Genomic DNA, 72,089 nt, shown 5'->3' with positions numbered 1-72,089 from the left:
ATGTTGTATTTAAAAAATGAGAAAAAAAAGTATGGAAAAAAAAAAAGACAATGCCAAATGGGATAGTGGATACTCCCATTAGTAAGAGTAACTAATTTCAAACTTCCAAACGAATTCCATAACAAAATATTAAGGTCATCCACTACGCCATGTTAATCATGTTTGCGAGCACGTCAACTTGAAGATCCTCCCATAGGATTTTTTTCTAACAAGTTTTAACTTTTAACTCACTTAGATATTTGTCCCGCTCGACTTTGGATCCTAAATATACAAATATAAATTTAAATGAATTGAATTTTATTAACGATATCAGACGTCACAAAGAAAAATACTAAAAATATCTCCCCGGGTCGCGTCCATACTTTTCAAATGGAGCCCATCAACCTCAATAAATTATCCTCTATTCCTACAATACTTCCCACATTACAATAATTACAATGTCAAGTCTCTCACTCCTATTGGTTCTCGTCGCCGGCCTTTTCGCTGCTGCACTTGCCGGACCGGTGACTTTCGCCGATGAGAATCCGATTAGGCAAGTAGTAGTTTCCGAAGAGCTGGAGAACGGAATTCTTCAAGTCGTCGGCCAGACTCGCAATGCTCTCTCCTTCGCTCGCTTTGCTATCAGGTTACTAAATTCGAAAATGAGATCGATTTCTCTATCGTTTTGCTTTTACAATTATACTAATATTGTTCTATTTTTGAATGTTTATAAAAGGCATCGGAAAAGGTACGAGTCCGTTGAGGAGATCAAGCAAAGGTTCGAGATATTTTTGGACAATCTGAAGATGATCCGATCGCATAACAGCAAAGGACTATCATACAAACTCGGTGTCAATGGTATACTTTCTTATCTTCAAGTAGGAAAACAAGTTCACACTTGCTAATTAGTTAGACCTGTTATTTAAATTATAAAAACTCACTATGAACTACTTATTCATGATGTATAAAAAAAAAAAACACTTTGTAGAAGTTAAGTTCTTTCTTTATTTTACTTAGTAACTAATCAAGCTAAATGAACAATTCTTAATTGAATTCTTATATTCATCATATATGCTTGGATAAGTGTTTGCAACTTATGATCAATCTAATTGTTCCCTCATTGTTTATCGATTACTTTTATGTTTCATGGCAGAGTTTACCGACCTAACATGGGATGAGTTCCGTAGACACAAGTTGGGGGCATCTCAAAACTGTTCTGCCACTACAAAGGGCAATCTCAAGCTAACTAACGTCGTTCTGCCAGAGACGGTATATCCAATCAGAATGAACTCCGATCCTTTATGGTTATATATTTCTGGAGTTACTCATTAGAGTTAATTAAACTAGTTTGTATGTAATGCTTTATTATTTCCAAGATGGTAGAGTGCACTGAGTTGAATTTTGCTATAATAAAGATAGAAACACTAAACATCCATCCACCGTGTGCTGCGTTAATTAGTGTGTTCAATTGGTTGCAGAAAGATTATTTTTTTGATCCTAACGAACACCAAATTTCCAATTTTGTGATTATAGAAGGACTGGAGGGAAGATGGTATTGTTAGCCCAGTGAAGGCACAGGGCAAGTGCGGATCTTGCTGGACATTCAGGTGAGAATTAGTTAGAATCATGTTGGACTCCTAAAATTGAAATCTAATGGAGCAGGCATATATATGTGGGGTTTTGGCAGCACTACTGGTGCACTAGAGGCAGCATATGCCCAAGCATTTGGGAAGGGAATCTCTCTGTCAGAGCAGCAGCTTGTGGACTGTGCTGGAGCTTTTAATAACTTTGGCTGCAATGGGGGGTTGCCATCACAAGCCTTTGAGTACATTAAATTCAATGGTGGTCTTGACACTGAAGAAGCATATCCATACACCGGCAAGAATGGCATATGTAAATTCTCACAAGCAAATATTGGTGTCAAAGTCATCAGTTCTGTCAATATTACCCTGGTAATTAAGATCTCTTTAGTTTCCTCGGGATGGAACCAACTTTTTGCCAGTGTTATTCAGCCCATTTGTTTAACTTATTGAGCTGCTGCTTTTACCAATTACACATATGGACTCCTGATTAACATGTGTTATTACAGGGTGCTGAAGATGAACTGAAATACGCAGTTGCATTGGTTAGGCCTGTTAGTGTTGCTTTTGAGGTGGTAAAAGGTTTCAAACAGTATAAGAGCGGAGTTTACACCAGCACTGAATGTGGCGACACTCCCATGGTAAGTCATCTGTCCCGAGTAACCTGAGAAGATGCAATTATCTATTATCACCTAAATAGGCCTATATGGACAATATTACAAACACTGACTGTTTCATTGGCAGGACGTAAACCATGCTGTTCTTGCTGTGGGTTACGGTGTTGAAAATGGCGTTCCCTACTGGCTCATAAAGAACTCATGGGGAGCAGATTGGGGTGAGGATGGATACTTCAAAATGGAGATGGGAAAGAACATGTGTGGTGTTGCAACTTGCGCATCCTACCCAATCGTTGCCTAAGCTTTGGAGTTTTGTGAAGAAATTATGCATAAATCCGTGTTGTCCCAGTTAATGATGCAGCAGCAGCATTCAGGCTCCATTCTCAGATTTATATTCAGAACATGTATGGATCGTTATACATACAAAAATGGTTTAGGTTACTTATATGAAAGAAACAATAAGTCACAGAGATTATTATGCAGGAAAAGTCCCCATGTAATTTATACATTATAAGTAATGAAAGGGAAGAAGAAATTCTTATTGTAAACATTATTAATCCACTGTTGTCCTTAGTTTATGTCTTTTTGTCAAAATTGTTAATGGATTTAATGTCCTGTCCTTAGTTATCCTTTTTTGGTTTCGCAGACTAGGCACAGCTAGAATTTATATAGATTCTACCCCTCATTAGTGGGAATAATACCAACAACAAACAACAATGTACCTAGTGTTATCTGGAAAAGATAGAATGTACCTTATCATTACCTCGTGAAGGTAGAGAGGTTGTTTCCAAAAGATCCTCGGCTCAAATGTAGCTATTCCATAGCACATCACAAGAAAACAATGTAAAGTCTACTAGAAGGGAGCAATAACAACAATAAAATAGTGCAATGATCAAAACACAATAAACAATCTACTAGGATAGATTATCGAAAACAACAATAAATACTTATGGTCTATGGATATCCAAAACAAGAACTATAGTAATACAACTAATACATAAACAAACACCAACTATTCTAAGCATTAAGCAAGACAACATTACACTACTTAATAACTTTCTATCCTAGTATGTGTCCTCTACACTTTTCTATCTATGGCCATATCCTCGCTAGTTTGAAGTTGCGTCATATCTTGTCTTATCACCTCTCTCCAATACTTTTCCAGTCTACCCCTGTCTTTCCACGTACCCCCTATAACCAACCTCTCGCACCTCCTCACTGGTGCATCCACACATAATCTCTTCATATGTCCAAACTATCTCAGTCTCACTTCTCTCATTTTATCACCACAGATGTCACTCCGGCCACCTTATTTCGAATAATACCGACCAATCATTCTCACATTATTCATTTGATTCACCTAAAAAATTGTGTTAAATTAGCTCGAATCATCTCCTACATTTGGAAGACAAATTTCCCTTGTGTTCTACAAACGACATAGCACCATTATAATTTATAAGACACCTAGTACAAACCATCGAAATATTATTATCGTAACTTAAAAGTAAATTTGTTGATTATTAGAACCTCTTTTACCTAAATGACATTTTCCGTTAGTTTAACATCTGTTTTATGACTTGCAGAGACGGACGGATACATGGGTCCCTCAAGATCGGAATGCGTTTCGAAGAAAATAAAAAAAATAGAAGTTGGAAATTCAAGTGCTGCGCAAAAATAGAAGTTGTTTCACGAATTTGATGTGAACTTGTTTAACATCGTAAAGTCCTATTTTGAATAAATTAAACTTGTTTAACGCAATAAGTTGCGGTAAAACTTCTGGTAGATTAAATTTTCTTTCAAATCTATATAAGTTAAGATTTTCGAGACTCCGATATTGAAAGATGTTTTTATAAATAATGTTAATTAGAGTTTGGGTTAAGAAGGGTGTCACAATGGTGAGTTCACGAACACCTATGGAGTTATCATGTGATAACTTATATGGATGGGTATTTAGCCGATTTAGTTAAATATGTAATTATTTTATCAGTTGCATGTTACGACTAAGGTTGGATAGTGATTATCCTGATTAAATTGGCCTGTTATTGATATATCGATATCCCGCACACTAGAAATTATTAAAATTGGCTAACTATAATTTTTGTACATTCATGTGTGTTTTCACATAATTAATATTCATACTCAAGCATGCCCGTTGAAAATTATTTATAATGGATTGATGGCATTTTGACATGATGGATCAATTGATATGATTGATTTACATTTATGATTTTATGCGGACATTCAAACTTATGCTTGTGGATGAAAAAATATTTCGGGCACAGAGTTGAATGCTTAATGAAAAATTGTTCTTGATGGGTATGTTTGGCTCTTGAACACCCGTGATGAACTACTTGTGATTTAATTGCATACACAAACATTGTATTGTATTGCTTTCATTTTTATTTAATTTGTCATTCATTATTATCTTACTATCAATCTTTGAATATATAATTCATGAAAAATATATTTGTTAAACTAAGCTATGTTGTATTTATTTTGATAGTAATTCATACTTCGTACCAGTCATTACAGGGCCAAGCAACGAACGGAACAAAGTGCTAGCCCCCTCATCCCTATTCATTTTGGTACTAGTGGCAGTAAAAGTTCGAGTAATCAAAACATGAGCAGTCTGAACCATGGAAGTGACTTCAGTACCTATCAACCCACTCAGAAAAGGGAGTATCTACTGGACAGTCTCTGCATCCACAGAGGGAAGACCTTCTACCCTAGTATGTGTCCTTACCTAAGGCTCAACCTCATCCTCGATCTCAATCTCAACCTTTTCCTCAATAACTGAATCATGGGGTGGGGTAGGATTGCTTCCCTTGGTACTTCCACATTCTGAGCTCCACCCTGGCGGGTGTTGCCCTTCCTCTGTCCCCGTCCCTGCCCATACCTCTCCCTCTGCCATGCCCTCTAGCTGCAGGCTCTACTGATGGAGCTATCACTTTAGTGCTAGTGCGTCTAGTGTTAACCATTTGCGGACAAAAGAACGAAAGATATTAGATACCAATTTGGATCACCATGTACCAATCGAAATCAAGTCATAGCACTAAGGAATGAAGGAAGAGAATTTCCTTAAGTCTTTTAGCCCTTGCAAAAAAGTACAGACGTCTTCGTATCGATTTGTAGGGCTCTACTAGACTCATTTTAGTATGATGAGATCAATGAACCTAGGACTCTGATATCAAGTTTGTCATGACCCAGACCATCGTGAGCGACACCGACACTAAGCAAACCAGCAAGAAAACCAACTAACCCTAAAGCAACCCCAAAACCATTTAAACAACCAAGCCTAATTTATATAAAACAGGGAAAAACAGTCTAGACATACTAAACCAAAAGTTTGTGTCCGACCAAATGGACAAGAAAATATTGAGCTCTAGAAGTTTGAAAGACGAGGCTCACCCTTGGATTCAAATCAGATATCTCTCAATACTTAGGTCTCAGATCAACCGCTAGAAGATTCACTGCACTCTACAAGAAAAGAAACAAGTACAATATCAATACATAAACCACCGTGTACTGGTAGGATCATGCGGTCAGTCCAGCATATGCATATAAATAGTTCATCACTAAATAACAATCACAAGGCAACATATAATATAACAACAAATATCAATCACGTGATATGAAAATCACAAAACATGAACTAATCTATGCATAACATGTCTCACATGATCAAAATGCAAATACCAATCATGCATAATCACATTACATCACATCATGCATCAACACATAACACAATGAGCAAGATATTTAACCCACAAGTTACAATCACAAGTTTATTTCACATGCTTCCTATCACACATCGCACAATATGACACTACAAGTAATAAACATGCAAATATACATATCCCAGAAGCATATAACCATCACCTACCTCAAATCAAGTCCCTTGAAAATTTTAAATAGCCCGAGCTTTCCCCTTGTGAAGTGCCTTGGCTTGTTCTTGATCTTAAATAAACAATAGTAACAATAATCAATCACAAATGACCTAATAATTCACCTAGATAACTAACAAATCCCAACCCCGGCCAAAATGTGATCATCTTCCCCAACTTAGGTCTCCTTATCAACATGAATTCATGGTCAAAACTCTTCCCCAACGTTAACCACCTAGTTTCTAACCCTTAAGAAACAAATTACAAGATTAGGGGGTCAAACTCTTACCTTTACCAGTGAATTTCATGGGAAAACTGATATAGGCTGCCCAAAATCGCTCTTCTCTGTTTCAAAAACTTAATTTGAATAAAATATGAGTTTTGGGTAGTTTTCTACATAAAATCAAGATTCTCTCGCCATATCGACTCCAAGCTTGCTATAGCGGTCTGAATGTTGCTATAGTGAGAATCCGTCCACTATAGCAAGGTCGAAGGATTTTCTACGGCTCAACATTCGAAAATATTCTATTTTTATAACACAAACTCTTTCTTTGACTTCCTGACTCATACCTTTCATATCAAGGGAGTTCTACTTATCCGAATTTAATTCTGAATGGTCTTATGGATTCCTTAATGTCATGGCTACAAGTATACATCTTTTAAATCTCAAAACAATATCTCACCTTTCCCCAGATAACCCTAGACCTCATCTAACCCAGATTCAATCTAAGGCTGGCCTAGCCAAAAAAAATTCAAGTTACTATCTGGAACGTTTTCTGACCCAAATTTTTTCCCTATGGACCTATTTATAACGACCGGGTCAGTTCATTAAATATAGTAAAATACACTTTCAATTATAAAAATTTAGTCACATAAATCTCAAATCAACTCAAAATTGTTGCTTCTGAAAAATCGAGATCAAGTATGCAATTACACCAAGATTTTGGCCATTAAAAATATCAGATAATATGGGAATGAAAGTTTACATATTATCATGTAAAAAAATGACAAAACAATTCACAATATTCTCAATCTTAGGTTTATAATCAACATCCATTTTTATATATAATTTGTGTTGATGCAAATAATATAATAAGAATAAATAATTATTACACTATATTCATATACTGTCATTGCATCATTAAGGGACTATCTATTCTAAGAAGGGGGCACACATGATAATTACTTTAGGTCGACATGAATAAAGTGAGTTAATTAAGGATGAATTATGGGCCTGTAATTAGTTTGATCTTTTTGGCTAATAAGTGTACATTTCCCTTAAAATAGCTACATATAAGGTGTTTGTTATTCTTAATGGTGTGACGCCTTTGGAGAAAAATCTTGTAGGCTTAGCCTAAAGTAAATAATATCACATTGTATTAAGAGTGTTCTGTCAGGCCCCGAGACTATTCCTAGACGTGACACGGTGCTTAGAGCCAGAAGTGACCTCAAGTTAACCTCATGGCATGACATGACACTGAAATCGACATAAATCAATATAAACTAGAATATAAATGCGAAAGATCAATCTGAAATTTCTGAATATAGCCCATAACACAAAGATAGACTAATATCTAAAAGAAATAACATAAGCTCAATCTATATCTAACTGTTTGAGAGCCTCTATTAATATGAGTTGTTAGGACAAAGCCTAACTAACTCCAATTGTCTGAAAACTGAAGTAACCATAATGAAAGAATGATAAAGGTTGTCCTCAAAGAGTGAGGACTTACCAAGGTACTACTGCAACGCCGATTGGACCTGTACAAACCGCGGGTTGGATACTAAGCGTCATAACCTATGTCATCAAATAATATATGTAAAATGTATGCAGTCAGTACTTTGAATATTCTGAGTATGAGGAATATGCTTAGTAAATAAGATATCTTAACATACTGCATCTGTAAAACATGTTGATGCAATGACTAAGTAAAATAACATGAAGTTGAGATATACTAATATGAAATACATAAGTACAAAGTCATGCAATAACTGAAATTCTGATTGTGGGAGATACTAAAACCGACATAAACCATGTGAGTTACTATATCAAGTTCAATGTACTCCCCCACACCAAAAAAAGGGTGTCATATACTTGTCATTGTAAGGAACCTGATAATTAACCTAAGATGGATCCACTAGCTAATGTCTATCTAATATAAATCATATGGTGGAACGTAGTTCTAGGACTTAGAGATTGATATTAAAAGTCCACAGACGCTGACCAGAAACCTTCATCCCTAAAGTTTGTTAAGTGCTAAGTATACTCTCAATGAAAACATGCATAATTTGGAAATAGTAATATTATGATAAAACTGAATCATACTAATAAACTGATACATACTGAGTAACTCATAAATCCTGATAACTGAAATCATAGTGAGAGATGTTTTATCTGAAAGCATCTTATATCATGATAACTGAAAATAATCTTGAGGATACTGTATCTAAAAGCACCTAAATCGTAAAAATCTGATAACATGAGAGAAGCATATGAAATAGCATTTCTCTGAATCATGAAAATATTTGCATGCTATAGGTTCATAAAAATTATCATTGAAAACATAAAATTATACTTGAAATTAGGGACTTTGTGAGTAAAATGTGCAATTAGGGTCTGACCATGAAAAAACTGGTTTATAATGAAAACTCATAAAGATCATAGAAATTTATAACTTGTAGGAGTCATAAACTTGAATTTCTGAAGGAATACCCATTGATGAAATCCCACATATCTGGAATAGAAATCTTGGCTTGATTCTTGAAATGGAAGCTTGAAGTTTGGACACATAAGTCTAGCTTTGAGAGAAAACTTAAGAGAGAAGAAATCTAATTTGGATAGCTTATTGAAGAATGAAGAGTTTTGGGATGATAAAATCCCCTAAATTCCACTTAGAATAGATAAAAATGACATAGTATAGAAATTATAAGAATGGGAAAAGACTAAAATAATTCTGACTTAAAACTGACAGTGGTCATTTACGGATGTCTTCCACGGACCGTGTAACACTTTATAGCTGTGAAGATGCCCGTAAAAGTAGAATAAATCTTGAGTTTTGAAGGTCCTTCTATGGATGCTTCTACAGTCTGTGGATCTGTTCATGGGTCATACAAACGTCCATAGAAGACGACATTTCTGAGTTATGGAGTTTGGGTTTACAGATCGATCCACGGTTTGTGAAAGCCTTCACAATTCGTGAGCGTTTACATGAAACTCTCTTCCAACTTTTCCATTTTTTCTAAGCTCTGATTTATGGATCCCCTTCCCAACCGTAGTTCCTTTCACGGTCCATGGAAAAGTCTGTACAAACCCTTTTTTTGCTATATCTGTTCTTCTGACTTTGTAATGTCTGATTTAGACTTAGGAACTTTTTCAGTATTATAATATTCTTTGACCATTTCTTCTAACAAACTAGTATCAAAGCAATGATTTGACAAACGAGTATGAAGATGGTGCGGTGGAGTCCAACTACGTGACTTTGTCCATATATGAGTTGATTTACAGCTTTTCATCTATAGCTTTGAAATTAGGGTTGGACACAATATGGTATATATAAAAAAAAATTGATGTCGTGATTTTGATATTATGATACTTGATAGGGGTGTCAAAAATGAGCTTAACTATAGGTAATCCACCCAAAATTTTAAGGGTTGGGCTCAATATAATTTTAATTAGGTTCAATTTCAACTCATTCAAGTCTTGACCCATTTTAAGAGAATTTTCAATTGAGCCCAATTCAATCTCCAATTTCAACCCGTTTTAAGACTTTTTATTTGCATTGATGTAATGGATGTTCTTATATTTAAGATATGAATTACTATCGATTTTATATCTTTTAGGATTTATCTATCCATTTGTAACTTCATTTTTTAAATTGTCTCGAGTTGAAATTCAAATTGTGTTATAAAACTTCAATAACAATATATTAAAATTATTGAGATTAAGTGGGTCGAGGTCCAACCGGTTTTAAGCCCATTTGAGCCCAAAGTAAACTTGGGCGGGTCAGGACCCAACCCAATATTTACTCATTCCGTCCCATTTTAGGTGACATTTTTTAAGTAAAAAGATTGAAAAATTAAGAGTGTTATAAGTCAAATATCATTTATTTTAAAAATCAAATCAAACTTTGTCTAGCAAAATTACCAATAAGCAGTCCATCTGATGTTTGTCATTTACATGTAATTGTCGTGCTTTCATTGTTGTGATTCTTTTACTGTAGTTTTGTGAAAAATCAGCTTTCACTTCAATGAATGATTGGTTTGAAGTTTAAATATGGGAATGAGAAATCGTATATAACTGTTGAATTTAATGAAAGTTTGAAGGTTATCTTATCATTCATTGAATTCACCCTTCTTCAAAGTGTACATAATTGTTGACAATGAAAAATTTGGTTCGATAATTTAAAAAATTAAATATAGCAACAATTATGTATAGTTTTTCTTTTGAATTTTCTATTTTAAAACGATTTGTATATTAAAAAAATTATGTGCCTAACGTGACACCTAGCATTTTTTAAAATTACAAATTTAATTTTTTAAAATTGGTAATTTTATTTTTTTGTGGTGCTAACATGTGACACTTTTTGCATCTCATATTATATATAGGTAATTTTTAATTTTTTTTTTTTTAAATTAGTAATTTTTTTTTTTTGTAGTGCTGACACGTGACACTTTTTGCATCTCCTATTATATATAGATAGATATATAGTTGATTGTAGTCACTATTTTTTTTATATAATTATTATATCCTAATATAATTTGTGCGCAACTCAACTACTTTTATAAAATATCTATTACCACCTACTAATATAAATGTAGTACTCTTTGTGTAATTTCTAAGTATATGAATTATATTTTTTAAAATTTTTATAGAAGTTTTATATTTGAATCACATTAAACATTTGATTAGTTTGACTATACTCTAAATTAGAGAAAAGACATAAAGTCATCACTCTAAATTTATTTTTTCTTCACCTCCCACCTCCCATCCTCACCCCCACACCCCATGTCAAGTTGAACGCCTCTTCCCTTTTTTTTCATTTCCTTTTTTTCTACTTCTCCAATCAAATTCTTTATTTCAGTAATTTTATTGTAAAAAAAAAAAAATCAGACTATTTTCTAGACTTTATTGAATTATTGATAACAAAACTAATTATTTTTCCTAAGAAAATTTAAAAATTTGAAGGTATCATCAATTATTCTTTTTCATATAACTTCAAAATTAGAAATGATAATTTTAAAAGAATCAATGAATTCTCCGAAAATTGAAAGAACTTGATTGAAATCGGATAAAAAAAACTATATAATACCTCCTAATCATCTTGAAATCTAATGAGTTTATCATATTGTTCGAAATGTAAGAAAATATTTAGATGAAGTTTTAAAATTAAAGAGAGTAAACCCAATAGAAGTAAAAAAAAGGAAGGTGAAGTTGTGGTAAAAATGGTGACATTGAAAGTGAGAAGCTTCAATGGAGATGACAATGAATTTTTGAAGAAGAAAGAAGAAAGAAAGAGAAAAAATAATAACGAAAAAATAAGAAAATATATTTTATAATAAAATACTTGTAAAAATAAAATTATATTAGTTATTTTAGGTTGCTTACTCTCTTTGAGGGAGTGCACACACTCTCTATGTAAGATGGACAAAAAAATGATGTAATAATATCAGTTCAAGATGTTTTAGTTGGATAATAGAACCCGCATAGTTAAGATATTTTTTTAAAAATTCGAGACAAGTTCAGATGTCACATTATGTTGAGTGAGTAATAATTATGGAGTAACATAAATACATATTATCTGTTTATTGACATAACACAAACAAATAAAAATTGAAAAAGAAATGAAGAGGAGAGTGGCAAGCATAGGAAAAGAAGAATGAACATATGATACAGGTGTTCATATTATACATTTTAGATTCATTTTTTTTTGTGGGATAAGGCACAATTACCCTCCTAGATTATGACTGCAATCCCAGAGAAATATGTTAACTAAACTAAGGTCTTATTACTCTCGAACTTATTTTTTTTTATAATTTTGTACACCTTTTGTCTTACGTGGCACACTCCGTGATTCCACGCAATTGAGGCGCGTGAGAGATATTTGGATGCCACGTAAGCCAAAAAGGTGCACAAAATTACAAAAAAAATGGATTAAGGGGGGGGGGGATAGAATCTCAGTTTAGTTAAGGTGTGTCTCTGATATTTTGGTCATAGTCTAGGGGGTACTGGTACATTTTCCCCTTTTTTGTTGTATATCTACTTAAAGCATCTATTAGATAGTTAAATTAATTTATTGAAATTAATGCATATAATTAAATGAGTTGACATATTTTAAGTAATTAACACACATATATATATATATATATATAGTGGACTCTTAAAAATTTTTCTCTAAAGTTTGAATAAAAAATGCTTGATAAAATTATTTTATCATACGTTCACGTGTTCGATCCAAATAAGTAGTACTCGTGATTCAATATCTCAATGAAATTTTAGGGATAAGGTTCAAGTACTCTAGATTATGACCGAAATCTCAGAGACACACATTAACTAAACTAGGGTCCTATTACCTCTTAAACCAATTTTTTTGGCTTACGTGACACCCAAATATCTTCCACGCGCCTCAACGTGGAGTCATGAAGTGTGCCACATAAGCCAAAATGTGTATAAATTTACAAAAAAATGAGTTCTAGTTTAGTTAAGGTGTGTATCTGAAATTTTGGTCATAGTCTAGGAGTTCTTATGTCTTATCCCGATTTTTTTTGACAAACTTAAGTCATTTATTTAGCCAAAAAAGAAAATTAGAAATAAAATAAGGAAGAGAAAAAAAAAAATAACACCTTTGTATAGAGAAAACACAGTGGTTTGTTTTGAAGTGGGAGTTTCGGGAAGGGAATTTTTCAGAAAGAAAATGTCTATCTATGAAGACGAAAACAATTTGTAAGCGCTAATCCTCCAATCTAATCACATAATTCTCAATTTCTAGCAATCTTCATCCTCAGTATTTCGATTTTCTATTGCGCATCTCTGTTTCCGTAATAATGTTCGTGTTTTACTTGTAAATTCAGTTAATTTTTCTATTATGCTGCCTGAAAATTTTGTAAATTCATGCTTTGACAATTTCTGTCAATACCTAATTGTGTAGGGTGGCTAGCAATTCTGGTAAGCTCTATTTCTATAGAATAAAATGCTGTTTGGGTTGTGACTCTGTCATAATAGGATATTTTACGTGGATTCTAGCTAAGTTTTCAGATATTTTGATTCTTCTTCCTTTTTCTATAAACTCCAGCGCACTATTAATCAGGATTCTTTCGTGTAATCAACTAAATGAATATATTTGAGGGTCATAATCTTCAGTTTGTATGTATCACCCGCCATGTCATCATGCCACTTAGGCTTTCTGGTACAAAGTTGCCCATTTGGAAAGTGTATTTAAGAAGGAGACTAGTCCTTAGTGGATTATTCTAGAGAAATAGGGAGGTTTCCCATGATAGATCCTAGAATTCCATGGATTTGCATAGAAGAGCCTTGCAACTTCTTAGCTAAGTCGAAAATTCTAAAGGAAGCCCTTATTTGTAAATATTAAGGGACTTGTGCTACAATTAATATTTATACACTAGTCCCTAGGTGATTAGTATAAATAGATGGTTATTCATTTGTAAAGACATCAAGAAAAATAATTCAAGTTCTCTACAATACAAAAAGCTTCCTTTAGCAAATTTTTCGTCTTCCTTATCTAGCATTCCCTTAGAGATCTTGAGTGTAGTAATCTAGTCTGATTTGGTATAGCAAGATTGTGAGCAAGTATTCAAGTGTCACATGTGTGCTGAGTTGAAGACTTAAAAAACGACAACGTGGTATCAAAACGAAGGTTGCAACTAGGAAATGACAAACAATAGAGAAACCAATGTAGCTAATCACCTAGGATGTTGTCGACAAGAAGGCCCGTAACAAAAAGGAGGAATGTCGCTAATAAGAGCTAGGAGCTGCCGTCCTAGGTTGTGTCAAGCAAAGGGCTTATGTCCGAGGAACCATCTGCCGCAGAGGAGAGTGAGGATAAAGTGGGGTCCTGTTCGAGGACATCTCGTTCGGTAGAGAGCGGGTTATAAAGGTTAATGAGGGATGAATGTCATTGAGATATTTAGCTAACACATGGGGAAAGTTGAGGGCACCTTAGCGTTCTTGAAGGGCATAACGTTGAAGAGATTGAGTTTATTTGAAATAACTTGGAGGGGTGTATGCAGGCTGAGATAGAGCAAAGGCAACCCATCACTACCTTAGAATGCAGACTCATGGAGGCGTTGAGCACCATCTATACCATGAAGGCAAAAAGGGACGCACCCAAGGAGCATGTCGACGATAGTGTGGCTGAAGCAACCAAGAATGTTATTGTGATGAGCGAGGCTAAGATCGAGGTCCCTAGACACCAATGATCAAAGGTGTTCGTGATGTAGAATAAGTGGAGAACTTCCTTTTTCACTTAGAGAACTACTTCGTACATGTCAAAATTAGGTATGATGACGCCTAGGTCAACACTGTTGTGTTATACCTATCAAAGACTATCATACTATGGTGGAGAGGGAAAATGGCCGATACTGAGAGAGGTTTGTGCACCATTAGCACATGGGATCAATTCAAGATCAAGTTCAAGCGATGATTCTTCCCAAATAATGTCTTGTACGAGGCAAGATGCAAACTTAGAGAGTTGGAGTAAACAAGGAGGATAAGCGAATGTGTTAAGGAGTTCACTACCCTTATGCTTCAAATTCTCAACCTCATTGGCGATGACTTGTTTCACTTCATGTATGAGTTGCTGAATCAGACTAAACAGGAGTTGCAACACCAACAATTCACAAATGTAGACCAAGCCATAGTAGAGGTCGAGTCTTTGATGGATTTCAGGGGTGACAAGTATGATAAAGGCAAAGGCAAGGAGTCAAAGGGTAGCAATGTCAAAGGTGGGGGAGACCGTGCCAAAAACAAAGAGACCAACCAAAAATACACACAGGCTAAAGATTACTATAAGTCCGATTTCAAGAAGTCAAGTAGCCATCAGAGCTAAGCTGAAAAGTAAAGGCCAGTCAGGAAAAATGGATGCAGAGGGCCACATGGATTCAAGAATTGCCCCGACCTAAAGAGCCTCAACGTTATGGTGCATGAAAGGAAGAAACAGGCACAAAGAGAAAGTTCGAGTGCAATACAATTGGGTATGGTAGGACTATGTGACACTATCAAGAAGCAATCTATCAAGTCCGACGAGAATAGAAATCAGTACGTGGACCTCACCATCAATAACAAGCCCGCTCGTGCACTGGTGGACATCGGACACTAGAGAAACTCACAATTTTGTGATTGAGGCCGCAACAAAGAGACTAGGGTTAAAGCTCACTCTAACTAACTCCCATGTCATGACCGTGAATGCAGAAACAACATAGTGCTCATTGTATAGCCAATGGTGTTGATGTCAAATTAGGCAATTGAAAAGTACCTTGCATGGTGCCTATAGTGACTATGCCACATAGACCGAGCCAAGCACTACTATGAGCTATGCAGTTAGTCAAAGGGTTCAAAATGGGGAGCCAATGTTCATGGCAGCCATTGTGAGTATGGAAGAAGACAACTATCCTTAAGAGACTTTACCACCTTGAATAAGGAAGTTACTTGAGGAGACTAAAGATGTTATGCATGAGTAGCTACCTAAGCACTTGCTTCCTAGGTTGAGGTGGATCACAAGTTTAAGTTGGAGCCTGGGGCTAAGCTACTTGCATATGCCCCTTATCTCATGGTACCACCTGCTTTGGAGGAGCTTAGGAAACAATAGAAAGAGCTATTGAATGTTGGTCACATTCGCCCATCAAAGGCACTCTTTGGTGCACTAGTGTTGTTCTTAAAGAAGAAGGATGTATCGTTGTGCTTATGCATAGACTATCGATACTTAATAAAGAAGAACAAGTACTAGATCCCGCTTATTGTTGACTTATTTGATAGACTAGGGCAAGCAAAGTACTTTACCAAGGTGGATCTTTGCAAGGGATAAGATCAAGTTTGTATTGCAGAAAAGGATGAGCCGAAGACAACATGTGTATGAGATGTAGAGCCTTTGAGTGGTTGGTGATGCCCTTCAGCTTAACCAACACATATGCTACATTTTGCACCCTCATGTGCAAGATTTTTCACAAATACCTTGATCAATTTGTGGTAGTCTAATTGGGTGACAACCATCTATAACAATTCCTTGGAGAAACATATAGAGCATTTATGAAAGGTTTTCCAAGTCTTGCGGGAGAACTACTTATACATTAAGAGGGACAAGTGCGAATTTGCACAATCAAAGGTACACTTTTTGGGCCATGTCATTAGCAATGTTGAGCTACACATGTATGAGGACAAAGTACGGGCTATCCAAAAGTGGGAGGCACTTACAAAGGTAACCAAGTTGAGATCATTCCTTGCCTTGTTAACTACTATCATTGGTTCATTAGTGGCTATTCAAGAAAAGCCGCACCATTGGCCGAGCTGCTAAAGAAGAACAAATCATGGGTTTGGGCTTAGTGCGGGTTACATCTCCTATGTGGTTTGAGAGTTATTGCAAAGGAGCGGGGGTTTTACCCTGTGCGCACCCAAAGGGTAGCGGCTGCATGTTTCTCTTGTCATAAAAAAAGAACAAATCATGGGTTTTGACGAAGCATTGTCAAAAGGCACTTGAAGGTCTTAAGGTAACCATGACAGAGGAACCAATATTGGCATCCCGACTGCACCAACACATTCGAGGTGCATACAGTTGCATTTGAAATTTGCCATTGGGGCATCCCATAACATTCTAGAGTCGTAAGTTTAACAAGACAACGACGTTACACAGTACAGGAGAAAGAGATGACTGTCATTATGCGTTGCCTTTGCACATGGCGACACTACATGCTCGAGTCAAGGTTTGTGAGCGACTGACAATGTAGCCACTAGCTACTTTCCTACGGAGAAAAAGCTTACACCTTAGCAAGCCAGGTGGCAGGATTTCTTGGCCGAGTTTGGTTATATGCTAGAATATAAGCCCGGCAAGGGTAATGTTGTGGCTGATGCTTTAGTCGGAAGGCCCAACTTGTTGACATCACTTTAGCAAGTTGTGAATCCGAAAGGCTATAAAGGAGGACAAAAAACTTTTTGGTGAAGGATGATCTATTGCTCACCACTAGATAGAGGGTCTAGGTGCCAAAGTTCAGAGATATTAGGCGGTGTATTATGGAGAGTCATGACACCTTGTGGGCCAGTCATCCAGGCCAACGTCGTCCTAGGCCCTTGGTTGAGTTGGTCTACTAATGGTCGTGCATGCGAGATGACATAAAGTGTTATGTGCAGACTTGTCTTGTATGACTATAAGACAAGGTTGAACAGAGGCATCCCAGAGGACTTTTGAAGCCACTACCAATTGCGGAGCGTCCATGGGAGAGCATGACTATAACTTTATCACTTCTCTACTGATGTTTGAATGTTACAGCACTATCATGGTGGTCATGGATAGATTTTCTAAGTATGCCATTTTCATGCCTACCTCACTGGGTTGCTAAGCCATGGAAGCTGCAATTTATTCTTTAAGAACATGGTGAAGTATTGAGGCTTACCAAGGCATATCATCAGTGATCGAGACCCCCATTTCATCGGAAATTTTTGGAGAGAGTTGTTTGACATACTTAGCACGGAGCTGCACTTCTCTACTAGTTTCCACCCACAAATTCATGGACAGACTGAGCGGGTCAATGCCTTATTAGAGTGCTACTTGAAGCATTTTGCGAGCCCGCATCAAAAGGATTGGGCAAAGCTCTTGGGAAATGCTCTTGGACATAGCCCAATTTTCTTATAACTTGTAGTGGGGTGAATCTACGAGTCGTACACCATTTGAGTTAGCCACAAGCAACAACCGCAAACTTCATATTCACTATTGGTCACGTTTGAGGGGAAAAGTTTGGGAGTCACATTCGAGGGGAAGAGTTTGGGAGCTCATCATATGACCAAAGGATGGGAGAAGTAGCTTGACACTACTAAGTCCTACTTGGACAAGGCAACGAAGCGGATAAAGAAAATTGCGGACAACAGGAGCCATCCCACGGATTACTAAGTTGGGGACATGGTTATGGTGAAGTTTAATTCAAGACAATTCAAGGCACCATGGGGCATGCACCAAAATTTGATTCGCAAGTACGGGTGACCATTTAGGACCCTTGCCAAGGTGGGCAAGATCTCATAAAAGCTTGACATGCCTTTGCATCGTAAGATCCATCTTGTCTTTCACGCTAGCATGCTTAAGTCATACCATGAAGACAATGATGATCCGAGTAGAGGCCAGTCGAGTCGAGTCGAGTCGAGCGCTTATTACTATCATTACCTCACATGATCGGGAGATTGAGGCTATCATTGACTATCGGGCTAGGCGAAGACAAGGGAAAAAGCCACCGCCATGCTCCTCGTCCACTAGAAGGGACAATCACCGGAGGAAGCCACATGGGAGAGATATGAAAGACTTGTGGCAATTCAAAGACAAGATTCGAGAGTTTATGCAACAACAATGCGCCACAATCGTCACAACATCAGGTGAGGGAGAGTGTGATGACCCGCTATCATGCCACTTTGGTGCCACATGGCAAAAAGTTGCCAATTTGGTGGAAGGCTTACATAGGAAGGAGACTAGTCCTAAGTGGAATATTGTAGAGAAATAGGGAGATTTCCCATGGTAGATCTTAGAATTCCGTGGATTTGCAAGGAAGATCTTTGTAACTTTCTAGCTAAGTAGAAAATTTTAGAGGAAGCCTAATTGTAAATATTAAGGGAATTGTGCAACAATTAGTATTTATACACTATCTCCTAGGTGACTTGTACAAATAGAGGACCATTCATTTGTAAAGGCATCAAGAATAATAATTCAAGTCCTCTACAATACAAAAAGCTTCCTTTAGAAAATTTCTCGTCTTCCTTGTCTAGCATTCCTTTAACGATCTTGAGTGTAGTAATCTAGGCTGAGTTGGCATAGCAAGATGGTGAGCAAGTTGTCAAGTGCACTTAGTTGAAGACTTAAGGATGTGACATGTATCTGTATAAAGAAAGGGAAGGAGGAACATAGGTTGATATAAAGATGTTGTCTTAAGCAAAATGAGATGTTTATGGTCAATTGTGTGACTTGCCAAGTGAAATGTTGTGTCAAAATGAAAGTTATGCTTCTTTTTGACTTAATTTTAGAGCTTTCCTGCTTATGAATAAATGACTCTGCTGCCTGTTTAACTGTAGGTTCCTGGACATACCGGATGACGCACCTCTATTCGGTAATAGGAGGCCTACATGCCTTATTGGGAGTGTTTTCTACTGTATCTTATTGGCAAGTAATACTACTTCAGTACCGCATGCAAATTAGTCACTTATATGGGAGCTGATTAATAAGAAATTCTAGGCAGGTTTTGCTGTTTTGGCTGTGGGAGCTACATGGATAATTCACCCTATTCAAGGATTAATTTTCCAGCTTCTTTGCAGTTGTAATGTTGCCCTCTTAGTTATCAGCGGTCTGTTCCTGTGAACTTATCCTCTCCAGTTATATTGTTTCATCTTGGCCAAGTTATAGTTACTATAAATCGCTTTCATCATTTATATTATTCCTGTTATTGACTTCACTCTAATTGTTAAACATAAGTGTTAAATATCTGTAGGCATTTTTCAGCAATATCTGGTATACCAAGTACAGAAAATACGGTTGCAGGTGAGTTTTCCATTATACATTATGATAGAAACCGAAGTTTTATATTGGATAAAAGAGATAGAAAATACAAAGAGAGACAAGTATCTCGTATCTCCAGAATAATCTTTTTTGCATATAAAAGATATATTACAATATGCCTACACATTACTGGATCTATTATTTATATATAGGTATCACTACTTCATAAACCATTTAGGATAAAGACACATAACTTCTAGTAACCATAAGGAATTAACTGTAAGAAACTGCTCAATCCTCCATGTGTGAAACCTCCAGAAATTTGAGAAGATGCAGATCATTATCTTCTCCTGTATTTCTTTGCGTTTTCCTTCTTGAATAAGTATTGAGGATTCGTGGCTTATCACATTACTTGATAATTTGTAGTTTTTGATGTCACAAATGACATTTTTCTGTTGAACTATAAAATCATGACTTAGAGGTCACACAAAGTGGATGAAAATAACACAGGGGGTCAATGATTAATATCAGACACTACCTCATTGGACATAACTTCTTTTCTCTCCCTGATGTCCTTCTTCTGCGTCGTTCCCCAACCGAAATTTACAGAAAAAAAGAACAGGATATTTAAATCAATCTCTCCTTATATCACTTCGGTTAATATCATATCCCCGTGATGCATTGTGCATATATCATAGGCTGGTATGGTGCCAAAGCATGCATAGCATTAAAGTTGCTACAATTTCTGGTGTAAGCAACTGTGCATTCTAGGGATGTTCTTAATATGGTGCCACCAGAGACTTAGATAACCTGACAGATGTAGGAAGAAAACCTATAACCAAATTATATGAGACTAAAGGTTGGCCTATTCACTAGGAGTATGAAGGAGTAAAAGTCAGTTGGCCAAGGTGATATAACTTTTTAGGCTTCTGGGATCTTTCTTGCCGAGAATGGGGGACTTCTAATTCCACTATTTTGCTGAGGATTACACATTACTGAAATATTTTGCTTACTAAGATCGACAATGTCTGTTTCCTTCTTGTTTTATCATGATCCAAATCATATGTTGTGAAGTGGCAAAATATTTAAGTTCATGATGGTTTAATTTTGTAGGGTTACTGTGTTTTCAGCCAGAAGCTGAAGCATATTATTCGCTTACCATTTGCAACAATTGCATATGGTATATCTCTACTTGGTTCTTTATATGTGTCAGCTTTATTGTGTATTGTGTATTGTTTTAATTAGTTCTAATCTCAAAATATATGGTCAAAACAAGTCTTGCTGTAGTGCCAAATATATTGTTTACATGCAGGACTGGCTTATTATAGTTGAATTGTTGCGTTTCAGCAAGGCAGTACAATCTTTTCCTTTTTATGGTTACTAATTTGAACTTGTGAATATTTCTGAAATCATTCATATTTTCTACCTTCTCAATGCCCCATCTCTTACTTCCTGGAAAAGGAGGGGAAAGGATAGTCACAAATCTTGGTTAACCTGAATATTATTCTATTCTTCTGAGAAGCTTGCTAATTTGCAACAGTGAGCCGTAAAGATAATATTCATAGCCTTCTGTTATTGTTGAAGGAGCCTTCGGGAAGTTCTAAGTTTGAATCGCCAACTTCCATGACTATTATATTTCTGCCACAATTATTTATATTTAACAATCTGTAGTTCCTACAGAAGTGAATATCCATTTGAAACACTCTTTTGCAGGAACTGCTGCAATGCTGCTGGTCATGGTTTGGGATCCAGATATTAGCATCCTCTCCATATCCACACTACTCAGGTGACCTGCCAAGAACACTTTTGCCCTTTTTTTCCTTGGTTAATGCAGCTTCCTGAATATTGAGATGCTGTATAGCCATTTTTTAAGCCGAGAAACATGATCTGGAGACTTTTCTAAAATAAAATTTGTCATACAATTTGCTGCACAGTGGAAACTTTTGTGCATGGTGCATTACAAGTCATGGATTTGGATTTAAGAACACAATTTTTGTCATAGAATTTTAAGTTAAGTTTCTTGGACAGTCAAATCAACCTGAATAATGATTAGAAATAGTGATTTTCGTTACACTCGCTAGGTAAGGAATACCAAACATACCCTGAAAGAGTTGACAGAGAGATCAAAGCCTCTTATTTTAAGAACGTACAGAGAGATCAAAGCTCTGAAGTCTGAAATGGACTTTGTTGGAGCTTGGGTGCATTGTTTGATGGGTTAAACCCAGGAGAAACAGATGGTGAAGGAACTGATTTTCAGAATATATTTATTTTGCTTGTGTTTGCTTTATTTGGACTGGAAAAATACAAAAAATAGTATCTTCTACTCCATACCTGAAGAATTTACACAGAGACTGAATGATCCCCCAGAATATTGTGAGGAAGAATCACTTTGAGTTCAAACTACCCCAAACAACTAACGTATGATGAAGTGTAAAATAAGGCAGAGGGAATCCCTACTTTTACCTTTGTCGCTTCAACTTAGGAGATCCAGTTCAAGGACTGAAATTAAATTAAAGTGGATACGAAATATTAAATGGTTCTGTTGATCCAGGCAAAAAAGAATGGGCCAAAATTGTCGATTTGGTCCCAAATCTTTGAGGTTGCTTTTTTCCAATAATGAGTTAGGACCAAAGATCAGGCCAAAAGGCGTGTAGTGATTTGCGGGCCAAACATCGTTGTAAGTTTTCCAAGAATTAGTTCCTTTTGCACAAGTAAGAAAACAATGTCCCATATATCAATTCTTAAAATTTTCTCGACATGCACCATGTTCAATGGACCTTGCTAATATGCAATACTGCTGAATCATAACAATCAAAATTAGTATTGAATATGTCATTTACATGTGGAGTAAATCATCTGAAGGTTGAACCTTAGGGCTAGATCTAAAGGCAGTTTTGAAGCCACAATCTTCAAAATGGTCTAGGCTTCAGCCACATGTGAGGTGTAGCCATTCACACTTCTATTATATAGTGAATGCTGCAATTGAAGGTTATATTTGCCATTGTGGTGGTCTTGGAGTAGCTTCCTATAACTTGATTGCTTCACTATAGCCTTGTCTTTCTAAAATAAGAGGTTTAATGCATTTTCCACCATTTTTGCAGGATAATCATGCTGGCTGAAGTAGTCTGTGCTGCTTCTTTCATGTCTCTCTATATTGGTGAGTGACCTCTGTGTCACATCCTCCAAAATAGAGATTCATTTTTCTAGCCATATTTTATAGTAAACCCCACTTGTCTTAGAAAGCAATTCCATAAATTTGCTCGGTGAAGTTGAGTCTTAAACCTTTGTGTTTGACAACTAAGAGTTGTTTAAGGTCGTTAGGTGCCTATTGTAAATTCCAAAATTTGTATATTATTCGGAAACATATTTGCGCAATAACATTTCTGAGTGCAACACCTTCAATTGTCACAGGCTATGTTCATCAATACAATTCATTTGATTCCCAGCCCGACGTTTTAAAGTCACTTTATTCTCCACTTCAACCATCAAATTCTTTGGAAGGACCGAGGTACCTCATGAGATTTACGTTGTTGAATTTGCAGAAATTTTTTACTAGTAATTTAATCACTATATCTCGAGACAAACTAGTTGACATTAAATGGTCCATTAATGGATGGCTCTTCCGAGAGTCCCTGCAAAATGAAGAGCTTTGCAGACACAGTTTCTTGTTCCACATTTTTGCCACATTTTTTGGTTCTCAAAGCACATTACCCTTTTCAAGTCTATTAAGTATGGAAGCATTAATATGCATATTGAAAAGGAAAAAAAATAGCGCAAGGAATCATTTTTAGTATATACAAAGGCACAACCAAACTACTCTCTTAATCCTTTTTGGATAACTGTGAAAAGCTTATATCAGTTAAAATCTTGACGATTGGAAGCCATAACTAGAAAAGGTAAATATATCAGGATGACTAGAACAGATAGTAGCCTAATAAATTGGGAGTGATAAAATAGTCATATATGTTTGGACACATTGATATTGAGATATAGCTATCCTATGCAAGGAACTTTTGTGGAATGTGTTGAGAATATAATTAACTAATAAAAGTGTGCTCTCTCTAAAAGTTCAAGCTTTTACATGAGATGGTGACAAACTTCAATAGAATGCAAGGTCGAAGGCTACATTGTCTTCTGAGATGATTACATCTTTGGTTGTATGAGAAAAGGCAAAGTTTTGGTGGAAAAACTGATGCAAAAGAATAATCAAATATCCTTGTGTTTCTCAAACGCAGTTAGAACTGAAGATGTGTAGTCATGCTCAGGGTGATGAGATGTCATCTTCTCTATGTTCCTTGGAATAAGACTTCTGAGAATAGATAGAACACATGTCTTAAAAGTTTATTTCAAGCTGCCTCCAGATGATGAATGATTTTCAGATGTTCACTGGGAGCCTTTTGTTATATAGGTATCAAGATGGTGGTCGACTATCTGATCAGCTCATGGCCTTATTGCAATATCAGCAAGTAAATATACACTTTCTGAGTGAGGAGGTATGGGTTAATTAAGAAAACTCTGATTTTTTTTTTCTCTGTAGAAATAAGGTTCCTTCCATGTTTCATTGCAAGGAGAGTAAAGACGCAACTGGACTTTGAGCAGCTATAGTTTTACTAATTGGTGCCTCAATTAGTTAACAACACATAGATGTCTTCTTCTTATTTTTTCACGTTAAGCGATCTCCTGTTATTCTTTGGAAAGGAAGATAGAGTTCTACACATTCCTTGGTCTTGGTTGCCGCAGGATGTGTCAATTTCTTGCGGCCAAACTAGAAAAAAACAAACATTTTTGATAGGATTTCAGTCATTGTTTCTCGTATTTTATTTGATTATTCTCCTTATTTTGTCTGAGTTTTGATGTTTTTCTTCTTTTAGCTTCTTGGATTACAGGAATCCTTGAGCAAATATGAAAGGTCTAATGATGGGAGTGCACCACAGGTAAGCTTCTCTTCATCGAAGTTGCTTTGCTACCGGAATCTCCTTCCTCTATTTCTAGAAAAGAAAGAAAGTGACTTTTTGACTGTATAGTGAGTTGTGTGTGTGCTCTTAAGCTACAAGTCAGAAAGGAAACCAAAGAATTTAAGAAGGATAAACGTGTATCAACTATCATAAATCTGAAAGTGGTAAACAATCTTCCACACTTTCCACTTTATAAGATCTTGGTGAAAATATTATGAAATAAGGGTTTCACTTCTATTATTGTTGTTGACATCCAGCTACCTGGTAATAACTGTCTGAACAAGTTTCTCAATGACAAAACCAGGAAAGAGTGAAAAAAAGTCATAGATGCTGAGGATGACAAAACACACGCCAGCAGTTGCATGTTTTATAATCCGTAAGATGATAATTTGGAAGCTAATGCTATTTTAGCTCATCTAGTGGAATTGTTCAGTAATAAAAAGCAACCATCTTTGTGTAGTAATCACTCAATTGTTATTGGAATTTGGACCTATCAAAATAGTGAAAATAATCAGCTGCTTGGTTCTGCAGGTTGATCTGGCCCACTTACTGGCTGCTCGAGACCAAGAATTGCGCACACTTTCAGCTGAGGTATAATTGGTAGCATGTGGTCTTTTGTATCTACAGCTTTCTTACAAAACTAAGTGTCTGTAGAGATGGAAGTACTTTTATCCTATGCAGAATTAACATGTAAACCATTAACCAATTGCTTTAAGAAACAGAATTGTCCGTATAGCTCTCTGGGTGAAAAAATTGAACTTGTACATCCAAGTTCAATTTCCGCATAGTTTAGTCATGAGCATGTTTGCATTTTAATTATTGTTGAAAGTCAGAGAAAATTAATAAAGTTATATATGTCTAGTTTCATATGTCATGCAGAACTTATGTAAGGTGAATATTATAGAATACCACTGAATATGTTGCATTTTCTCTTCTTTTCTTCACATGGTAAAAGCTGTTACAATCTAGGTAGAGACTCGAGCAACTTCTACCTTACATTGTCTTCTTGGTCAAAGTTTTAAAATATAATAATATTCTTGTCTGTTTCTAGTGATTATTCTGGTGGCAATTCTTATTTTCGATGAATGCTCTAATATCACCATACTTGTTTTCGTCATTCTAACAACACTGTCTCCTCCAAACCATCATGGTGGTCATTTTTCCAGATTTTTCACATAAAACTTCTCTGTCTCTTCTTTATCCTCGTGACATTGCAGTCCCATATTGAGTCCCTCCTCAGCTCCTCTAATTGAAATTTTTGTCACCTTTACAGAGCTCATTTTTTTCATGGTATCAGAGTTGAGTATTGAATTCCTTTTCTAAACATTACATTCCTGTTCACTTGCTCACTGTTCCATTAAAATCTTATTCTTTCCTTTTTCTTAGTTAGCATATGGAATTCCGCCTTTGAATATTGAATTTTACGGATTTGTAACTGTCTTCTCTTATTTTTTCCTTGTGATATCAGAGTCTGGATATTGAGAGTTGAGACTCTTCTAATTATTGTATTTTTTATTACTATGAGAAATCTTCTCTCTTCTTTCTTTATGGCATCAAAGTTTGAGTATTGAGTCCCTCCTCTGAACAACCCTGTCATGGACAGAGTACTTAGTCTCATGACAGTCAGGAGGAGATAAAAAGTCTAGCCACCATACTCGACTTGATTTTTTGATCTTTGATATGCAAACTCAAGTTATTTCAGACATACTGAAAATGAAGTTATATGTGTCTAGATGCACAAAATGCATTGAAATTTAATTAATGAGAAGGTATAGAATATACTATTGGGTAGCGTAAATATTTTTGTATTTAGTTATTGAATAATTACTTTACTGTATTAAGCATAGAGAAAAATCATGTATCATATGTACGTAGAGGCATAGCCCACCACTATATATAAAGAGTCATCTTCTACATCGTTAATCGTCAATTTGACAAGTTTCTCATCTTTCCTTTATTTTCACAATTTTCATATTTCTTTTCCTCTTTCTTATGTCCTTCCTCGTATACATGAGTGCGCATTAGTCTAAATGGTGAATGGTGTAGACTATCTTCGTTTTGGTCTCCCTTAATGGATTTTTTCCGCATTGAACACTCGTTCCTTTCAAAGGAAATACTCAGAACTTATTTTCCTTAAAAGTACTACATATTGTATTGTTACTTTAAATATAATATTCATTTTGATTGTTTCTCAAGTTTTATTGTATCGTATCGTTAAATCGTCATTGTGTAACGACGAAAAGTCCCATTATATGTAATGAATAATTTGGTGTGGTCGCGTCATTACCTTTTTTTCTCATTTTTCCTTTGCTTATCATTTAATAGTCCTATTTTATCATTTACCCTACCTTTTCTATAATAACTCTACCCCGTACCTACTTTTCTTTATTATATAGGTTTATCCTCCAGATTTTGATGTTTGTCATTATTTAACGACAGAAAATGACACAAGCTATTCAACATTGTATTCTTCAAAACAATGTAGTACAATACAATGCAATATTATGATACGCAACAACCATCCAAACAAGCTATTAGAGACAACTATTTATGTTCCTTGTACCCAATGACTGCCTTGCTTGTTTAGGCATCGTAAAAAGCCTAATATTTTGAGAAAGTAAAATTCTACCACATCATACGACATAAATGGTTCATTTTACTGTTTGAATAAATTTTTCTCGTTTATCAGCATCGAAAGTGAAAATCCTTGTGGTCCACATAATCTCCCGGTCATATTATCTCAACTCTTCAACTGAAATCATAAGTATCAGGCTATATCAAATGTGGACATCCAATTTAGGACTGTGGATTTACTAGTCATCAGAGGTTTGTTTTTAATAGCATCTCCTGGTATAGTTTTGTGAAATTATTGTTCTCTAGCATCTAGTTCTTGTTGTTGCTACTTAAATTTTTTTATCTTAATTTATTAAATTTCTCCTGTACTGCATCTAGTCAAAAAGAAGAGAAAGCTCTTATGGATGCAATTACACTTCATAGTTTGACACGTACATATGGTGTTCTTGTTGTTGAATTTAATTTGAGAAATTAAGCATACATTAGGTGACAGAAACTACAGAACGATACATCTATAGTATCAATACAGATCTGATCAAAGATATGAACATCATATGGGGTTGCTCTAATCATGGCATTTCTTATTTTAAGGTCTTGAGGATTAACTTAACTTGGGTGTGTTCTGTATGGGCATCCAGGTGCTCCTAGTATCTTATTTAAAACTCTTTAAGAATAATTGTATAGGGTTCTGGGAAGGGGTTTAAGCACCCTTTCAATGCTTGTAATGTTCCAACTTAGCACCTTTTTCTGGGGCGGCTAAATTTTATTGCATTGAGCTGTTACTTGTCTAAAAAAACAGAATAAGTTCTATCTTGGATCTGTCATAAGTGGGAGTCCATTGGATACAGCTCATGCCTTGATGGAACTATAATCTACTCCCGCTTAGATCTTTACATGCGGTGTGACCATTGCTTTTGAGTTCATATGATTCTTCTGTTGTTTTCCCCGGTTCTGTTTTGGTATTAGTGGAGAGGATTGTTTTCAAGGATGGATATAATTTATTTGTCTCTGATATTTCTTCTTTCCAAGTAGAAGCTTACCTCAGTATTTGTTATCCTTTTAGGGGTCGTTTGGTAGAGTGTATTAGGAAAAATAATGCATGTATTAACTGTGTATTACTAGTACCTTGTTTGGTACTCTTTTTCAACCTATGTGTAACTAATACTTGCATTAGTTATACACTCTAATGTGTATTAAGATGTGCATTGCTAATACCATGGATTTCTAGGTATTAGCAATGCAATGATTTTAATGCATGCATTAAAATGATAAAAGACCCAATTGTCCCTCAAAACCTTTTTTTACATCTTTTCCACCATAAAAGTGGAGGGTATCTTTGTAAATAATTTTTTTAATGCAATACATACTATATTTAATGCATCAAACCAAACAATGCATGAAAATAATCTATATATAATTAATGCAAGCATAACTAATACATGCATTACTAATGCAAGCATTACTAAAACACTCTATTTAGCATTATTCTTATATATTCTACCAAACGACCCCTACTGTTTTGCTATTATCTGCTGAAAGATTTCTGTTTCAGATAGATCAATTGCAATCTGAGCTTAGGCTTGCTCGATCTCTGATAGATGAGAAGGATGCTGAGATGCAGCGCATTCGCAGTACAAACAATCAGGTGTGTTAGAAAATTATTTGGAACATAAAGTTTTTTTTTGTTGTTTAAATGCAAAATATTTGGTGTATTCAGAGATAGGTTCCCTTTTTCATGGAGAACTGTCATGTTATACGTAAGATGCACTTCGTGCTGCTCGTTTGTCTTCCTTGGCTGCAACTGTTGCTTCTTTTCGATTAAGAATGAACTATGATGTGTATTTGGTTAGGATGTAGCCATTAACAACCCAAAAGAACAATCCAAATTTGGAAGGCAACAGTCATCAATGTGTGATCCTTTTTGTTTTTTTTTTTCCTGATCTTAGGATGGTCTCTGCTGTGGTTACTTAGTTTTCCTGCTGTGGGTGTGCCCCGGTTTTTTTAGCCATCTAGGTGTTCCATTGCATGAGTCCTATAAGGCTAGTCTGGTTCGAGTTAACCCCCGACAGTTGTTCCAAACATACATTGATTTTAGGCTTGATTTTATAAACATGACTCTTCTATTAGGATTAAACCTTTCTGCTTTTCGTCAGATAAAATATTTGAGGTTCTTGTAATTTTCTATATTACGCAAATTGACTTCCTTTGCTCTTTTTTTTTTTCATGTACAGAAGTAGCGGTTACAGTTTTACCAAGTGTTATTCTAACTCCATTTTCCATCTTGTTTTAGTTTCCATAATCTTGCTACCTTCTTTTACACCAGAAGGTTGCGTGATATTTCCTTTTATTTTGGGTGTTTTGTTACAGTATGTTGAGGAAAATGAGAGACTTAGAACAATTCTAGGGGAATGGAGCTGCCGAGCAGCGAAGGTAGTGTTTTATCATTATTATTATTATTATTATTATTATTATTATTATTATTATTATCTTGTAGCTAAGTAGATATTATCATTTCCCTTGGGTTAAAAACTAATGCATATAGTATTGTTGTCGGAAAGCTTGAACGTGCTCTGGAGCTCGAAAGGATATCAAACTTGGAATTGCAGAAAAAAATAACAACACTGAAAAGCCAATCGTATGAATAAACATCAACTAAAGTAGCTGCTAGGTTAGCAACTTGCTACTTCTCAATAGACTAGCAAATTCTTTGTTCTTTTTGTTCTTATGAACTGGGAAGGAAGTTGTGCTCTATGCTCAGACTACACCATTCTAGGTTTGATCATGATAAGTATGATGAATGCAACATTTTGATCCTCCCAGCTAATGTATGTTCCTGCACATTTTCATTTTGTTCCCTACAGCTAATGTTTACATTTGTTGACAGTTTTAGTACCATTTGTTTCTTACTAATTTTTACTATATGAAGAGTGCCACAAAAATGGATATACCCAGCTAAGATTTACACTATTGAAACACACAGTAGGCGTTTAGTTCTCAGGATGTTGTGAGATGCTATGATATTGTGGTATTGCAAACTTGCAAGATAGAAAAGGGATTGTAAGATACAAGCTACTTCCACAGCTGGAGGGGTTACCTCCTTTCTCTCTTAAGTGAAACTTGAGCACATTGAAACAAAATTGTTACCTTACCAACCATAACTGAAAAGGCATTAGACTTTTTTGCAACTGAACAAAATTGGAAAACATGTTTTTAACCATGTTTACAGGCTACAGATGTGAAAAATTATACTGGGAATTTATGCGGGAGTGTTTTCAAGACTCTAAATTACAGGGGAAACTCAATAGACCATGAAGATATGATGATTCTCTGACTGCAAGAGACTTGGGGAAGAGGCAGAGGTTGATGAGGCAGTTCTGCATAGCTCCTTGGCAGTGTGACAAACTAAAGCTCTAAAATCCAAACAGCTCAGACTATTTCCTTAGATTACATTATAACGCCAGTTTGCTTGTATTTTCTCTTGATACACTTGCACAACTCAAGAGTTCTACTTTGGCATGCAAATTAAGGCAAAAACCTCTACATGCCCGGGTTCCACTCACAGTTGGGAAACATGATTAGTTTCATTTAGAAATAGACAGCCAAAGATATAGTTGTAGAACTCTTTTCCTTTAACAGTTTCTCCTCCACCGACGACAGCTTCAGTGTCATATGTGACTGCCCTAGTACAGTCTGGGCAGTAGGTAATCTGCATCCAAAAAATATCCATCTGGTTTTAGAGTTCATCATTGCAGATTGTGCTTAACAAGAGGGAGGGTGCATTTCCTGTCTCAATAAGATACAATGACACAGGAAAATCCAAAAGATTGACAAAAGCAATGACCAGTAGTAGCAAGGTCATGCTTTGAGCAGTCATCTTTCAGGAACTACTAAACATTGAAAATGCTACAATAGAGGTAGTATAGCTGTCATACCTCCAATAATTTAGGCTGAAAATGGCTATCAAGCATGACATCAACCCCATACATTGCCCTAGATTTGCTATGATGCATTTCTGGATGCACAGCAGCTGCTGCTTCAAAAGCCGATTTGATCATATTTCTAATCCTTGAGTGGATATCCAGCCAGTTGACTGCAACAAAGACAAGAGTAAGACTAGTAACTAAAACACTATGTCCTGCTAAATTAACAATATATGGAAGGAGGAAATCAAAGTATTGATAGTGAAAAGGAAATACCCTCACCCTCATGTTCTTTCTCAAATTCTTTCACAAAATCTAGCGTGTTCATATGGTTCAACTTGCCTCTGTAGTTCTATAGGAGAATATTATATGAAATGTCACGAACCAAGTCAGGGAATTAAATCATGCAATTACATCAATTAAAATACTCAAATTAATAATGCAACTCCACAATTAACAAATAGGGGAAGCAAGTAATCATTCCTTACCATAACAGTGAAATGAGTCTCATATTGATCAAAGCTATGTTTCTCCAAAGTGTATGTGTTGTTTGCCAATCTAACCTGAAAGGAAAATGTGAACAAAATCAGCCAGAGACAAGAAAACAAATCTTAACGAAGGCATTTTATATGTTATGATGTAAAGTATCTTAGTGAAACTGTTCTCTTTTCAACCACTCATGAGAACGCCTACACCACTGAATATGTACATACCCAGAAAACTTCTGCAAGGAAGATCTCCAGGGGATTCATACTGCGAACCAAGACAATATATCGGAGATCAAATTTTCTCCCTTTAAATAGAGCTGGATGCTCAATGTACTTCTGACAGATTTTTGGGCCAGTTTCCATGAGACGAATAATAGCAGATAGATTGCTATTTATTGTCGTATCAATAGTTCTTGCCATGTTCCATGGCTTCAAGATCCACAAATTGTCTAGTTTCTCTCTTTCACGTACGTGAAAATCTCCAATAAGTTGACTTAGCTGTGTCTCAAGATTATAAGTAGGCTGAAGCCATTCGACCAACCCATGAGCCTGCTAAGTGGACAAATTTCAGCATCAGCATTCTGCATAAAGAACAAGTGCTCAACCACTATAAGTAAACATGATATCTATGATGACCTTCTGAATAGTTTTGGCCAAGTGATGTTTCATAACCAGGCAAGCCTCAAATGGAAATTGATTTATGTATTGTTCATCATTTATTCCTGTTGCCTTCTTTGTCTCCTCATCTATCTGCATGCTTGTCCATATAATATCTGCATCTTTGGGCTCAGTTGCTACAAACACCACCAGTAATGTTCAAGATAATTTATGGTAGAGTCTTGAGCAGTGTTTTGGGAAGTGAGAAGCGGAAAAAAGCGAAGCGCACACTTTTTTTTAAGAAAAGCAATATTTAGTATAAAAATAAAAAAAAATTAAATAACTGAATAGAGGTAATTTATTCTTAGATTAAAAGTAAATAGATAGTCAATAATCCTCACAAGTCATAACATATAAAGTAAAAACATAATTAAATCACAAAAAATGCAGCAATAAAAATATAGAAAAACACACAACAGCAACCAAAAAAAAAACAGTAGCAGATCAGTCGCAGCAGCCTCGCAGAGAAGAAGAAGAGAACTTACAGCAGTGACCTGGCAGCAACCAAAAATAGAAACAAACGTCGCAGAGCAGTCGCAAAGAAGAAGAGAACTTACAGCAGCAGTCGCAGCAGTCCAAAATATAAATTTGAAGTCGCGAAAGAGGTATGTGAAGTCGCGTATGGATTTCAGAAATTAAAAAAAAAAACCTTACAATTTTTTTTAAAAAAAACCCTAATTAGCGCTTTTTCAAATTAAGCGCGCTTTTTCACGCTTTCGCTTTTCTTGCGCTTCTCGCTTCTACAGTAGAAGCAAGCGCTTTTTCAATGTCGTCTCGCTTCAGGAAATAAAAGCGCAGGGGCTGCGCTTCGCCTCGCCTTGCGCGCTTTTCCTCGCTTTTTATAACATTGGTCTTGAGTCAGTTAAATGTTAATAAAATTGCACTCAAACAATTAGTACACACTTTCTCAACTGTAAACAATATGAGTGCACGTTACATTAAAGACCAAGTCCAGACTGATAACAGCACAGAAATAGTCAATAATCTAAAAAACAGGAAATTTTAGCAAAATATACATACTGATAACAAACTCAGGACGAGTCAGATATTTTTCCACTTGAGGTATGTCAGCGTACACATGTAAAACTCTTCCATCACCACGACACAGACTACTTGTAATTGATGACCCCTGTACTGGGCTAGCAATTTTGATTGATTGCAATGTGTTCTTGTATATTTCATATTCCTGAAGAATTATGGAAACCAAATTTCATGTTGAGCATCTATATTCAGTTAACAAGAACATTCAAATATGAAAACGTCAATACATACTTTGATAAAATAATTTTTTGGTGTATGGAACCAAGCAGTTAGGCGAGCAGATCGTTGCTTCTCTTCCCCGATACCAAATAGGTAATCACGAGTGCACTCATCACCTTCTCGAACATCATCAATCGGCCAAAGAATTGAATAACTAAAATCATTAATAAAATTAGTGTAGTTTCAAAAATATATAGCAATACGCAGAGAGTTAAAAGTTTAATTGCATAATAATTTCATCAGAGAAGCAGAAGAAGTGCATGCAAACTCTGGTTTAATTTCCTCATCAGCCTTTCCATTGGAAAAAGACCTTCATTCTTAGGCCATAGGGGAGACTATGAGAAGGATACTTTTCCAATATCCCGTTAAGTAGGATACACTTGCATTCTACACTGTGGATCTCATTTCACTGCTAAGCTTTTTCCAAGGAGAGTTACTTAGGATACTGGCTATCTACTAGTTCCAACCAATCATCAATACATGTGATATCTCTTCATACCCAAAAAATGGTTCACAAAATAAGAATACAAAATCCCATTATGTAAGCAAGAAACAAAGTGATTTACATACTTCTTTCAAAAAATCATTTATTACCAATTCATTGGAAACAACAATTTCAATTAATAAATTGAGAAACCTGAACAGACGGAGGATATATACTTTTTTATTATTAGTTTCTTCTTGGATAGGTACTTTTAGAGATTTATTCATATAAAGGGCAAAGCCCTGAAGCCAAGAGGCATACAATCTCAGTACTGAGATGGGCATTCCCTGCTACAAATTCCAAGTAGTCATCTCTACACAAGGTATTTCCTGTGAATTCCAATATTTACAAAATGTATTTTTCCCTAATGACTATATACAAAATGTAGTTTACAAAAGAAGAACATCCCAATATGTAAGCTAGAAAGCAGATGGTTTAAGAAGAGAACCTCACAGCTGATGCCAAATTGCCCTCTGGCATGTAGAGAAAAGGAGATACTCTAAAGTTTGGCTTGTCGCTGTGGCGCAAAGCAGAACCAAGTTCATCCATTACATACCTATGAACACAAATAAACATGCACGTAAGAGGATATTACACATATGAGTGTGAGTTTAGAAAACATTGTCCAGAATCACAAAAGGATTGCATCATGATAGTCCAGCAAATTTGGCACAACCAAGTTGAAAGACTTCTTAGTTGCAACAGCAACTCTCACCAACTTAGCTAAACATTTGAAAAATCAAACAGAGGGATTCTCACGGTCATAGAACTTATTATACCAAGCTATGGCAGCTTCTGCTCTCATAGACATTGTTTAATTCCCAATTGCTTAAAGTCCAAGTGCCTAATTTTCCACACCTAGAATTCCTGTGACTTCAGCTCACAGAAAAATGTGCTACTTTTTCTAGGCTCTATTGAGTCTGCAGATACAAATCTTCAGAACCAAGCAAGAGGTAAGCTAGAAACCCAAAGCTTCAGTTCAAAATGCCTAATAAACTGAACTATTTTATGTTGTTTAAAGCAGTTGTATAATGGAAACAGGACATCACATGGAGATACCAACTTTGGAGATCATCATAATTTCTAGCTTGCATACCATATAGAGGTTTCGTCAATCTTTTCTTCATCGGCAAGTCTATATGTCATTAAGTACAACCACATAGCATTAATGACACGATCTATTAGAGGTTCTCCAGCAGTCCATTCAGGAAGACATGGTTGCAACATTGAATCAACCAGAGACTTCCCGGACTCCATTATTTTCGATGTGTTTACTCCATTTAGTAGAGAAAGATTAGGCAGGGCTTCAACAATTTCAGCAGCACTTTCTCCTAAAGGCCCTGGGATATCCACCTGTTCCATAGTTTATATAAATATCATTGTGTGCTCACACTAAAGACGCAGTAATTAAAAGAGGTACCTCCAGAGAATGCAAGCAACTGAATCCTTTAAGAAGCTGCAATAAATCGTTAAGAGAATTCTGGTCCAATGGATTTCCACGCAAGTTTAAATAAGAAAGAGATGTGATCTCTTCAGGATTAAATGCCTGAGAAAAAGAAGCAGCATGAACAGGGGAAGATTATTAGGATTAAGGAGAGATCACAACATCCATAAAAGACGGCCATAGTTTCACATTATCTCAAAGAAACTTAATATTCTTGGAAAAAGAAGGGATGGAAGAGGAATTTCATGATAAATTCTATAGCACACTTGTTTAGGAAATAAGTAAACGTCTGAATAGGCCTGACCTTGTTCATCAGATTGCGAATAAACCTGTTACTAAGGTCTAGAGATGTCACGCTCTCCAAAGGATGATCTCTTTGATGAGTGCAGTCTGCATTGTCTTTGTCATAGATTCCACCACAAAATCCTAATGCCCACTCTCCATAGTTAGATGTAAATTTTGAGTTGCAAATTTCCAAACTAGGACAACCCTGAATGATTGCAGCCTCTGAATTACTATCCAAAGAAGAAAAGGAAGAAGCATCAATTAATGTTCAAGCTTGCCAAACAAGAAGATTGCTGAACCCAACATCAATTACTACTATTAAAAAAGGATTTAAGCACTCACTGCTCCACTGGCCCAGTTACTGAGCTCTTGGCAACTTACCTATGCTCCAAAAACGGATTATTATTCAGCCAGAGAGCTTTAAGATTGTTGAGACGGGTAACTTCCTTAGAAACAACCTCAACATCCCTCAGATTGTTGCCGCACAGGCTCAGTGCCAGTAAGTTCTGATGCAAGAAATTTTAAATTAACAAACATAATATAAAACAAAGGACCAACAAGAACATCGCAAGAAGTGTGAGACAAACATAGTGAAAAGCACCAATCACTACAGGTGACTCATTTCATACATACAATGTTTGCCCCTACAAGATAGCTACTGTTTGCAGCTTCTAACCACTAACTAAAAAGATCTGTCATTATATGCATATTATAAATCTAATAAGGAAACCTAGGCTAGCTATTATTATTGTTTTATTAGTTTTTAGTAAGGATCCAGGCTAGCTATTATGTACAAGAAACCACAGCTTGCATCTCTCATCCATAGGGAAGGTGGGAATAATCCTAGTGCAAAGTAAAGCCTTAAAGGGAACTACTGATCTACAGATACACTCATGCTATCACGAGCTTGTACAAGGAAAAAATTGTGTAGTTCCAAGTCCCGGAAAGACACTCAGTTCCTACTTGCTTTTAGTTTCTAATTGACCGGGTTGATATCACATTTTAGACCTATAAAGAAAACGTACCGGAAATTTACTAGGCAAATCAAGAGATACAAGCATGTGATCATCAATGTCAAGTTCCTCAAGCTCCAACCATCTCGTATCATCCCGGCCTTCTTTTACTTTACACATTTCTCTCTCCACTATTTCCACTGCACTCAGTTTGCTACTATCCTCTTCACCTGCCTCCTCAGCCGCTGAGTCCAAATCAACATCTACACACATTAATGCAGCCATTCTTTCTGCTAAACCCGGAACTTCACACAACTGCATTATGAAATTTAAAAAAATATACATAAAAAAAATAATCGCAAATAACAGAAAGTATAGCGTAACAAAAAAACAATAACTTCGTCACCAATTTTCTAGTGACGTGTAAATTCCAATGTGTACATAGTGTATGTCACTTCAAACCTGCTTATAAGCCTCGGATAGGCGAAAAGTCCAAGCATGATCAACAAGGAAGAGATTGGAGTGTTTGGCGATGGAATCAGAAGTGAAAAGTAGCCTTCTTTGGCGGCCATCTTCAATCGGCTCAATCTGGAAATAGTGGCCGCCGTCGAAAGTATCGGAAGAGAGCTTCTGAAAGAGAAGTTTGTAGAGTGACTGAGGGATGCCGGCGGCCGCTAGAAGTACGCCGTGGACCTTAACAAAATCGTCGAAGGATTGAAATTTGTTCATTTCTAGTGAGTTTTGAGGGAAGCTCACTCGCTAACTTGATGAAAATGGGGAAAAGGGTTTTACAAACAGGGTTTTAGATGTTAAGGCCATGTTTGGTTGTGTTCCTTTCGAGAAAATGAAAAATATGTTTCATTTTTTTCTTTTCTTTTTTGGCATTATTTCTTATTTAAATTAATAATAGTATTATAAAAGCAAATTACTTAATTTGTTACAAATAAATATTTTATAAATAAAGGAATATTTATAACAAAAACTCTTCACATTCTTTTTATTACTTATGACTTGCACCTTTTTAAATTTTTGGTTTTTAATAATATTCACGACTCCTATAATTTTCATGTTCATAACCTTCAAACTTTGATTTGTAAGTTTCATAAAGATTTATATTCAAGATTATCCTTTCTCTTCTTCATAATATTGATTTGTGAATTAACTAACATATACTAAAAGAGAAGTACATGAAGATAAGAAATATTTATTCTCAAGTCTTTTTTTATTTTTTCATTTCCTCTATTTTCCCTATATAAATGTATATTTAATTTCATGAAGATTCAAGTCAAGAATATATTCTTCTCTTCTTCATTATATTAGTTTTTGAATTAACTAACATGTAACAAAAAAGAAGTAAATGAGGGTAAGAAATATTTTATTCTCAAATCTTTCCTTTTATTTTTATGTACTTAGACATGCTTTCTTAATATTTGATTTATGTATGTATTATCATTCTCTAAGCAAGTATGATAAAAAAAATAAAATCTTTGTAATAAGAAATAATGTGTTGTTAGTATGTGATTGTTCTCTTTAATAGTCAGTTTGTGGGAATATAATGTAGTTTGATTACAATATTTGCTATATTCCAAGAGATGATTATTATGTATTGTTAGTATGTATGAATTGAAAAGATTATTTACATAAATATTACATGTAGTTTAAATTTCTTTCTTTTTTTCCATATAATTATTGTTTAATCGGTGCGATATTTTATTTATTCATAATAATATTTTTTTATTCAATTGGTTAGCATATGATAAATAGTTTGGCATATGGAGCGGAATATGGTGGCAGATCTACTAGCAAAGAAAGATGGTAGAATATTTTTTTTAAAGCATAATTTAAGATTATTTTTACTTTTTTTTTTTACTTTGAGTTGTATTAGTAACTTAGCTACTTTTGTTAGAATTTTTTAAAACTTTAATTTGTATAAATAACTCAGCTATGTGTATTGACAATACTACTCATTTAGTTCTTTACTATTCTACTATTTTTTTTGGTTATGAAGCAAAGCTAATATAATTATCTCATTTCAACAAAAAGAAATTATGATGATCAGGAGCTTCACTTTTATTATGCTTGAAAAAAAAAAGAATTAACAAATAAAATATTAATTATATGATGCCATTTTCTTGGTATGTAACAATCTATTTTGGTCACTATTCCTTTTTGTTTGAAATGTATTTACAATTTTTGTATAGTCACGAATGATTTTATTTTTAGTTTATTTTTGTATTTTCACTCTTGATTTTTATAAATAAAATCAATGCATAGTTAATTTTTAGAATTAACAAATGATTTTGCATATTGATTACGATTCAGATTTTTTTTCTTTCAAATTTCATAATAGAAAGCAGTAGTGTTTATTCAACATTGATCCAACATGGAGATACATGAAATTTTACGGGTAATCTTTTGGTTTTTTGATTTTTGGATTTTTTTTTCCGGTTGTGATTTCATTATTTGTGTTGTTTTTAATCAAGAATTTGATGTTTTGTAGAAGTAAACATTCTGATTTCTGAAAATTTGATTTAATTTTTTTTTAATGATCTGAAACTAGATTTTTTGAGAAATAATGGTTCGTATCTTTGTTTTTGATTATGTGAGTTGTGGAATATATATTATTTATTATTTTTTTTTTTTTTTTGATAATCTGTTCTTATTTTGGGGATTTTAAACGAGAAATAAGTGTGTACGTTTTTGTATGAATTTGACATAAAAATTGTTTGAAAATAGGTAGATGTATTGATTTCAAAATAGAAGGAATTATTTATACTTTGATATGCATTATATTGACTTGATTAATGTAACGACCTATTATGTTGTTATTCAAAGGCAACGCGTACTAAATTCAAGATTTTTTTTAAAAATACACTACCAAATTAAATTCGAGGTGACACGATGAAAACTTTAGAATTTGAATTTTGATATGGAATGATGTCATACGAGAATTTTTCCGCTATGCCCCTGTTGCCGCAGTAGCGACTGCATGGCCGCTATAGTGGGTCTGATGAGACAGAACCTAGAAAACACAAGTTTCAATATTTAATACTCCTCTTCATTTGGAAAAAGGGGCGAGGGCTACTCTAGAAACCCTCTTAGGCGCAAAGTTTGGGAACATTGAAGAGGGAGGATTCCAGTGTAAAGAGGGTCAAAACCAAAATTCCAGGTCTGCTTCTGTTTAGAATCTCCCCCATGAATCCAGGAGTTTGTATCTAGAGTTATTTGGCAATTGCTTGGCGTTCAAGTACTGTAGGCTAAACTAAGTTGTTAAACTTGTCTTTAATTGCATAATATGTTGTAAATTGTTGGGAGATTTCTTGTATAGGCCTTCAGATACGAAATCTGGGAGGATAAAGATGTTGATTATTGTTGTTTAGGATAATAAGGTACATGATTAGCTAATGTTGACTTTATAATAGTTATTGGGTGTTATCCTAGGGGTGGTAACCTGTGGGTAATCTGATTATATGCTTGGAAAACTGTCTGGGAAGGGTCGTTTGAAGTAGTTTATGGCTGAATTGTTTCCCGTTTACGTTATGTGTGCATGTTAATTGGTTCGTTAGTGTTACTTGTATAATACTTGGTTAGAGGATTAGAAGGGATGAAAGTGAAATGATCTTGTTATCAATCTCATGCCATGAACTTCTCCTATTATCTCATGTTTTGCATGTGTGATTATACTCATTGTGATGTGCGATTCTCAATTGGTTCGGGTACCACACCTGGTACAAATTATCTGTTACGCCCCGAGCCTACATCCTGGGTGGGACTGGCACTCGAAGACCATTGCTGGCCCCAAGTGAACCCTTGGCCTGGCTTACTAACTCGGCGAAAGACTTAACTCATCACATAAACATTTATGAAGAAACTAGAATGTTATAAAGGAACATTCAACTGGCAATTTAGGCAAACTCAAGTCTTTAACATTAGAAATGAAAAGTAAAGACAACTGAAATAACTAACTGTTTATCTGTCTATGAAGCCTCTAAAACAACTGAGATGGATGTTGGGACAAACCCCACAACATCATAATGAACTAAACTAGAAAGTAGTGAAAATAGATCCTCCAGAATGCAAGGAGGCTCACCGAATGACTCTGAACTGCTCACTGGATCAACGGTGTACTGAAATGCCGATCCTAGTTACCTGTGTCTGCATCATAAGACGATGCAGGCCAATTGGCATCAGTACATTAAATGTACGAGTATGCGAGTTGGAATGCTAAAACAACATAGGTTTGTAAAAGAATCTAAAAGAAACTGAAGAACTTACCTGGCTCAACTCAACTCAACATAACTGAACTCATTTCAATATAAAACAATTTAAAACAAGTGCAATATAATGAAAAACTGTTTTAAAACATGATGTCAACTCTGTGTATATACAAGGATACAACATAACTCTGAAATGTATGTAAAAATACAATAATCTGATGTATATAAAAATACAATAACTTATGTGGGAGTTTATCTAACTGATAACCATCACATAAGAGCTATAGTGATGATACAACGATCTTCATCACGCTGCCAGCGCATCCTATACCCGGCCAAAGGTATAGGACCTGAACTACTAAGTGGATCCACTAGTCTATTGTGAAAAGGGTTCATCTAAAAAGTATGACTCTTTTCTACCATGTTGGCTACATGGTTTATGGGAGCTGTGAGTTATCTGAACTATCCCCCATATCAGTGCTCAATACTACTCCAAAAAATATACTAACTCTTTATGTTTTAAAAAAAAAAACATACTTCTTCTGTGATTTGAGATTAGTGCTCAAAAACTTAGCTCAAAGGCTATCTTGGAAATCTTAGTTTCCCTTTTTGCTTCACTTAGAAAACTATTACTTTTCTGAAAACTAGCCCGAAGTCTCTTTGGAAATCTCAGTTTCCGTTCTTATTAAAATGTGAAAATATTTTCAAATCTCTTTGGGAATACATAGTCCCCATATACTTCTTTGAAGAGAAGATCTTCAACTTTACTTCATTACTGAACTCAAAACTTAAGTCTTAAAATAGAGTTAAAACATTTGTGAAAGACTTTTGAAAACTTTAAGAACTTATCTTAACTTGACTCTTGACTTTGACCTTAATTGCTCTTGACTTGACTCTTAACTGATCTTTGAATTGAATTATGGATTCAAGGATTTTGATTTGTGATTGGAAAGATCTCATGTTGTTTAGGAATGATTTTAGATAGCTAAACATAAGAAAAGACCGAAAATCAAGATTTAAAGGTGGGTCCGCGACGCGGAGGCATAATTAAATTTTGGTTCCAAAAACGTATTTTGAGGCAGAACACCTCGTGTCAGCTCCGTGACGTGGAGCGGAATTTTTCAAAACTGGGCACTAGGAGCGCAACGCGGGGCCACCCTCTAATTTAGTCCGACGAAATTTCTTCTTCGTTTTTCAATCCCAATTCACCCAAACTCGACTCTTTTTCTCAAATTACCTTTAGATACAGATACCCAACAAATGTACCTAAGAACCTAACTCGAAATGACCCTATGATGCGATGTAACGAACTCAGAGACTTCCCAACTTGGTCAAATTCAAGAACAATATATGAATTCAAGGATAGATATCAAGATCATCAATATTCAAATGCTTTTAGGACGAATCCAAACTGAAATAAATATGCTTGGCACGTGGGAGAACGATCCCAACGTTATGAGAGCCTCACATACCTGGTAGAAGCAAATCCTTGGCGAAACACCAACTTCCTTTATCGATCTTGATGAATTTGCCCTTTTCTCCTTCTTTTCTCTTCTCCTTTTTCCTTAGCCCTAGCGTGAAATCCTAAATTCTAAAACTGACTAAAATCTAATTTGACCCATATTAAACTCCTAAAAATGGATTAAAATAATAGGGCAATGAAAAGACTAAAATACCCCTTAAAATTCCGGATTGGACATTTCCTTAATCTAGTAGCCCAACTTCCAAAGGGAATAGCTCACTCATACAAACTCGGAATCGTGGAAACTTGGCGGCGTTGGAAAGATCATTCCAAGGGCTTTCCAACCATATCTGGAATCACACCTAACTCATCCTGAGCTAGGAATTATAGCCGTTTGAAGTTGACCAAAAACTCACTTTAACTTGCTTAAAAATTTCCATATTTCCTCATTCTTTCCAAAAGTAACTATTTCCAGATTTTAAACTTCTTTCTAGTTCTTTCTACTTGCGAGATGTTACATTATCAATTGACTCGGGTACCCTGCCTGATACAAAATATTTCTTAGTTTGCTTATGTACCACGCCTGGAACGTGCTATCTATTTGCTCGGGTACCACACCTAGTACGAAATATCTATTAGTTAGCTTGGGCACCACTCATGGTACAAGTTCTATTGGTTGGCTTAGGTACCACGCCTGCTACATGTTACTATATGGTTGGCTTGAGTACCATACCTGGTACATGCTTGATTGTCATTTGTGTGTTGGTTTAGAGTGAACCAAATTTTATTCTTGGTAATGTAACTATTACTTGTTCGTCCATAAGTCGTCGGAGTTTTATGTTTAAATGTTGGAAGAATTCTTGTGAAGACTGAAATTACCTGTTAAAAACCATAGGTGATGTCTTGGGGATCCTTGGGTGGTCCAAATTACTTGAAAGGTGTGTCGAGATCATGTATGTATTCTTGTGGTGGGTTTGGACATATTTTATGTAGCTGTTGAGTCAAGGTGATTCAGTAAGAACATTGCAGGTGGTTCACTAAATTGGCCAAGGGGTAGAGTTGTTGCCATATGAGCTTAGATGAGAGTAGCGGTCTGGTTAAAAGAGTAAGTGATGGATTTGGATTCGAAAATGGAATTAGTAGGGGAATTCTGGTGTTAGTAGAATGAGTGGTTTCAGGGGGTCTTCATGTAATAAAAGGTTAGGCTATGACTGGATAAATATGGTGGGATAACTTCTAATGGTGGATTAGCAGCGAAAGGTGGTAGGATTGCTTCGAAAGAGAGTGTTTGGGGTTTAAGAGTGGGTAGTAAGGATGATGATTGAAGGATCGAGGTTATATATATATATATCTTCAAGTTAAATGTTTCTTTTGAAAATTTGCATGATATTATGTGGTGGATTCGGATCGACAAATGATGTTTACTCATATGTGTTGTTTGTACTGATACTATTCTTGCTATATTATTGGGCATAGTCTGATTGCAGGGTCAATGATATTTTTGGTTATCAAACTCATGCAATGAACTTGTCTTATAAGCTTGTATTTTACAAGTGTCATTGTATTCTGTCACGATCCAAAGTACACTCTAGATGTGACATGACGTATAAGACCCTATGAAGGCCTACACAAACCACTTGACATGCATATATACACAACATAATAGAGAAAACTAAGAAATCTCATAAGAAGTAAATATTTTGACATTTAAAAGCGAATGTCTAACATAGTCTTGACAAGCCATCTATTACATCAAAGAAGTGTCTAGAGTAACCCGTAAACCACGTACAACATTCGAAAGGTAAAGAAATGTGAAAGCAATAAAGGCGACATCGTCCTCGGAGTATGAGGACTCACTAAGTCTGCAAACCTACAATGTAATCCACTAGCCACAAATGGAGGGAGAGGAATCGTCACGACCTACATTAGTGAAATAGTGTAGGCACAAGTATGCAATAGTACATGAATGTACTAAGTATGAGAGAAATGCAATAAAACATGAAACATGATCATAAGAGGATATACTCGAAAATATGATATGCATGGCCAAACTAACATAGTAAAATCATTTAAGAAGAAGAATGGTAAATCACAAACATGGTCAATGCATCTTAAAATCATTAAGGAAACTTCATAAAACATTGAGATAAATGTCAAAAACACACCTAAACTATACCTTTTTTTTTAGTTTCATACCTAAACTATTGAGAGTGTGAGTTTCATACCTAAACTATCACTTTTTAGTTTGAGAAACACACCTCTCTCTTTTATATCACTCTCGTCATGGTGTGTGTAATACATTCTCTCTTTTATTTTAAAAAATTGTCACATGACACTCCACATGGACAAAACATTCAACCTTGACAAAAATTAAATAAATTATTATTTAAAATTAAAAATTTCAAAATTATTATCCTAAAAATAATATTTCTTTTATAAAATAAAATGTAAAATATTTTTCTTACCCGCTCCATCACTTCTTCTCACCTCCCCCCCCTCCCTAAACCCCCAGTCATTTTTTTTGTTTAAATTTCTTTTATAAAAGTATTTAATTTTTTTTACTTCATATCCTCCCCCCCCCCTCAAATACTAATTTAGATATTATTTTACTTCTGTAAAAAAATAATTCTACCCACCCCACCTAACCCTCTGCTTCCAATTTTTTTCTCATTTTGTGTTAGATATATACATATTGAAAATATTTTTACTTGTTGCCGCAAGATTTTTTCTAATGTTATATTTATTTATGTTATATTCAGTACACTAGTAGGAATTTTTTTTTTCTAAAAATATATGTACGTACATTTCTAACACAAAATGAGAAAAATGTAAAATAAAATAAAATAGTTAGGAGCGGAGGGTTAACTAGTATGGGGTAAAAGTTTTATTTTTTTAAAAATAAAATAATATCAATTTTTTTTGGGGGCGTGGGGTGAGTGGGTGGTTTTTTTGGGAGGGGGGAGGGTGAAGTACAGATTTTAAAAAAATATTTTATAAAAGATTTTTTTTAAAAAAAGGATGGGGGATTGTTGGGGGGGGGGGGGGAGGTACATGGAGGAGGTGGTGGAGTGAGGTAAGAAAAATAATTTAATTTTTTTTTTCTTTTTAAAAATAATTTTTTTATGGATATTAATACTTTAATCTTTAATTTTTAATTAATGTTAATAGTTTATTATTTAATTTTTGTCAAGGTGGAATATTTTATCCATGTGGAATGACATGTGTCAAGATTTTTTCAAATAAAAGAGAGAGTGCATTAGACACACCACTGAGGTGTGTTTCTCAAACTAAAAAGTGATAGTTTAGGTAACTAAAAAAAGAGAGGATAGTTTAGGTGTATTTTTAACACTTATCTCTAAAACATTTAAAAGTAACTTAGTTCATTTTGTGGGATATTAGCTTTAACCGACAATAGACCATGCGAGTCCTAACATGAAAACCGATGTAACTCCCACACCGAGAAGGGAGAGTCTGTTTGCCAAGGTAGGACTCTGTATCATATCATATGTTATATGTGGATCCACTAGCTAGGCCATTTAAGGCAAACCTACAGGGGCACGTAATTTGGAACTAGAGGTTGCTACTAGAGACTACCCTATTTGAGCTTCCACCTCAAAGTTCTCTCGGTGCTAAGTTAAATTCCAATGGAATAGTCATTTTCATACATGAAAAAGTACAATTCAAAAACTAACCCAGACTTAAACATCATAGAGTAGCTCATTAAATCTTAAATCAAGTCTAAGTGAGAAAACCTTTCACCAAGCCATGATCTCTTAATTTGTGAGAAAACCTTTCACACTCTAAACTTACTAGTTGGGAGATGAAATTTTTGAATATCATTGGTTGCATTACTCTTGCTAAAGCTTCCCTATGTAGCATACTGAATCATGTAATGAAATACATTAGTCTCTCTCATAAAATAACAAACCAAATCAATAGGCTTCGAAGGAACTTTGTTTGGGGTACTACCAACACAAAACAAAAACTTCATCTTGTGAGTTGGGATACCATTACAAAACCTAAAGATGAAGGAGGGTTTTCCATGCATAAGGTAGACGTCAAGAATAGTGCCATGCATGCTAGCTTGGCATAGAGGCTTTTCAAGAATCCTAAAACTCCATGGACTTATGTCCTTATCTCGAAATAGTGCACTCCTAACAGATAACCTAGAGCTAATTCATCATTCACCTGGAAGTGTATCCTCAATGGATGGAAAACTTGTAACAAAGCTACCTCGTGGGTCGTCAATAACGGTTGTTCAGTTAACTTTTTGCACGATATTTGGATACCTTTTCATAATAACATTGGAAGTTTTATTCAAGGTCTTCTAAATTGAGACAAGGAAAATATTAAAATTAAAGACCTTTTCATCAATGATGTTTAGAATTATAATAGATTATCCTTCTTCTTACCCAGTCCCTCATTTTCTCTATACAAAATACTTATGTCCCTAGCATGAGCTCCATTAATGATAAAATCATGTGGCTTCTAACTTCGGATGGTCTATTCACAACAAAATCTGTTTACACGTTCTTAGACTCCAAAGAGGATAGCTCTGCTCACAACAGTAACAATAACTTCAATTGGATTTGGAAGATTAAGGCTCCAAATATGATTAAGTTCTTCATTTGGATCCTCCACCACAACATATTACCTACTAACCAATATCTTAGCTTTATTGTCATGAATACGTCTCCTACTTGCACATTCTGCTGGTGTGAAAATGAAGCCATCATGCATTTTATTTTTTATTGCTGCAATGTAAAAATATTCTGGAATACAATCATCCAGAATAGCTCTAATCCCACTCCACTCAACAATGTCATCTTTTCTTCTGATGAATGGTACAACACCTTAAATTTAATTAAGAACGGTCCCTTTACAACTTCTTATCTTGGAAGAAACTTATTCAAATATGTTTTTGGTTAGCTAGAAATGACAATCTCTTTAAGAAGAATACATTCATCAATACTTATGATATCATAGCAAACACTACTGAATATGCAATTTTAATTTTTAAGAAAGATAATGTTATTGATCATACTATTAACATAAAATGCCAACCTCCATTACTTGGACATTATAAACTCAATAGATGGTTCCTCCTTAGGTAATCCCGGTGTAGGGGGTATTTGAGGAGTTATACGTAATAATAGAAATGATTAGGTACTAAGCTTCATGTAAGGTATTCCAAATAGTACTAGTACTCTGACATAATTATTAGCTCTTATGAAGCGGTTTAAGATTGCCAAGGATAACAACTTTGATCCCTTTGGAAATCTCCACAGAATCAATCAAGGTAATAAATTTTATCAACAATGACCATGAATCTTATAGCTCTATAAGTCATGAATGCAGGTCATTGATACAACTATTGGAGATCCAAAACTCTCGCATACCTATAGAGAGCACAACAAAGTAGTTGACCTCTTAGATTAAAGTTTACGAACCATTTTACAAACCGTAGAAGGAACCACAAAACGTGAAGGGATCCATAGATTTAGAGTTTATAATTGGATATTGTGTTGAAGAGTTTCATGGACTCTTCTATGAAACGTAGAAATTTTCACAGGCCACAGATTGGTCCTTAAAACAAGACTTCAGACATAGCAAAAGCTCTGACTTGTACAGAGACTTCTACAGGCTGTATATCGATATACGGACCATTGAAAGTGCCATAGAATGAACCGTCAGAAACACATAATTCCTATATTTCTACTGACACTTTATGGTTCGTGTATTGTTCTACGGTCTGCAGAAGTCATCCGTATAAGGCCTCTAACAGTTTTTAAGTCACGATCTTTTTGGTCTTCTCTCACACTTTTAATCCCTCTACTATGCCATTTTAATCTATTCTAAGTGGGATTAGTAATCAGCCAAAACCTCACACACACAACTCCTCAAATTAGATTTATTCTCTCAAAATGTTCCTCTCAATTAAGAACTATATATATGGTTCACAAGCTTCAAGTCTCCATTCAAGAATTCAAGCCAAGGTTTCCATTCATGATATGTAGGATTTCATTATTGAGTTTTCTTTCACCCATTATGTCCAAAAGAAACCTCTAAATTTTCTAGAGGGTGATATTTCTTTTTGTTTTTTAGAGGAAAACTATCTAAGGGAAATTTTTGTTTTTTAGAGGAAAACTATCTAATGGAAATTTATATATATGATACTTGTTAGATGCACATAAATTAGTATTTTGAAGACTGACAAAGCTGCATGGAACAAGTTGTATCAACATGATCTGTGTTCACCAAATATGACTAGGACAAGGAAAATAAAAATAGTCTCAATTAAGTAGGAGTTTTGAACAAAGTAGGAAGTGTAGGTATAACCTTGTAAGGTTCCAAGTTCTAAACGGAAGAGGAAGCAAGTTCGAGTTGAAGATGGTTTGAGAAGTGGAGTTCAAATCTATAAAGAAGGCAAGATTTTCTTCGTGGAAATACGCGCAGTTACGAGAGAGATAAGCAAACCACTATCAATAATTGAGAGAGTTTTGATTATTTATTCTAAGTGTTGCGAGGAATAATTGAGTGAAGTAGTTTAATTGATTATGTGAGTGAAGTGTGATATTCTAGTTGGGGGAAACCTGGAGATCATCTGGGAACATAAGCCTTGATGGCTTGTGTTTTGGGTTACAAAATTAGAGTTTATAATTCATAGGATTATAGAGTTGTGTAATCTGTTGTAACTCAAAGTTGTTTATTAAAGTTGAAGTTAAAATTATTGCATTGTTTAGTTACTATTATTCTTAACTTCATATTTTCAATTCGTTCAATGGTACATCACATGTATGTGTTCCTTAGGAGATTAACAGAGGTCATAATTCAACAAGTGGTATCAGAGCAGGTCATCTTAACAAGAGTCTAATAACTCAAGGTAAGATCACTATGAATGCTGCATCTCCTCTTGGGCATGGTCAAGGGCAAAACATCAACATACCACCACTTTTTAATGGCCAATACTACTGGTGGAAGGCAAGAATGGAGGACTTCATTCAAGCTGAAGACTACGAATTATGAGTTAGAATCACTGACAGAACTTTCTCCAACCAACAAGGACAATGAAAGAAATAATGTTCCAAAACCAAAGGAGCAATACAGAGAAGCTAACTACAAGATACTGGGAAAAAATGCTAAGGCTAAGTGCATTATGGTGTGTGGACTCAAACCTGATGAGTTTAATAGTATCTCGAGCTTTACTTCCGCAAAACAAACATGGGATACTCTGCTGAATGCTCATGAAGGTACCACCCAAGTCCGAAAATTCTCAATTGCTAGACTTTGTTCTGAATATAAAACTTTTGAGATGAAAAATGGAAAATCACTCCAAGACATGATCACCAGATTTATCATTGCAGTAAATAAGTTAATATTCTTGGAAATAATATACACAACTGAGGAACATGTAGATAAAATACTCAGGACTCTACTTAGGTCATGTGAAATCAAAGTCACTGCAGTTAGAGAACCCAAGGATCTAACAAATATGACTCTAGATGAACTGGTGGGGAACCTCAAAACATACGAGATGAATGTTGATAAAGTAAGCGAGAGTAACAAAGAGAAGAATCTTGGACTCAAAGCAACTTCAAGTGATGAATCAGATCTAGATGATGGAGATTTATCCCTAATCAGTAGGAACTTCAAGATGCTCTTCAAAAAGGGCATGAACTACGGAAATAAGGTACCACATTGCAATGAAAGGTGTTAATTAAGTTTGGGTTTTGTTTTTGGTGACACTTTGACCAAGAAAGGGTTAAATCCACTTTAAAATGTAATTAAGTAAATTTGGGACCAAATTAACATTTTCAAAACTTTCTAATCTTTTATAAAATACAAAAAAACACTTCATTTTTCAACTTTTATAATTCTATCCAAACCATTTAAAAAAAGAGTAAAAGAAGATAGAATTTTCTCTTCTTCTTCTCCCAACGTTCTCTCTTCTCTTTTTCTTCTTCCTTAGAAAATCCATAAATCCGACTATCAAATCAAATATTCTCCCCCATTATCTTATCTTCTTTGGCCGTGACTCTCTCCTGTCATAACTCTCTCCGATCGTAACTCTCTCCTCTTTTTGAATTGAAGATTGTGTTCGACTTAAAATGGGTGTTGTGTTATGTTGTTGTGTTTGGTTGTTGTTATTTTTGTTAAGAAATATTTGATTTTTGTGTTTGCAGATTCGAATATAATGCCTCATGTCAAAAGAAAAATTGTATTAATAAATGCAACAACTGACACAAAGATCCAGAAGAGGCCTAGGACTAAAACTTGTAGGAAGAAGAATGAAAAATTCAACTACCACTCTTTTAGAAGAACTTGCATTTGAAGCAGTTTCTTCTTCTCAAATAGAACCAAAATTTTCTCAAAAAGAATATGAAGAAAGAGAAAAAGAAAAAAATGAAGTTGATGATGATGGAGAAAGAGCAGAAGAAGTTGAGGAAGAAGAAGGAAAAAATAAAGAAGTAATTGAGGAAGAAGAAGGAAAAAATAAAGAAGTAGTTAAGGAAGAAGAAGAAAAAAATAAATGAAGTTGATGAAGATAAAGGAAAACAAAAAGAAGTTGAGGAAGAAAAACAAGAAAAAAATGAAGTTGAGGATGATAAAAGAAAAAAATAAAGAAGCTGATGAAGAAGAAGAAGAACAAAATGAAGTTAAAGATGATGAGATCAAAATTGTCAATGCACACACTTTACCTGTTCATTTGCAGCCTAATGCTACTGGTGATAGCATTATGAGGTCAGCCATGGGAAAAACTTTCGACTCCTTCAGGATCATGCTCAAGCAGAAGTGTTTGGAAGATTTTTCTTAGGAAGAGTTGTTTTGGTCATTTTCTTGATTTGCCAGAGAAAAATAATGCACGTTTTCAAATGACCATGGTCTATGAACTTCTGATAAGAAGGTTCATTTTGCAGAATCCTGAAAAAGAAGGATGAGGTTTTGATTAATTATTGTGGAATGTCACTCTTCTTTGACAGAATAGAGTTTGCCATAGTTTCAGGGTTAAAATTTCATCCTCATTCTGAGCCAATCCCTGAATTCATAGTAAAAAAACAACCACGGAGATGAAAGAAAGGAGAAAAAGAAGAAACAAGACAGTCAATTGAGGAGCAGGACTTGGTGTCCCTTGTTGGCACAAGCTTCAAAAATCCCAATTTAATATATTTGTTGAATGACGAGGATACATCAAAGAAGCACAATGAGTCATTGTGCTTACTTTGGTTTGTACATAATGTACTTTTGGCCAAAGATGTCAACAACAACATATCCCTTAAACGGGTGAATTTATCTGAGGATATTGAGGCTTTCAACAATTATATTTGGGGTCATGACAACTTTGAATTAACTGTCTAATACTTATTGAAACCTTTAACTCCAAAGACCAATAACTTATTTGGCTTTCCATGGGCTTTCATGATAAACACAAAGCTTCTTAATCCTTTTATATTTTATTGAATAATTCAACATTTGATTGGTGACATGTTTTCATTTTTTATAGGCTTGGGCATTTGAAGCCATTCCTCATTTGACCTATCAAGTAACTGCTGAAGAAGAGATCTCATCTCCAAGGATATTGAGATGGTTGACAGAAAAAAATGTCAAAATTCCTCTAGATCTCTTGAACCCTCCTCATGATGTAGTAAGTTGAAGTTATTATATTACAAATTTGAAATTGTCATATGTATCAATTGTTGCTACAGATGAGGCATATGTTGCTACAAATGAGGCATATGTTGCTACAAATGGGTCAGTAACATATGTTGCAACAGATGCATCATCTGTAGCAATATTTGACCTATTTGTAACAACATATGACCCAAATTTTGCTACAGATCATGTATATGTTGCTATAAATGATGCATATGTTGCAACATGTGACACGAATATTGCTACAAATACCCATATGTTGCAACATATGACTCCATATGTAGCAACATCTCACCCAAATATTTCTATAGATGACTTATTTTTATAATTTTAGGTTGTGTACCTATGGATTGTCCCAACAAAAAAGGAATTGCAAATGTCATATCTAATTACTCTAGGGTTGGTTGAAACCTTATTTGATCCTGTTGTGGATAGAGTTAAAATGGAATTGACTGGAGCAAGAACCATCAAAAGAGACAGAGTTGATAATGTATAAGTTGTTTTTGACGGGGTTGATGTTGGTGGTGATATTGGTGTTGGTGATGGACAAGACCAATGGGCTACCTCTTATAGAAGATGCTCTGGCTTTCTCTGTGAGAAGTGCAAGAAACAAGATGGAGTCTAACACTCCAGAAAATTTTTGAGCTAAGACTTGAACCATCCTTCATTGTGAGTAGGATTTTACCGAGGAATTAAAATTTCTTTAAGTGTTAAGTTCAGTAGATGTATCACCTTGAGTTCGAAAAAGAACTAAATTGGAAATAAAAAAATCTGAAATTTTGCAAGTTAAGCAAAGTCTGAGTTTTGGGTCAACTTCAAACGACAATAACTCCTAGCTCAAGATGTGTTACGTGTTCTACCAGGTACCTTAGGAAATATCTTTGAACTATCTTTTCAACGCCACCAAGTTTGCTAAGTTGCGAGTTCGGATTAGTGAGATATGGCCTATTGAAGTTAGGCTGTCGAGTTAAGGAAAGTTAGCCGAAAATAGTGAGGGGTATTTTGGTCTTTTCCTTACCCAATCAGATTTAATTCATTTTTAGAAATATTTTAGGGTCTAATCCTATTCGATTCAGTTTTAAAATCCAAAAATTAGCCTAGGATTTTAGTTGAGAGTTCAAGAAGAGAAAAAAAGAGAAAAAAGGAGAAAGGAGGAGAAAAAAGGAGAGGATCAAGCGTCCGTCGAGATCCTTGCGTGTTGTAGCAGATTTTCACCATGGGTTTGATCCCCAAGAGGTATGTGAGATCACATAACGTTGGGTTAGTTCACCCACGCGCCAAACATGTTTAATTCAGTGTATTTTCGTCCTAAAAATATTGAGAATTTGATGTTCATGATAGTTGTTCTTGAATTGATTTCATTCTTGAACATGAGTTGGGATTAAGGAGTTTCTTGATGATTAAGTGTTGTTTATTTAAGTTGTTAAGTTAGATTTTGTGTATATGATTTGGGTACATGAATCTAAAGTGAATTTCAGAAAAAGAATCGAATTAAAACGATTTGGGATCAGAAAACGAGATCAATAGCTCGTCAGAATTTTTGCCTGAAGGGAGGCTGGCGTGACGTGCCCCATAGAGCCAGGCAGGCTGGGGCAGCGCGCCAGCAATGCGCCAGATTTGAGCCCCAGTCAGTTCGGGCTGGCGCAACGCTCCCGGGATGCGCCCAAATTATCGTTTTCCACCACTTTTTATCGTTTAGCCTATTTAAGTCCTTCTAAAGTGTATTAACACTTCCTATTGATTCTAACTACTCTAAATGACTTCTAGACATCTAGAAATCATCCAAAAACATGAATCATAACCTTGAATCCATAAATTCAAATTCAAGGAAAGTTAAGAGCCAAGTTTAGGAAGTTCTTCGAGTCTTTTCTAGAAGTCTTTTGCAAATGCTTTTAACTTTGTTTTAAGACTTACAGTTCAAGTTGAGTAAAGAGTAAAGAGTAAGGATTGAAGTTCATTTCTTCAAAAGTATATGTGGACTAAGTATTCCCAAAAATATTTAAAATGTTTTCACATATAAATAAGAACGGAAACTGAGATTTTTAAAGAGCCTTCGGGCTAGTTTTCAGAAAAGAGAAATAGCTTTCTAAATGAAGCAAGCAAGGAAATTGAGATTTCAGAGATGGCCCTTAAGCTAAGTTTTTGAGCACTAATCTCAAATCACAGAAGATGTATGTTTTTAAACATAAAGAACTAAGCATTTTTGGGAGTAGTATTGAGCACCGATATGGGGATGCGAGTTCATATTATCTCAAGTCTCTATAAACTATGTAGCCATCATGGATAGAAAAGGGTCATACTTTTTAGATGAATCCTTTTCTCATAGACTAGTGGATCCACGTAGTGAGTTAGCTTCCTATATCACGACAAATATAGGATGGGTCTCGGCAGCATGAGGTAAAGCGTTGTATCATCACTATAGTTCTTAAGTGATGATTGTCGGTTAGAGAAACTCCCACAATAGTAGTAGCATGGTTCCTCAAGGGGTTCTACTTAGTGTGAATGGGGGTATGAGACTTCATTCATGCATTGCACAAGTAGACTTTGAGAGGGAGCATGGTTTGTGTTTTTATGATATTATGATTATGAATTAACAACATGTTTTCAACAGTTTTTCTTCTTATATTGCACTTGTTTTAAACTTTATAATGAAATGAGTTTATTTAAGTATTCAAGAATCGAGAAGAGCCAATGTAGGTGTTTCATTCATAATATCTTTCGAGCCTATGTTGTTTTAGCAATCCAACTCGCACACTCGTACATTCAATGTACTGATCCCAGTTGGCCTGCATCTTCTTATGATGCAGACACATGTAACAAGGATCGGCATCTGGTGCATTAATTGATCCAGTGAGCAGTTCAGAGTTTGTTGGCTAACCTCTTTGCATTCCATAGGACTCATTCACATTGCTTTCAGTTTTAGTATTAGTTCATTATGATGTCGCGGTCCTGTCCCGACATCCATCTCAGTTGTTTAGAGGCTTCATAGATAGTCAGAGAGTCAGTTAGTAAATTTAGTTGTCTTTACTTTTCATTTCATATGTTAAGACTTAAGTTGCCATTTTGGCCAAGTTGAATGTTGACTATTAAACATTCTAAGTTATTTCATTAGTTAAGTTGAGTAGTATGCTATTGATCTTTATAAATATGCATATCGACTTCCGTTGAGTTAGTAAGCCAGGCCAAGGGTTCCTTGAGTCCAGAAATGGTCTTCAAGTGTCGGCCACGTCCAGGGTGTAGGCTCGGGGACTGACAAAGTTGGTATCAGTGCACATAGTTCAAATGTCCTACGGTGTCTATGAAGCCGTGTCAGTAGGATCTTGTTTATGGTTGTGAGGGCCCCACATTTATAAACGATGGACTATAGACATTTAAGGAAAGTTTCTTTCATGCTCTTAATCGTGGAATATAGCTAAGTCATAGAGATCTATTCTAACTCGTGCGTTCTCAGAATCATTCGACTACCCATCATACTAGAGGTGGTTGGAAAGGAGAGTCAGTTCCTTGTCGACGAGTTGTTTTTAATAAGAGTTTTGAGGAAGTCATGAGACTCCAGAGGGGCTTAAGAGAAGTACAAAAGTAAGTTAAGTATTCTGTATCAGAGGAATACATCTGTATTCATCTGAATCGTGCGTTTGAGCTAAAAGCGAGTTGTACTCTTTTCCTTTAGCCTTGTTTCAGTTGAGATTTATATATGGTGGTATGCTTAGAGCTTGGGTAGTATTTTCGCTAGAAAAGGTAGCATGACATACGAGATCATGATCAGTAGTAGTGATAGAGCCCAGAGTTAGAGGAAAGTATGTAGATGTTAAGTAATCTAAGTAAGGGAGATGGTGTTTTGACAAACTATGTTACTATAGTCAAGTACCTAGTAAGTTAGTAATGAGGAGTTTTCCCTTATGGGTAGACTAAGAAGTGATGAGTTGTAAATATTCTACCATAGGAGGCATAGTGTGTTTTAGCTAGAAATGAGTTTGTTATGAAGTGTCGTTGTATAGGTAATGACCAAGTGTAAGTGTTGAATATAAGAGCATAAGTATTCATAAACTGATAGATCTAAGCTAGGGTTATGATTTGTTTGAGAGGGTCATGATGTTCTTAAGGTATTAGAACTAATTAAGTAATGAGGTATAGTATAGTAGGCAAGAAATCGTATTGATATTCGGGTTTAGAAATGACCATTAAGCTTGAATTTGAGATGAGTGTCATGATCAAAATAATGGCAATATGAGGGTGATGATGTCAGCCTTGGGATTTGATCTGGTAGACTTGACATAGAGTAGACGAGGAATTGAAATGTTAGCTTCTTTGAAAGATGAATAGTACAAGTGAGAGATCCTAACCTTTAAATAAGGGCAGCGAAGTGTGGCTAAGTCACAAGAGTAACAAGAGCATTAAGAGGCGTGCTGAGATGGTATGTTACTAGATGAGGTTCCAATTAAGTTATGATTTTCCATGTGAGCCTAGATAGCATAATTAAGTTGTTAATATGGAGTAGGTCCATAGATTTCAAGTGTTAGCTTTAGGCTTAAGGGGGAGATGATAAGATGAGAAATCAAGTCAAGTGTTGATAATTTCTTAAGGAGTTGGTTAGTAGGAGTTCATGGAGTTGTTCGAGTACTAAGCTTGAATGTGGCGATAAAGAATAATAGTTTTGGAATACAATTCCTTATCGAGAGGTATAGAACCCGAACCTAAGGATTTGGGTTAAGCTTGAATATAGTAAGAGCAGATCATTAAACTCAGACCTTAGTAAGAGTAACCCATTCCATACCCAGTCGAGTCGTCATTCGAGGATGAATGATCCCAAGGGGGAGATATTGTAACACTCCAGAATTTTTTTGAGCTAAGACTTGAACCATCCTTCGTTGTGAGTAGGATTTTACCGAGAATTAAAATTTCTTAAGTGTTAAGTTCACTAGATATAGCACTTTGTGTTTGCAGAAGAACTAAATTGGAAATAGCAAAATCTGAAAATTTTCAAGTTAAGCTAAGTATGAGTTTTGGTCAACTTCAAACGACCATAACTCCTAGCTCAGGATGTGTTACACGTTCTACCAGGTTCCTTAGTTAAGATCATTAAATTATCTTTCCAACACCACCAAGTTTGCTAAGTTTTGAGACCGGATGAGTGAGATATGACCTTTTGAAGTTAGGCTGTGAAGTTAAGGAAATTTAGGCGAAAATAGTGAGGGGTATTTTGGTCTTTTCCTTACCCAATCAGATTTAATTCATTTTTAGTAATATTTTAGGGTCTAATCCTATTTGGTTCAGTTTTATAATCCAAAAATTAGCTTAGGGTTTAGTTGAGAGTTCAAGAAGAGAAAAGAGGAGAAAAGAGGAGAAAAAAGGAGAAAAAAGAAGAGGATCAAGCGTCGATCGAGATCCTTGCGTGTTGTAGCGTATTTTCGCCATGGGTTTGACCCCTAAGATGTATGTGAGATCACATAGAGTTGGGTCAGTTCAGCCACACGCCAAACATGTTTAATTCATCGTATTTTCGTCCTAAAAAGATTGAGAATTTGATGTTCTTGATAGTTGTTCTTAAATTGATTTCGTTTTTGAACATGAGTTGGGATTAAGGAGTTTCTTGATGATTAAGTGTTGTTTCTTTAAGTTGTTGGGTTAGATATTGTGTATATGATTTAGGTACATGGATCTAAAGTGAATTTCAGAAAAAGAATCGAATTAAAATGATTTAGGATCAGAAAACAAGATCAATAGCTCGTCAAAATTTTTGCCTAAAGGGAGGCTGGCACGACGTGCCTCCATAGCGCTAGGCAGGCTGGAGCAGCGCGCCAGCAATGCGCCAGATTTTAGCCCCAGTAAGTTGGGGATGGCGCGGTGTTCTCAGGATGCGCCCAAATCGTCGTTTTTCACTAGTTTTCGTCATTTAGCCTATTTAAGTCCTTCTAAAGTGTATTAACACTTCCTATTGATTCTAACTACTCTAATGACTTCTAAACATCTAGAAATCATCAAAAAACATGAATCATAACCTTGAATCCATAAATTCAAATTCAAGGAAAGTTAAGAGCCAAGTTTAGGAAGTTCTTCGAGTCTTTTCAAGAAGTCTTTTGCAAATGCTTTTAACTTTGTTTTAAGACTTACAGTTCAAGTTGAGTAAAGAGTAAAGATTGAAGTTCATTTCTTCAAAAGTATATGGGGACTAAGTATTCCCAAAAAGATTTAAAATGTTTTCACATTTAAATAAGAACGGAAACTAAGATTTCCAAAGAGCATTTGAGCTAGTTTTCATAAAAGAGTAAATGCTTTCACAATTAAGCAAGAAGTGAAACTTTGATTTCCAAGATAGCATTTGAGCTAAGTTTTGAGCAATTATCTCAAACCGCAGAAAGAAGTATGTTTTTAAACATAAGAACTAATATTATATTTTGGGAGTAGTATTGAGCACCAATATAAGGATGCGAGTTCATATTAACTTAAGTTTCCATAAACCATGTATCCATCATGGGTAGAAAATAGTCATACTTTTTAGATGAATCCTTTTCGCATAGACTTGTGGATTCACTTAGTGAGTTAGCTTCCTATATCACTGCAAGGTATAGAATGGGTCTCGGCAGCGTGAGGTAAAATGTTGTATCATCACTATAGTTCTTAAGTGATGGTTGTCGGTTAGAGAAACTCCCATAGTAGTAGTAGCATGGTTCCTCAAGGGGTTCTGCTTAGTGTGAATGGGTGTATGAGACTTCATTCATGCATTGTACAAGTAGACTTTGAGAGGGAGCATGATTTGTCTTTTTATGATATTATGATTATGAATTGACAGTATGTTTTCAACTGTTTTTTTTCTTTATAATGCACTTGTTTTAAAGTGCTTTATAATGAAATGAGTTCATTTAAGTATTCAAGAGTTGAGAAGAGCCAAGGTAGGTGTTTCTTTCATAATTTTTTTCGAGCTTATGTTGTTTTAGCATTCCAACTCGCATACTCGTACATTTAGTGTATTGATGTCAGTTGGCCTACATCGTCTTATGATGCAGACACAGGTAAATAGGATCTGCATCCTGTGCATTCGTCGATCCAGTGAGCAGTTAGAGTCTGTTGGTGAGCCTCTTGCATTCTAGAGGAATCCTTCACATTGCTTTCAATTTTAGTATTAGTTCATTAGGATGTCGCGGTCCTGTCCCGACATCCATCTAAGTTGTTTAGAGGCTTCATAGATAGTCAGACAGTCAATTAGTGAATTCAGTTGTCTTTACTTTTCATTTCATATGTTAATACTTAAGTTCCCATTTTGGCCAAGTTGAATGTTGACTATTAAACATTCTAAGTTATTTCAATATTTAAGTTGAGTAGTGTGCTATTGATCTTTATTAATATGCATATAGTCTTCCGCTGAGTCAGTAAGCCAGTCCAAGGGTTCGCTTGAGGCAAACAATGGTCTTCAAGTGCCAGCCACGTCTAGGGTGTAGGCTCGGGGACTGACAAACTTGGTATCAGAGCAAAGAGTTTAAGTTTCCTAGGGTGTTTATGAAGCTGTGTCAGTAGGATCTTGTTTATGGTTGTGAGGGCCCCACTTTTATAAACGAGGACTATAGACATTTTAGGAAAGTTTTCCTTCTTTCATACTCTTAATCGTGCAATAGAGCTAAGTCAAATAGATCTATTCTAACTCGTGCGTTCTCAGAAACATTCGACTACCCATCATACTAGAGGTGGTTGGAAAGGAGTGTCAGTTCTTTGTCGACGAGTTGTTCTTAGCAAGAGTTTTGCGTAAGTCATGAGACTCCAGATGGGCTTAAGAGAAGTCCAAGAGTAAGTTAAGTGTTCCATTTTAGAGGAATGCACCTGTATTCATGTGAATCATGCGTTTGAGCTAAAAGCGAGTTGTACTCTTTTTCGTAAGCCTTGTTTCAGCTGAGATCCTTATAAGGTGGTATGTTTAGAGCTTGGGTAGTATTTTCTCCCAAAAAGGTATCATGAGCTATAAGATCATGAACAGTAGTAGTGATAGAGCTCAGAGTCAGAGGAAAGTACGTAGAGTTTAAGTAATCTAAGTAAGGGAGATGGTGTTTTGAAAAGTTATGTTACTATAGTCAAGTACCTAGTAAGTTAGTAATGAGGAGTTTTCCCTTATAGGTAGACTAAGAAGTGATGAGTTGTAAAGATTCCACCATAGGAGGCAGAGTGTGTTTTAGCTAGGAAGGAGTTGGTTATGAAGTGTCATTGTGTAGGTAATGTCCAAGTGTAAGTGTTGAATAGAATAGCAAAAGTATTCATAAAGTGATAGATCTAAGCTAGGCTTATGATTTGTTTGAGAGGGTCATGATGTTCATAAGGTATTAGAACAACTTAAGTAATGAGGTATAGTATAGTAGGCGAGAAATCGTATTGATATTCGGGTTTAGAAATGACCATTAAGCTTGAATTTGAGATGAGTGTCATGATCAAAAGAATGGCAACATGAGGGTGATGATGTCAGCCTTGGGATTTGATCTGGTAGACTTGACATAGAGTTGACGAGGAATTGAAATGTTATCTTCTTTGAAAGATGAATAGTACAAGTGAGAGACCCTAACCTTTAAATAAGGACATCGATGTGTGGCTAAGTCACAAGAGTAACAGGAGCATTAAGAGGCATGCCGAGATGGTATGTTACTATATGAGGTTCCAATTAAGTTATGATTTTCCATGTGAGCCTAGATCGCATAAATGAGTTATTAATGTGGAGTAGGTCCATAGATTTCAAGTGATAGCTTTAGACCTAAGGTGGAGATGATAAGATGAGAAATCAAGTTAAGTGTTGATAATTTCCTAAGGAGTTGGTTAGTAGGAGTTCATGGAGTTGTTTGAGTAATAAGCTTGAATGTGGTGGTAAAGAGTAATAGTTTTGGGATAAGATTCCTTATAGAGAGGAATAGAACCCGAACTTAAGGATTTGGGTTAAGCTTGAATATAGTAAGAGCAAATCATTAGACTCAGACCTTAGTAAGAGTAACCCATTCCATACCCAGTCCAGTCGTCATTCAAGGACGAATGATCCCAAGGGGGAGATAATGTAACACTCCAGAAATTTTTTGAGCTAAGACTTGAATCATCGTTCGTTGTGAGTAGGATTTTACCGAGGAATTAAAATTTCTTAAGTGTTAAGTTCACGAGATATAGCACCTTGAGTTCGAAAATGAACTACATTGGAAATAGCAAAATCTGAAATTTTAAAAGTTAAGCTAAGTATGAGTTTTGAGTCAACTTCAAACGACCATAAATCCTAGCTTAGGATGTGTTACACGTGCTACCAGGTTCCATAGGAACGATCTTTGAATTATCTTTCCAACGCCACCGAGTTTGCTAAGTTTCCAGTTCGGATGAGTGAATATAACCTTCTGAAGTTAGGCTGTCAAGTTTAGGAAAGTTAACCGAAAATAGTGAGGGGTATTTTGGTCTTTTCCTTATCTAATCAGATTTAATTCGTTTTTAGTAATATTTTAGGGTCTAATCTTATTTGGTTTAGTTTTATAATCGTAAAATTAGCCTAGGATTTTAGTTGAGAGTTCAAGAAGAGAAAGAATAGAAAAGACGAGAAAAGAGGATAAAAGAGGAGAGGTTCAAGCGTCCGTCGAGATCTTTGCGTGTTGTAGCGGATTTTCGCCATGGGTTTGATCTCTAAGAGGTATGTGAGATGACATAGCATTAAGTTAGTTCACCCACGTGCCAAGCATGTTTAATTCAATGTATTTTCAGCCTAAAAAGATTGAGAATTTGATGTTCTTGATAGTTGTTCTTGAATTGATTTCGTTCTTGAACATGAGTTGGGATTAAGGAGTTTCTTGATGATTAAGTGTTGTTTCTTTGAGTTGTTGGGTTATCTTTTGTGTATATGATTTGGGTACATGAATCTAAAGTGAATTTCAGAAAAAGAAGCGAATTATAATGATTTAGGATCAGAAAACGAGATGAATAACTCGTCAGAATATTTGCCTGAAGGGAGGCTGGCGCGACGCTCCCTATAGCGCCAGGCAGGCTGGGGCAGCGCGCCAACAGTGCGCCAGATTTGAACCTCATTAAGTTGTAGCTGACGTGACGCTCGCGGGATGCGCCCAAATCATCGTTTTTCACCAGTTTTCATCGTTAAGCCTATTCAAGTTCTTCTAAAGTGTATTAACACTTTATATTGATTCTAACTATTCTAAATGACTTCTAGATATCTAGAAATCATCCAAAAACATGAATCATAACCTTGAATCCATAAATTCAAATTCAAGGAAAGTTAAGAGCCAAGTTTAGAAAGTTCTTCGAGTCTTTTCTAGAAGTCTTTTGCAAATGCTTTTAACTTTGTTTTAAGACTTACAGTTCAAGTTGAGTAAAGAGTAAAGAGTAAGGATTGAAGTTCATTTCTTCAAAAGTATATGGGGACTAAGTATTCCCAAAAATATTTAAAATGTTTTCACATATAAATAAGAACGGAAACTGAGATTTTTAAAGAGCCTTCGGGCTAGTTTTTCAGAAAAGAGAAATAGCTTTCTAAATGAAGCAAGCAAGGAAATTGAGATTTCAGAGATGGCCCTTAAGCTAAGTTTTTGAGCACTAATCTCAAATCACAGAAGATGTATGTTTTTAAACATAAAGAACTAAGCATTTTTGGGAGTAGTATTGAGCACCGATATGGGGATGCGAGTTCATATTATCTCAAGTCTCTATAAACTATGTAGCCATCATGGATAGAAAAGGGTCATACTTTTTAGATGAATCCTTTTCTCATAGACTAGTGGATCCACTTAGTGAGTTAGCTTCCCATATCACGGCAAGGTATAGGATGGGCCTCGGCAGCATGAGGTAAAGCGTTGTATCATCATTATAGTTCTTAAGTGATGGTTGTCGGTTAGAGAAACTCCCACAGTAGTAGTAGCATGGTTCCTCAAGGGGTTCTGCTTAGTGTGAATGGGGGTATGAGACTTCATTCATGCATTGCACAAAAAGACTTTGAGAAGGAGCATGGTTTGTCTTTTGATGATATTATGATTATGAATTGACAGCATGTTTTCAACAGTTTGTTTTCTTTATATTGCACTTGTTTTAAACTGCTTTATAATGAAATGAGTTTATTTAAGTATTCAAGAATTGAGAAGAGCCAATGTAGGTGTTTTTTCATAATCTCTTCCGAGCCAATGTTGTTTTAGCATTCCAACTCGCATACTCGTACATTCAATGCACTGATACCAGTTGACCTGCATCGTCTTATGATGCAGACACAAGTAACTAGGATCGGCATCCGGTGCATTCATTGATCCAGTGAGCAGTTCAAAGTCTGTTGGCGAGCCTCTTTGCATTCCATAGGACTCATTCACATTGCTTTTAGTTTTAGTATTAGTTCATTAGGATGTCGCCGTCCTGTCCCGACATCCATCTCAGTTGTTTAGAGGCTTCATAGATAGTCAAACAATCAGATAGTCAGTTAGTGAATTCCGTTGTCTTTACTTCTCATTTCACATGTTAAGACTTAAGTTCCCATTTTGGCCAAGTTGAATGTTGACTATTAAACATTCTAAGTTATTTCATTCGTTAAGTTGATTCGTTAAGTTGAGTAGTGTGCTATTGATCTTTATAAATATGCATATAGTCTTCCGCTGAGTTAGTAAGTCAGGTCAAAGGTTCGCTTGAGGCCAGCAATGGTCTTCGACTGCCGGCCACGTCCAGGGTGTAGGCTCGGGGCCTGACAAACTTGGTATCAGAGCACAGAGTTCAAGTGTACTAGGGTGTCTATGATGCCGTTCCAATGAGATCTTGTTCATGGTTGTGAGGGCTCCACTTCTATATACGAGGGACTATAGACATTTAAGGAAAGTTTCCCTTTATTCATACACTTAATCGTGCAATAGAGCTAAGTCATAGAGATCTATTCTAACTCGTGAGTTCTCAGAATCACTCGACTACCCATCATATTATAGGTGGCTGGAAAGTAGAGTCGGTTGTTTGTCGACGAATTGTTCTTAGCAAGAGTTTTGAGGAAGTCATGAGACTCCAGAGGGGCTTAAGAGAAGTCCAAGAGTAAGTTAAGTGTTCCGTTTCAGGGGAATGCACCTGTATTCATGTGAATCGTGCGTTTGAGCTAAAAGCGAGTTGTACTCTTTTCCTTAAGCCTTGTTTCAGCTGAGATCCTTATAAGGTGGTACGTTTAGAGCTTGGGTAGTATTTTCGCCCGAAAAGGTAGCATAAGCTACGAGATCATGATCAGTAGTAGTGATAGAGCCCAGAGTTAGAGGAAAGTACGTAGAGTTTAAGTAATCTAAGTAAGGGAGAAGGTGTTTTGAAAAGTTATGTTACTATAATCAAGTACCTAGTAAGTTAGTAATGAGGAGTTTTCCCTTATAGGTAGACTAAGAAGTGATGAGTTGTAAAGATTCCACCATAGGAGGTAGAGTGTGTTTTAGCTAGAAAGGAGTTGGTTATAAAGTGTCATTGTGTAGGTAATGTCTAAGTGTAAGTGTTGAATAGAAGAGCAAAAGTATTCATAAAGTGATAGATCTAAGCTAGGCTTATGATTTGTTTAAGAGGGTCATGATGTTCATAAGGTATTAGAACTAATTAAGTAATGAGGTATAATATAGTAGGCGAGAAATCATATTGATATTTGGGTTTAGAAATGACCATTAAGCTTGAATTTGAGATGAGTGCCATGATCAAAAGAATGATAACATGAGGGTGATGATGTCATCCTTGGGATTTGATCTGGTAGAGTTGACATAAAGTAGACGAGGAATTGAAATGTTAGTTTCTTTGAAAGATGAATAGTACAAGTGCGAGACCCTGACCTTTAGATAAGGCCATCGAAGTGTGGCTAAGTCACAAGAGTAACAAGAGCATTAAGAGGAGTGCCGATATGGTATGTTACCTGATGAGGTTCCAATTAAGTTATGATTTTCCATGTGAGCGCATAATTGAGTTATTAATGTGCAGTATGTCCAAAGATTTCAAGTGTTAGCTTTAAACCTAAGGGGGAGATGATAACATAAGAAATCAAGTCAAGTGTTGATAATTTCTTAAGGAGTTGGTTAGTAGGAGTTCATGGAGTTGTTCGAGTACTAAGCTTGAATGTGGTGGTAAAGAGTAATAGTTTTGAGATAAGATTCATTATAGAGAGGTATAGAACCTGAACCTAAGGATTTGGGTTAAGCTTGAATATAGTAAGAGCAGATCATTAGACTTAGACATTATTAAGAGTAACCCATTCCATTCCCAGTCCAATCGTCATTCGAGGACGAATGATCCCAAGGGGGAGATATTGTAACACCCAAAATTTTTTTGAGCTAAGACTTGAACCATCCTTCTTTATGAGTAGGATTTTACCAAGGAATTAAAATTTCTTAATATTTAAGTTCACTAGATGTAGCACCTTGAGTTCGGAAAAGGACTAAATTGGAAATAGCAAAATCAGAAATTTTGCAAGTTAAGCTAAGTATGATTTTTGGGTCAACTTCAAACGACCATAAATCCTAGCTCAGGATGTGTGATACTTGCTACCAGGTACTTTAGGAAATATAATTGAATTATCTTTCAAACGCCACCGAGTTTGCTAAGTTTCGAGTTCGGATGAGTGAGATATGGCCTTTAGAAGTTAGGCTGTTAAGTTAAGGAAAGTTAACCGTAAATAGTGAGGGGTATTTTGGTCTTTTCCTTATCCATTCAGATTTAATTCATTTTTAGGAATATTTTAGGGTCTAATCCTATTCGGTTTAGTTTTATAATCCTCAAATTAGCCTAGGGTTTTAGTTGAGAGTTCAAGAAGAGAAAAGAATAGAAAAGAAGAGAAAAGAGGAGAGGATTAAGCGTCCGTCGAGATCCTTGCGTGTTGTTGCGGATTTTCGCCATGGGTTTGATCTCTAAGAGGTATGTGAGATCACATAGCATTTTGTTAGTTCACCCACGCCCCACACATGTTTAATTCAATGTATTTTCGTCCTAAAAATATTGAGAATTTGATGTTCTTGAAAGTTGTTCTGGAATTGATTTCGTTCCTGAACATGAGTTGGGATTAAAGAGTTTCTTGATGATTAAGTGTTGTTTCTTTAAGTTGTTGGGTTAGATTTTGTGTATATGATTTAGGTACATGAATCTAAAGTGAATTTGAGAAAAAATTGAATTAAAAGGATTTAGGATCAAAAAACAAGATCTATAGCTCGCCAAATTTTTTGTCTGAAGGGAGGCTGGCATGACGCTCCCCCATAGCGCCTGGCAGGCTAGGGTAGCGCGTCAGCAGTGCGCCAAATTTGAGTCCCAGTAAGTTGGGGCTGGCGCAGCGCTCCTGGGATGCGCTCAAATCATCGTTTTCATCGGTTTTCGTCGTTTAATCTATTTAAGTCCTTCTAAAGTGTATTAACACTTCCTATTGATTCTTACTACTCCAAATGGCTTCTAGACATCTGGAAATCATCAAAAAACATGAATCATAACCTTGAATCCATAAATTCAAATTCAAGGAAAGTTAAGAGCCAAGTTTAGGAAGTTCTTCTTGTCTTTTCAAGAAGTCTTTTGCAAATGTTTTTAACTTTGTTTTAAGACTTACAGTTCAAGTTGAGTAAAGAGTAAAGAGTAAAGATTGAAGTTCATTTCTTCAAAAGTATATGGGGACTAAGTATTCCCAAAAAGATTTAAAATGTTTTCACATTTAAATAAGAACGAAAAGTGAGATTTTCAAAGAGCCTTCGGGCTAGTTTTCAGAAAAGATAAATAGCTTTCTAATTGAAGCAAGCAGGGAAACTGAGATTTCTGAGGTAGCCTTTGAGCACTAATCTCAAATCACAGAAGAGGTATGTTTTTAAACATAAAGAACTAAGTATTTTTGGGAGTAGTATTGAGCACCATATAAGAATGCGAGTTCATGTTAACTCAAGTCTCCATAAACTATGTAGCCATCATTGGGTAGAAAAGGGTCATACCTTTTAGATGAATCCTTTTCGCATAGACTAGTGGATCCACTTAGTGAGTTAGCTTCCTATATCACGGCAAGGTGTAGGATGGGCCTCGGCAGCGTGAGGTAAAATGTTGTATCATCGCTATAGTTCTTAAGTGATGGTTGTCGGTTAGAGAAACTCCCATAGTAGTAGTAGCATGGTTCTTCAAGGGGTTTAGAAATGACCATTAAGCTTGAATTGGAGATGAGTGTCATGATCAAAAGAATGGCAACATGAGGGTGATGATTTCAGCCTTGGGATTTGATATGGTAGACTTGACATAGAGTAGACGAGGAATTGAAATGTTAGCTTCTTTGAAAGATGAATAGTACAAGTGAGAGACCCTAACCTTTAGATAAGGGCAGCGAAGTGTGGCTAAGTCACAAGAGTAACAAGAGCATTAAGAGGCGTGCTGAAATGGTATGTTACCAGATGATGTTTCAATTAAGTTATGATTTTCCATGTGTACCTAGATAGCATAATTGAGTTGTTAATGTGGAGTAGGTCCATAGATTTCAAGTATTAGATTTAGACCTAAGGAGGAGATGATAAGATGAGAAATCAAGTCAAGTGTTAATAATTTCTTAAGGAGTTGGTTAGTAGGATTTCATGGAGTTGTTCGAGTACTAAGCTTGAATGTGGTAGTAAAGAGTAATAGTTTTGGGATAAGATTCCTTATAGAGAGGTATAGAACCCGAACCTAAGGATTTGGGTTAAGCTTGAATATAGTAAGAGTAGATCATTAGACTCAGACATTAGTAAGAGTAACCCATTCCATACCCAGTCCAGTAGTCATTCGATGACGAATGATCCTAAGGGGGAGATATTGTAAAACCTAGAAAATATTTGAGCTAAGACTTGAACCATCCTTCGTTGTGAGTAGGATTTTACCTAGGAATTAAAATTTCTTAAGTGTTAAGTTCACTAGATGTAGCACCTTGAGTTCGAAGAAGAACTAAATTGGAAAATAGCAAAATCTGAAATTTTGCAAGTTAAGCCAAGTATGAGTTTTGGGTCAACTTCAAACGACCATAACTCCTAGCTCAGGATGTGTTATGTGTGCTATCAGGTACCTTAGGAAATATCTTTGAATTATCTTTCCAAAACCATTGAGTTTGCTAAGTTTCGAGTTTGGATTAGTGAGATATGACCTTTTGAAGTTAGGCTGTCAAGTTAAGGAAAGTTAGACGAAAATAGTGAGGGGTATTTTGGTCTTTTCCTTAACCAATCAGATTTAATTCATTTTTAGTAATATTTTAGGGCCTAATCCTATTCGGTTCAGTTTTATAATCCTAAAATTAGCCTAGGGTTTTAGTTGAGAGTTCAAGAAGAGAAAAGAAAAGAAAAGAGGCGAAAAAAGGAGAAAAGAGGAGAGGATCAAGCGTCCGTCGAGATCCTTGCGTTTTGTAGCGGATTTTCGCCATGGGTTTGATCCCTAAGAGGTATGTGAGATCACATAGTGTTGGGTTAGTTCACCCATGTGCCAAGCATGTTTAATTCAACGTATTTTTGTCCAAAAAAGATTGAGAATTTGATGTTCTTGATAGTTGTTCTTGAATTGATTTCATTCTTGAACATGAGTTGGGATTAAGGAGTTTCTTGATGATTAAGTGTTGTTTCTTTGAGTTGTTGGGTTATCTTTTGTGTATATGATTTGGGTACATGAATCTAAAGTGAATTTCAGAAAAAGAAGCGAATTATAATGATTTAGGATCAGAAAACGAGATGAATAACTCGTCAGAATATTTGCCTGAAGGAAGGCTGGCGCGACGCTCCCTATAGCGCCAGGCAGGCTGGGGCAGCGCACCAACAGTGCGCCAGATTTGAACCTCATTAAGTTGTAGCTGACGTGACGCTCGCGGGATGCGCCCAAATCGTTCTTTTTCACCAGTTTTCGTCGTTTTACCTTTTTAAGTCCTTCCAAAGTGTATTAACACTTCCTATTGATTCTAACTACTCTAAATGACTTCTAAACATCTAGAAATCATCCAAAAACATGAATCATAACCTTGAATCCATAAATTTAAAATCAAGGAAAGTTAAGAGCCAAGTTTAGGAAGTTCTTCGAGTCTTTTCGAGAAGTCTTTTGCAAATGCTTTTAACTTTGTTTTAAGGCTTACAGTTCAAGTTGAGTAAAGAGTAAAGAGTAAAGATTGAAGTTCATTTCTTCAAATGTATATGGGGACTAAGTATTCCCAAAAATATTTAAAATGTTTTCATATTTAAATAAGAACGGAAACTGAGATTTTCAAAGAGCCTTCGGGATAGTTTTCAGAAAAGAGAAACAACTTTCTAAATGAAGCAAGCAGGGAAACTGAGATTTCCGAGATGGCCTATGAGCTAAGTTTTTTAGCACTAATCTCAAATCACAGAAGAGGTATGTTTTTAAACATAAAGAACTAAATATTTTTGGGAGTAGTATTGAGCACCGATATGGGGATGATAGTTTATATTAACTCAAGTCTCCATAAACCATGTAGCCATCATGGGTAGAAAAAGGTCATACTTTTTAGATGAATCCTTTTCGCATAGACTAGTAGATCCACTTAGTGAGTTAGCTTCCTATATCACGGCAAGGTATAGGATGGGCCTCGACAACGTGAGGTATAGCGTTGTATCATCACTATAGTTCTTAAGTGATGTTTGTCAGTTAGAGAAACTCCCACAGTAGTAGTAGCATGGTTCCTCAAGGGGTTCTGCTTAGTGTGAATGGAGGTATGAGACTTCATTCATGCATTGCACAAGTAGACTTTGAGAGGGAGAATGATTTGTCTTTTTATGATATTATGATTATGAATTGACATCATGTTTTCAACAGTTTTTTTCTTTATATTGTACTTGTTTTAAACTGCTTTATAATGAAATGAGTTTATTTAAGTATTTAAGAGTTTAGAACAGCCAAGGTAGGTGTTTCTTTCATAATCTCTTTCGAGCCTATGTTGGTTTAGCATTCCAACTCGCATACTCGTACAGTCAATGTACTGATTCCAGTTGGCCTGCATCATTTTATGATGCAGACACAGGATCGGCATTCGGCGCATTCGTTGATCCAGTGAGCAGTTCAGAGTCTGTTGGTGAGCCTCTTTGCATTCCAGATGACTCCTTCACATTGCTTTCAGTTTTAGTATTTGTTCATTAGGATGTCACAGGCCTATCCCGACATCCATCTCAGTTGTTTAGAGGCTTCATAGATAGTCCGACAGTCAGACAGTCAGTTAGTGAATTCAGTTGTCTTTACTTTTCATTTCATATGTTAAGACTTAAGTTGCCATTTTGGCCAAGTTGAATGTTAACTATTAAACATTCTAAGTTATTTCATTAGTTAAGTTGAGTAGTGTGATATTGATCTTTATAAATATACATATAGTCTTCCGCTGAGTTAGTAAGCCATGTCAAGGGTTCGCTTGAGGCCAACAATTGTCTTCGAGTGCCGACCACGTTCAGGGTGTAGGCTCGGGGCCTGACATGAAGATTCTATCATGTATCTTCAAACATTGAGTCAGGCTGTCAATGAATTTAAAAACAAGAGGGGGGGTCAAGGTCATTCCATCAAAGAATTTTCGGCATCCATATATTCCACAGGCCAAGAGGAGGAAAAAATCCTTTATCAAGGCAATACAAATTTGAAGAAGAAGATCTTTGGAGAATTGCCAATGGCTGTAGGAGAAGAAGTGTTGGAGTTCAAGCATGTGAATGTTTATAAGCGTGTGCATATAGCTCAAAAGAACAAACTAGTGGAACTGACGAGAGCAAAAGATCTGCGTGCACAATACGACATCCAGTTTTTTAGTGGAGAAGATTTCAGGACCATGACAAACATGAAAATTTGGTGGGAAGACTGGGTAATTTTTCTCTACTAGTACCTTCAATTTATAATGTTCATTTGTTTTATCTTTTCAATGGTTACTTTTATTTACTCTTTAACCTTATTTTTTATTTCAGTATATTGATGAAATCCTTACCCTTATGCAGGAGTTGTATGTGAGATACCCTGAGTACGATGATTCCACAGATAGAATCCTGGATCTCAATTTCTATTCCAACTTCAAACAAAGATATGACAAAATGAGCGAAGAGGGAACAATAGTTGGTGGCAGAAGCTTTATACATTTAATTAATGAGTTTGAATGGGATGAAGATATGATTAACTATGTCAGGGGCATTAGACCATATCCTGGAGGCATGGATTGGACTGGTGCAAAAAGGATTTTGGCAGTCATGAACCTGAACAAAACTCATTTTGTGACTCTTGAGATCCTCTTGCATGAGGGTTGCATGAATGTCTATGACTGCCAGTTGATGGGTATGGAACATGCTAAGTTTTTGACATTCATACAACTTGTGTTCGAGTTGCACCAAAATTGTTGAACCAAAGTGGAATAATGAAGCATTTGCCAGATAAGTTCCTCAATGAACCATGGGAATTTAAAGGTTGATAGGAACCCATGGTAACAAATGAAACCAAAGCCGCGTGCGGGTTATATTCGCTTGCATTTATTGCGTATTTGATTACCAGGACAACAATTCAACCTCCCCAAACCCTATTGTGTGACAATGCAGTTGATCGAATGCAATGGGTTTGGGCTACTGGGATAGTATCTAGGAGCTTGGAGCCTTGACAATGTGTTTGTAATTAATGGCAATGTTTTATTTTATCACTTATGTTATGTTATATTATATTGAGAGCAAGTACATAGTATGTGATGTTATATTGAGAGCAAGTACTTAATCAAATGTTGTTAAATAAGGGTGATATGTAGCAATATATGCCTTAAATGGTCAAACGTTGCTACTTAAGGGTGATATGTTGCAACATTTGAGGCATCTATAACAACATATAAGTCATCTGTAGCAACATATGTCTCATATGTAGCAACACATGGGTTATCTGTAGTAACATTTGAGTCACATGGTCAAACATTGCTACATAAGAGTGATATGTAGCAACATTTGATTCATTTGTAGCAACATATAAGTCATATGTAGCAACATATGTCTCATATGTATCAAACAAGGGTCATCTGTAGCAACATTTGAGTCACATGTTACTACATGTGGGTGATATGTAGCAAC

General features: G+C 35.7%; 3 protein-coding genes across 6 annotated transcripts; 2 read left to right on the top strand and 1 right to left on the bottom strand.

Annotated features, from left to right (window-relative positions):
* Positions 1-420: 420 nt before the first annotated feature.
* On the top strand, positions 421-2,639 carry LOC125811302 (cysteine proteinase 3). The gene is made up of 7 exons (XM_049490810.1): positions 421-625; positions 716-837; positions 1,133-1,248; positions 1,513-1,586; positions 1,667-1,931; positions 2,069-2,200; positions 2,304-2,639. The coding sequence occupies exons 1-7, from the start codon at positions 438-440 to the stop codon at positions 2,475-2,477; spliced, it is 1,071 nt and encodes a 356-aa protein (XP_049346767.1). The 5' UTR covers positions 421-437; the 3' UTR covers positions 2,478-2,639.
* Positions 2,640-12,918: 10,279 nt separating this feature from the next.
* Positions 12,919-30,141, top strand: LOC125811303 (protein FIP1-like). 4 transcript variants are annotated; one of them, XM_049490811.1, is made up of 14 exons: positions 12,956-13,000; positions 19,334-19,425; positions 19,498-19,602; positions 19,747-19,796; positions 20,868-20,934; positions 21,468-21,540; positions 22,856-22,911; positions 23,166-23,262; positions 24,163-24,247; positions 24,626-24,688; positions 25,241-25,300; positions 28,836-28,928; positions 29,651-29,713; positions 29,842-30,141. In XM_049490811.1, exons 1-14 carry the CDS (start codon positions 12,972-12,974, stop codon positions 29,926-29,928), a joined length of 1,020 nt encoding a protein of 339 aa, XP_049346768.1. In that variant the 5' UTR covers positions 12,956-12,971; the 3' UTR covers positions 29,929-30,141. The 4 variants fall into 4 exon arrangements, with proteins under 4 accessions (XP_049346769.1, XP_049346768.1, XP_049346771.1 ...); XM_049490812.1 differs by having other exon boundaries at positions 12,919-13,000; positions 19,334-19,630; XM_049490814.1 differs by lacking the exons at positions 12,956-13,000; positions 20,868-20,934 and having other exon boundaries at positions 19,337-19,602.
* A 297-nt stretch (positions 30,142-30,438) lies between these two features.
* Positions 30,439-37,553, bottom strand: LOC125811300 (uncharacterized). The gene is made up of 15 exons (XM_049490806.1): positions 37,237-37,553; positions 36,847-37,089; positions 36,203-36,327; positions 35,841-36,051; positions 35,513-35,638; positions 35,189-35,445; positions 34,541-34,648; positions 33,621-33,762; positions 33,369-33,534; positions 32,328-32,485; positions 31,917-32,240; positions 31,692-31,766; positions 31,486-31,555; positions 31,216-31,373; positions 30,439-30,989 (listed from the first exon to the last, which is right to left on the bottom strand). Exons 1-15 carry the CDS (start codon positions 37,501-37,503, stop codon positions 30,840-30,842), a joined length of 2,580 nt encoding a protein of 859 aa, XP_049346763.1. The 5' UTR covers positions 37,504-37,553; the 3' UTR covers positions 30,439-30,839.
* Positions 37,554-72,089: the final 34,536 nt, after the last annotated feature.

This window comes from Solanum verrucosum, unplaced genomic scaffold (genome assembly GCF_900185275.1).
Source record: "Solanum verrucosum unplaced genomic scaffold, falcon-dt-bn FXZP01000109.1, whole genome shotgun sequence".
In the NCBI taxonomy this organism is placed as follows: Eukaryota; Viridiplantae; Streptophyta; class Magnoliopsida; order Solanales; family Solanaceae; genus Solanum; species Solanum verrucosum.
The sequence above is the reverse complement of the archived record's forward strand: the minus strand, read 5'-3'. Positions and strand labels throughout refer to the sequence as shown.

Bases quoted from the DNA above. Each gene is read 5' to 3' on its own strand.
- LOC125811300 (XM_049490806.1), bottom strand. From the start codon at position 37,503: ATGAACAAATTTCAATCCTTCGACGATTTTGTTAAGGTCCACGGCGTA. The intron at 32,486-33,368 runs GTATGTATATTT...TGGTGTTTGTAG, and splicing joins TCGTCCTGAGTTTGTTATCA to CAACTGAGCCCAAAGATGCA. The intron at 31,556-31,691 runs GTAAGGAATGAT...ATTCTCCTATAG, and splicing joins AGACTCATTTCACTGTTATG to AACTACAGAGGCAAGTTGAA.
- LOC125811303 (XM_049490811.1), top strand. From the start codon at position 12,972: ATGTCTATCTATGAAGACGAAAACAATTT. The intron at 22,912-23,165 runs GTGAGTGACCTC...CAATTGTCACAG, and splicing joins TTTCATGTCTCTCTATATTG to GCTATGTTCATCAATACAAT. The intron at 24,689-25,240 runs GTAAGCTTCTCT...TTGGTTCTGCAG, and splicing joins ATGATGGGAGTGCACCACAG to GTTGATCTGGCCCACTTACT.
- LOC125811302 (XM_049490810.1), top strand. From the start codon at position 438: ATGTCAAGTCTCTCACTCCTATTGGTTCTCGTCGCCGGCCTTTTCGCT. The intron at 1,249-1,512 runs GTATATCCAATC...TTGTGATTATAG, and splicing joins ACGTCGTTCTGCCAGAGACG to AAGGACTGGAGGGAAGATGG. The intron at 1,932-2,068 runs GTAATTAAGATC...GTGTTATTACAG, and splicing joins GTTCTGTCAATATTACCCTG to GGTGCTGAAGATGAACTGAA.